Raw genomic sequence first — 69047 nt, 5'->3', positions numbered from 1 at the left:
AAAGCAGAGATAGTCTTCTAAGACTCATATGAGGACTTTCAAAAAGCTGGGCAAAGGAATTTTGAACTGGTTGTTAGAATTAACCATGTAAATATGTTAAACTCGGGAAAGTTCTCAGAAGTAGAGATGTAGCATACCTGCATGAGTCTTGGCACAAAGTCATATATTAGTAGATCGCGCAAACCAGCATCAACAATAGAATCTTCAGGAAAGTTCTCACATATCTTCCATCAAAAGGTTTGAGTTCAAGAAGTTAGTTCATAGTGTATGATTTAATGCACATATATCAACTATTGGGACTCCCCTAAAAAAATACACAGCTCTCCTGCATGTTTACTATACAGATACAACTAGTGAGAGTTTTATAGTCCATGCTCAAAACTAAGTAGCAGGAGTAGTGCATTACCTTGTAGATAGTTTCTGCAGCACCTTCCTTTTGGTTCAGGTCTTGACTATCAAAGCACAGTCTCAGAGTCTCAAACAAGTCAGCCCATTTGTCAAACCCAACAATTTGAAGAAGTACACTTATAACAGTGCAAGCTGTTGATCTAATTTGCTTATGACGTGTACCAATACAAGTCAACAATTCATACTTGACGTACTTTTGGGATGAAGGAGGCATAGCATTAAAAGCCAATTGCAAATTGTTTTTAAGCAATAGACCAGCAGCTTGCCTTAGTTCAAAAGATATGCCCTGCAGGAGATATATCAAGATGTCAGTAAGATCCCTGAGATCAGAAGATCAACAATCATAAGTGCAGAAGATTTCTGAGAAAATTATGATGGAAATTTTGTAGTCCTTATTAGTTCAGAAGATTCCCAAAAGAAATTGCAGATAATGTAGTTGTAAAAAGTATGAGAAGCTTACACTAGTAGTTGTTTGTTCATTCATATTCAGGCAACTGCTCTTATAATACTTTACAGAGGGAGTACCAGGCTACCAGCCAATTGACTGTGAACAGTTTGCTCACATCTAATAAATTTCGGTGCATGCTAGTCCATATAATAAAAGAATTCTTGTGCAATAAACATCAGATTAATCATATTTTTGTTAACAGAAGACGACACATTCGATATGCAAAGTGAACAGCTTTTTGCTTCAATGTGCTACTTCCCATAAATTTGGCATTTTAGTGCATGTAAACAAAAGTTATGGTGTAACAAGTTGTAGAAGACTATGGTTTTTATTGCATAAGCGAGGTAGCTTCATTAGCATCAGGGAGCAATTCACACAGTTACAGTACTTACAAAAGCCCTTGAATTCCCTACAAAAAGCCTTTGAATTTTCTAAAAAAAAAAGAAGGCTTTGAATTGCGTATGCTTAGAGAAGTAGACTTGTTATGTTAATGCATGATTTGCTTGCCTAAATAGAGATTTGCACATCCGCCAACTTGCAATTACACCTGAAGTTTTCAGCCCTGCATTCTTTGGCCTGTTTTCACCAACGTTTGTGGTGATTAGTCAGTCTTTTGCATGCATTATTAGGTCCTGTTTTAAGTTTACAGTGGTAGCACCAGTGCAATCCTCAAACTATCCCATCCTCTACAGAAATTCCTCACTTGCAGTTCATACACATCAACACTTGCAGATGTTAACAGCTTGTGGCTGCAATAACTGCTCCTAGGCTACTCACATCTTATGATTCCCCATCATGCTCAATGTCGAGGACACTACTGCCCCCCTCAACATTCTCTTGCTGGGTATGTTGAAGATAAAGGAGGGAAATGCGATCATCATTGGGAATAGTATAGAGAAACTTATTCCCAGAGCATATAGTAGTAATTTGAAAACTAAAAGCAATAATAAGTACGTAGAACTAAGTATAGGGACTAGGCAGGGGCATGACATAATAGAATCAAATGACAGAGGGAGTTGAAGGTGAAGGTTTACCTTTTCGTGGGCGAGAAGAAAAGACTAGATAAACATGGAAGTTGGGGAGCTGACTGTAGTAGTGGAGCTGCTCCCAGTTGCGAGCTTGGTTAGAGTCTATGGAGGAAAGGGTCTTGATGAGAATAGTTATCTCATTGAGCGTCGCAGCCGCTGCCTCTGCTGCTCTTTTCAGCCGCCCAATTATTATTGGAAGTGCATCTCGGTTGAACTTGAGTGTAATAAGATCCTCGCCACATCCTATATGCTCCCAGTTTACATCATCACTTGCAGCAGCGAACAAGACAGAACTCTCATGACCCCAACCATGCACTTTAGCATCCAATGAAGCTCCAACAGTATCAACTCTGCCAATCCTCAAGAGTCGTTTCACCTTTCGTTCCATAGATCTGATTCGCCTGGTTTCAGACAAATTTACCATTGACCAATGAACTGCATTTTGCCTGTCTGCAGTTTGAGTTCTGAAAGTTTTTGGAGTGAAGTTAAACAGATGTTTAAAAGTCGCAGGGAAACAATGAGGCCCCAAACTGATGTCCGCGCTGCCATCATAGTAAGAGAACAAAAGGTGTGAGGTCAGAGTTAAAGTATGTATGACTTAGTTAGCAGATTGATGAAAGAACTTACACAGTTTTATGATAGCCCGAATCATAGGGAAGAATCTCGGATGGAATCCAGCTTGGAATTTCCACATCATTGAACACGTAATATTTCGGGTCTTTTTCAGGCCGAAAACCAGAGAAGTATATATCGGACTCTCGGAACAGCACCTCAACGCCGTCAGCTCCTTTGCAAAGTTTAACAATGTGGAATAGATCTTTGCCATCGACGAGCGGTGGTGTGACAGGATGCTCACCGAGCATCAATGAACATACATCACGCATCCTCTTGGATAGCAATGCCATTAGATGGTCAAATGACTCCTCGGTAATATCCACTTGGATGGAGAAAGTCGGCACATCCTATAGTAAAGCACACATAGAAGTGTCAATGCTAACGACCATAAAGCAATATAATAGCAACTATTTCCAAAGCAGAGTTGGGTAAATGCCAGCTTTCGATTTGATGCTAATCAATAATTCGCACTAAAGCCATATGAAAGGTAATAAAAGGCAGATTCAGTGTCAGCGCTGTTTACTCTTATGCACATGATTCTGATGCGCAATCCTTGCAAACAATATGGAAACTTTGAACAGCATGCTCTACTGAAAACAAGAGCGCATGGCTACTTGCAGGACATATATAAACAGAACAAATGAGATCGAGTTAAATACTAAGTTGTATGCAGCGCAATTTAACACCTGCAGGGCATGCTGCTATGGTCACAAAAATTCTGAAAGCATATAAGGCAGTTACTGACCGGCGGAATGTAGTAAGTAAACCATAATGTGCTTTTATTCACAACCAAAGAACACAGTTAGCGGCATGGGGCCATCACGCACACATAAGTTTAATTGCCAGTTTTGAGATAAAGAAATTTGACTTGGAGTTTCACAGTTACCGTGCATAAATAATAACAGATATGTGACAGCCTGAGATACAATAAATGGTGATAGATAAAAGAGTTGCTAACACAACCAAGACTTGCAGGATGCAGCAGTAAATTCATATATGGATAATTAGCAAAATAATATCTGCCCAGATCAAAACAAAAAGAAGTCATATACAAAAGGCCATCACAGAGCATAACAGTAACTATCTGTAAACAACACAAAAGGATCATTTGGGTAAAGAGACAAGAATTCAGGGCAACAATTTCTCCCTTTTCAGACTGTGAACATGACAGAAACTGCATGATAGAGATGTATATGCAGACAAGATGACACAGATATATGTATATGCAGACTAACATGACAGAGAGATATATGTATATGCAGACATATGGGTTGCCAGCACAAAGCAGCAGAATTGGCAATGCCAAATCCCAGAGACATTCTCCACAATACCAAATCTCAGGGACTGCCAGCAGCACCATCGGTCGATCGATCCTGCAAACAACTAGCGCGCCGACCTCCTGCTCCATCAGGAAGAGCCCCTTCTCTCCCTGAACCTGAGGGTGAGGCAGGTTCTCCGCCCCCAACGGCGGCAGCAAGGGGAACCATCTCGCTCGAAGCGGCTGAGGTCGTGGTGGAGGCGCCTCTCGACCTAGACGTGGGGAGGCGCGGAGGCGGATTGGGCCCCTCATGGAGCCGATTGCTGGGGGCGGAGGAAAGTATCCCTACAAATACGACCTAAATCTTCGCCCGGCGGCTGGAGAAGGGGATTTTGGGAGGGAGCCGCCGCCGCTGCGCTGAAGATGAAGAAGAAGAAAACAAAACAAAAGAAGAAAATGGAGAGTAGCAGCCGTCCGTCCGATCTGATTGATCGCACGGTCCAAACCCGGCTATTGATCGGGGGAGCGACTGTGTGTCCGTACGTGCATGGCTGCAAGCCAAACCCCCGCTCTCTCTTCACCCGGCGACCGACGGCGACGGCCAGGCCTGCTGGCCGTGGATCGGCGACCGACGGCGACTGCCGGATCCACGGCATGAGCAAGAAGAACCGAAGAAACCAAAAGCAAAGGAGTGGCCTTTTGTTTCAAAATTAGGCGACAAACGCAAGAACGCATGGCTTAAAACGAAACCCCTCTCCCCTCCCGGCGGCCAGGGCCGAGGGGCGGCGGACGCTAACTGAATCCGCACCCACGAGCAAGAAGAAGCCCCCAAAGCAACCAAATGCGTGACCTTTAAGTGCAGCAAACAAAGGTAGAGAGCATGCATGCATGGATCCGTGGGTAGAGCAAGCGAGCGAGCGGCACCTTCAAGCAGCTCTGAGCATGATCCCGGGCGCGTCGCCCCGCCTCCTCGAGCGCGTCCTGCATCATGGCCTCGTCGTCGTCACCATACGCATCCGGCACCTTGATTACCCCGGCGGAAGCGTCCTGCACCCGGGCTCCGGCATCCGCCTCCTTGGTAAAGTCGGCCTGCTCTTTTGCTGCCCCTCACTCTCTCTATATGAATTTCCCTGTTACTCAAAAAACAAAATATGAATTTCCCTTAAAAAAATTCTCTATATATGAAAAACAAAAGTTATTTCACTTCATATGTCAAAATGAATCTTCTTTTTACTCCAGGCCACCCAATTGCGAATAAGCCCGGCAGAATGGGTTTGTTTAAAAGAAATGTCAAGCCGAATGAAGTAACAAATCTGATGAATTATTTGGAGAAGAAATTAACATGGCAGATCTATATCGTCCATTTGGTTAAAGTTGCGCCTTACTCCTTTCATTGTCGTCTCATATTTTACTCGTTTCATTTTATTCATTTTCGTCATCAATTTTCAAATTCTTTTTTATTTACTCCTGGATGTCGGTGATTGCACGCATGTGGTTATTACCATCTCCCGTGAGCATTGTCCTGATTGTGGCTACTATAGTTGAGTGTGTGAATGTCGCCGTCTGTGAGCACGTTGTCCTCCGCCGCCCTACTCTTGTCGTTGACGTCCATGCCCTCATCGCCCTCCTCATAGAGAACTTCATCTTCTTCTAAAGGTTGGCCCTCTCCCCACAAACATAGATGGATTACAAATGCCTTAAAATTTTCTTCTAGAGCAAACAAAAGAAATTGTTGCCGAGTGGATTCAAGAAAAGACAGGCTGGATTTTGGACACAACGGGAAAAAAATCAAAGAGGCGATTGTTGGGGTGGGGGTGGTGTAGATCAGAAACGTATGGAAGATATGCTCTTCAAACACATCAGCGAAAAAAATGTTGTTTGTTTTACAGCTCGCATGACTAAAACCTTGATTCCTTGGGATCAAAAGTTTAAATCTCAATGCGTTGAAGACCATGTTCTTTGAAGAGGAAGTTTTAGAGGTTATTAAGGGCATGTCAGGGGAGAAAGCTCTTGGGCCGGATGGCTTCCTCACCGTCTTCTACCAGAAATGCTGGCTAGAAATTAGAAAATATCTGGTGGAGTTGGGGGGTCATGATTTTGACATGATAAATGACGCATTCATGGTTCTAGTGCCCAAGCCCCCAGGGGCTTGTTATTTTCATCCAATATTCTTTGTAAACAATCTTCGTAAGGTCTTCTATAAAACTTTATCCAGAAGGTTGGCGGTTGAGCTTTCACATACGTTGATCAACTATCAAGGCCCTTTCTCAAGGATAGGTTGTTGCATGACAACTTCTGGGTGGTAAGGGAATCAACAATAAATTGAGAGGGAAGAATTGCAATGGCATCCTACTCAAACTCAAAATAGCAAAGGCTTTTGTACTATTCCGTCTCATTGAGATGATAAATAAGTTGGGCTTTGGTAGCAGATGGAAGAAATGGATAGTCATGATCCTCTCAACGACCTTTATGAAGATACTCTTGAATGGACTTCCAGGACCTTAGTTACAACATGCTAGTGGCATTCGCCAAGGGGATGCTCTCTCCCCCATCATTCTCATCATCGTTTTGGATGTACTTAGAGCTTTGTTTGATAAAGCCAATGTTGAGGGCCTCATTGGTAAGCTAGATCAGTTTATTACTCAACACATGTTTCTATACGCAGAAGATGTTATGATCTTCCTCAATGCCTCTATTGATGATGGCCATACTATAAAAAGTCTTCTGGACATATTTGGTGGGGCTATCGGTCTGTGTTGCAACGGGAAAGAGTTTGATCTCTACCATTCTTTCTCGAGGAGACATCACACAGGAGATCAACGGGATCTTGGGTTGTCAGGTTTGCCAATTTCGTATCCAATATCTTTGGCTCCCGTTTCACTTCAAGAAAGTTAGGAAAGAAGACCTCAGAGTTGGCATAGACATTATCCGAGGCAAACTCGCAAGTTGGATGATACACTTCTTACTCAAGGAGGATGACTTATTTTGGTCCAAGTTGTTCTAACTGCCATCCCAATTTTCCAGTTAATCGGTTGATCCTCCTCCCTGGTTCTTCAAAGCCATAGATAAAATAAGATGGGTTTTTTGTAGGATCGTAAGTACTCCCTGGTAATATAAGATGTTATAGGTCACTAAAGTAGTGATCTAAATGATCTTATATTACTTTACAGAGGGAGTAGGTCTAGAGAGGGGGATGATTAGACTACTTGCCAAATAAAAAATTGACATTTTCCCAATTTTAGTTCTTGGCAGATTTTAGAAATTATAGCAAGTCTACAAACACCCTACACATGCAAGTCTAAGTACGAGCAACAAAAAATAAAAGACATTTGCATGTGATAGTAATAGAGGAAAGGGTTTGGAGATGTGCAAACGCTATGATGACACGGAAGGTTTTGACCCGTGGTTCTGATAGCTGATGCTATCGTCAGTCTGTGTTGATGGAATAAAGCTTCAATCCATGAAGGATAATGGTTGTGCAAGTCCACGGAGGGCTCCACCCATGAAGGGTCCATGAAGAAGAAACCTTGCTTTTTCCACCATGGCTTACGCCCATGAAGGACTAGCATCACTCGGAGTAGATCTCCATGAACTAAGCAATCTCCTTGCCCTGACAAACTTCTTGGCTCACTACACAAGATTTGGAGGCTCCCAAGCCCACCTAACCAATCTAGAAGGCACCACCTTTCAAAAAGGTAATAGATGTTGTTGTTGATGATGAACTACTTGTTCTTGTGCTTCAAAAGATAGTCTCATTAACACTCAAGTACTCTCTCACATATTTTGGCAATGTGGTAGGAGAGGGATTTTGGTGCAAAGAATTGAGGTGGCTAGAGATCAAAGTTCCATGGTTGGAGTGGAATCCCTTTGATCTCACACAAGGATATGGAGCTCTCTCCCAAAAAAATGGATATGGGAAGTGTATGCTTCGCTCTAGTTGCTCTCTGAGAGTTGGTGGAATGGGTGGGGGTATACATAGTCAGCACCAAAAATCCAACCGCTACACACCTTTATGCATAGTTCGGTGGGACCGGGTGAAACCACTCTCTGAGATCGACCTATATAAAGGTTTGAACTTTAGGCTTCTCGGTGAGACCGGATGAAACCTCTTGGTGAGATCGAGTCATGCTGACCTAAGAACTTTCCACACTTCGGTATCACCGGCTGAAAATAATCAAAAATTCTAATTGAATTTCAGTTGGCAACAAAAGGTTGACAAGTGCTCTTTTGTCGACTGAAGGGTCAACTCGATGAGACCAAGATGCTAGGGTTTAGGCAACGGCTATGTCTTGTGTATCTCGGTGAGTTTGAATGGATGTTGTTTGGTGGGACCGAGACGAACTTAGGATTTTGGACACAGTGGAAAGTGGGCAAATATTTGAGGATTTTGGAGCAATATCGCTAAGCACTTGAGCAGTTAGACCATCATCACAAAACATGATCCCATTTTAATAGTACTGGCTTTTCTATGGACTTAATGAGATCTTGGATCACTTAAGTAGAAATGGAGAGTCTTGAAGCTTGGCCAACATTAGTCCTTAGTATTTTGAGGGGTCCACTTGCACATCCCAACTGTTGTACTTAAATTGAACATTCACGAAATTTTATTTGAGTACGCTTCAATGATATATATGTTGTGATGAATTACTAAAAATACTAGGGGATTAGATGCACTTTCAATCTCCCCCTTTTTATATGCACATATAGATCAACGACAGGAATATATCATCCTTGACCCAAGCAAGGTCAAAGCAAAAGTCTCTAGGTTTCGGCATCTCACGCCCCTCATTGTCCGATGACAACAATAATGGATTATGGTCCGAGATTTCCCGAACCAATTTCCTAACAGGAACCAGCATGAACAAGTCCTCCCAAGTCTCCGACATCAGGATACTATCAAGTTTTTCCAAAGTGGGGTGAGCCTGGTTATTAGTCCAGGTGTACTTGCCACCACTAATGTGGATTTCTCTAAGGGCCAAGGTATTGATAATGGAATTAAAAATATCAGTGGATTTATGGCTTGACATCTTCTTATTTTTCTCCCCGTAATGCCTTAAGATATTGAATCCCACACCCCCAATATATGGGACTTGCATGCTAGTGCACACGGCAGCAAGCTCAATCAGGAATTCCTCCTTGAGTTCTTAATGGACAAAACCATAAACCACTAATAGCCCCCAATTAACCTTCTTCTTCTTTTATTCAATTTCAAAGCATTTTGAATGATTGAGGAGATAAGGAAGTTCAACATTGGGAGATAGGGAAAACCCCTTTCAACAATTTCATTTACCATATGGGGTGCGTGGAAATATGTGGCTAAGATAAGATTAGGGGAGGAAGAAGATGATAATACATGAGATTGAACCAACATAAAGGAGGTGAAGAGATATGAGGAGGCAGGTGAGTGGTTGGAAACTGGCGTAATTGGTGATGGAAGTGCATCTGGTCCTAATAAAAGCATATTGCGTAGTTGGCATGGCGGATAGCTCGTGGATGGCGGAATCAACGGGCAGCGTCGGACGAGCTTGAGCAAGAAAATGGCGGAGGGGATGGTGGCGGGCGACGAGGGTGGATCAGACAGCGGGGAGCGTGTATCCAATGGTAGATGACCATAATCAGGCGGGGTCGGGTAGGATCCTAGTGGGATCGTGCGTTGGTGTGAGCTCAGCGATGGTTGTGGGGGTCACGACGGATGGTCTCGAGCTCTGGGGCTATGGGAGACCACAAGAGTGGCTATGGCAACGGGGGTTGGGCGGCATAGTGATGGTGAAAGTTCACTCACAAGTGGTTGAGAATGGCGCCACATTTTCAGGTTTTTTTTATTAGTAGTGGTAGGGAGACTCAAATATTGGTCTGAGTAGCAAAATTTAAGTGGCTACCAATTTTTTTTATATCCCCGTGCAGTTTTAGGTGTGCTGTTGAGTTTTTTTTAATAGAAAAACTCTCAAATTTCAATATTTTGTTTGGGGGAAAAATGTGGGTTTGTGGGTGGTTTGTGAGGAGGTAAAAGAATTGGAGAAAGAAGGCAGCAGAGGAAGATTCCGGAAGAAAGATCTGGAATGACCCGCGGCTGCCGGTCCGTCCCCCCCACCCCCCACCCCCCGGAGCGAAAAGAAAAATAACAATCCGAGCGTAGCGAAACCCTAGGCAGCGCAGCAGAGGAACCGATCCCCGGCGATGGCGGCGGCGATGGAGGAGCTGACCCGCAGCGGGTTGGCGGGGATGGATTTCTCCATCTTCCGCGGGGAGTCCGAGGGCGAGCGGGGTGCCGGGGGGAACCATGAGTGTATCAACATCAGGCCTCCATCCCCATCCCCATGCGCCAACGAGGAGCAGCCGCCGCCGGAGAAGATGGAGCAGGAGGAGGAGGAGGGGGAGGGGGAGAAGGAGGAGTGGGTCTACAGGGAGGAGGATCGGATCACCAGGTACCGCGGGCTGTGGGAGAGCCGCTTCGCCGGCAAATACGGCTCCTTCGACGACCAGAGTAAGGACACATCTCCCTCCCCTCCCCTGTTTCGCTCGCATCACTTCCAATTTTCCGTTCATTGGATTGTACTCCTAGCTAGGAAGTAAACAGTTGCAGTTTTCATTCATTCATGGGAACGGCTATTAACTGATCGTAATTGATCTGTGAGTGAGGTGGATTTGTGGATGTTTCTTTCTCCTCCGTGGCATCAGTGTAGCCATGTGATTACTAGTATGTCCAATTTTCTTCTTAATGTAGAAAAGGATACTAACAGAGACCCTTTCTAGCCAGATATGGAAAAAACAGTAACAAATATCAAAAATCTGAATTTGTGTGTGCGTGTGTGTGTGGATGAACATCAACAAATATTCTAAATCATGCAAGATCTTAGCTTGAAAAGACATTTGTGGAGGCATGTACAAGACAGAATAAAACCGGGACTCAAAAAGACGCATTTTGGAGCACTCGGTCTTTGGTTTTTTGGCACACATCTCTACAGATGTCTTTTCGTGGCAAAATTTTTAGAGGATGTTGTTCATAGACAAAAAAGTCTGATTCTTTTGATTTTTTATTACCTCTTTTGGGGAATTTACTGTCATGCGGGTGCATCTGTGCTCCGGATTAGAGTAAATCATTTCTTAGCTAGTTTCATTTAGCATGGATGTGTGTTGTTTGCTGATAACAAGAAGCTCTCCTTCCAAACTTAGAGGCATCTCCATCTTTGATGATTTCCAGCTGGCTATGACTCAACTGCCCCCAGATATTGCACTAGATATTGTCTCTATGGGCTGTTGGGGTATCTGGTCCATCAGAAACGATAAGATCTTTTGAGCAGCAGTTCCACACATCCAGGGCTGGAAGTTTTACCTCCAAGAAGGACTTTGGGCAGCACAGATCAAAGCAAAACATTCTAAAGCGGATAAGATTAGATCCTGGGTCACACAGAACATTTAATTAGTTTCCAGGTTTCATAAAACTGGTATTGAGTGATCTCTTTATATGAACGTTTGTATGTACATATTTTTAATATAATTTACCGTAGAACTATTGTTCTACGGTTTTCCGGTCAAAAAAGATAACAAGAAGCTCTATTTGTTCCTGTGATACATGGCTTAACTTTGCTTCCTGCACTGCAGCAACTCTTGGTCCCATGCGCTTTACATTCGGACCCATCCCGAGCTACGCCAGACCTCATTGTACCATCCAGATCTTCGGCATCCGGGTGGCCAACCTGGAAGACGGTCTCCAGTGGCCGCTGCATGTCCACGGCTTTGTCGCCGCGAGGGACACCTCGGATCACAATCGCAACTTCCTCTTCAACCGCACCAGTGATAACTGCCAGGTCCTCACCCAACAGGCAAGCACCGTGCATCATTTGTTGTCTGTTGTTTTATGTTAAAATATACTTCCTCTGATTCTTCCATCTTCATCGAGTTGGAGCATGAATTTGATATATTCACCATAGTTCTCGTCTTCGTGACATGATAGTCTGCCAGTCTTTTTGTTGACATGTGTTGCTTGCATTGCAGGATCCATACCTACTGCTGACAGGCCCGTCGCGCGCGATCGTGATCATTGACCCGATCACGATTGAGTTCCAGCTGAAGGTGAAGAGCAAGACGGACCCCGAAGAGGTCGAGATGCTGGCCTTCGGGATCTTCAACTACCCCCAGACCTACCTTGCCACACATGTGATCCGCTCTGGTATCCTCTGCGACCGGTGCACGATCCAGCTTGCCTACGCGCCGCTGGACCCCTCGGTCGAGGCGACCGTCATCCATGTCCGGATCATCGACGGTGTGTGGCCAGAGGGTCTCCGTGGGCGCGTCGTCGCCGAGGTCACAACCGTGCGGGAAGGAGAGGTGCTGCTGCTCGACTCCCGGGACGGGAAGATGCCGATCAGCCCTTCAACCGGCGCGGTCGAGCTCTCGAGGCACGTCGTGTCGGTGGACCTCGAGGGGGGGAAGCTGGTTGTCTCCGTGGTGGCATCCCCTCAGACCGCTGGCAAAGAAGACGGTGATGATGGTGGTGGCGCTGCCGTCGTTGTTGCGCGAGGCGAGGCCGTGTTCACGCCAGAGAGGGCCGGCACGAGCAATGGCACCTGCGATCTTGGCTTCTGCAAGGTGGAGGTTGCTGTTGCATGGTCCCTTGTTTCGAGCTTGTGGAATGAGTGGCGCGCCCTCGCGAAACTCGCGAAGGAGAGGGCATGAATGAGTGTTCTTTGTGTTCCTGTGTAGTGATCAGCTCAGGCGAGCACTGGAACCGAGGTTCTTCCATGTCTGTCCGCCTCTTTTTTTCACTTGTCTTTGTTCAGTTATAAGTAAGTTTTGTGTTGATCTACTTTGGTCTGTTACCTGTTGGCTTGCAAGATAGTCTGCCAGCAAAAAGATAACACTTGCTAACATGAAGAATTCTGCCAGTGAGTTAACCTACAGCAATTTAATCTAACCTTTCCAGGTATTTAACAAGTGATAAACAGTGATAAATGTACACACAGTTAATTTGATCCCCCCAAGTTAACCTACATATGCACTGTCTGCCTCATCATCATCTTCTCTGCATAGGCTTCAGCAGGTCTTTGAGAGTTCCTGGCCGCCTGGCGTCCTTGGCTTGCGACGACTCCTCGGCGACGCAGCTGCAGCTGCTCGTGTTGAGGCTCGCGCCGCAGACGAGGCACATGCCTTTGCAGGTGCTGCTGCAGAAGGCATCCAGCGTGATCTCCAGGTGGATGATGTCCCCAAGGTTCTTCGAGATGTCAATCTCCTTCTCCCCAGCCGGGATGTCCCCAAGGTTCTTCTGAGATGTCAATCTCCTTCTCCCCAGCCGGGATGTCCCCAAGGTTCTTCTGAGATGTCAATCTCCTTCTCCCCAGCCGGGAAATGCAGGCGGTCATCGTTCTCGTCCTCGCTGCCAGCCAGCGAAGGGAACTTGGTCCTGTCTACCGAGGTCGATCACATCAGGTTCCTCCATGGGGTCCTCTGTCAGTAGGAGTGAGAAGTTCGCGAATATGCCTTGGGCAGCTGGCTCGGCACACCTGAAAATGGAGCATGATAATGATGGGTTTCAGAACCAACAACAACACTGCTTAGTTGTACTACCCTCAAATCAGCCAAGTCAAAATTCAGGCCATAAACAGAATTAATGCTAGTTTTATCAGGAGAAAAACTCTGTTGCGGTCCGTTCATAAAGAGTCAACTTTGTTGCAATTAACTAGAAACAGAGTATTTCCATATCGAAAATGCCAGAATATAATATCCCCCCTTAACAGCCAACAATGGATCTAATGACCAATAACAGCCTTGATAATAATATTGTCCACAAATTACCCAAGTGAGATGTAGCTACATCAGTTACTAGAACCGAAGTATCTCCATGTTTTACAATTTAGCTGAACTATAATTTACTGTTTATCATCTCTGGCAGATGCATCATCAGTACATGCCACCATGCCAGCTCCAACTGAAAGATCAGTGTGATGCCTTTGAGCTAAAGGAAACAATACTCTACTAGATCTGTATAATGCCTGGAGAAAAATAGCACGACATATCCATGATGCCAAGGTTCAAGGAGGAATGGAAGGAATACCATGCGATTCGAGTTTACCCATATAGCCAGATTACCTTGGTCGAACGAGCTAGCTGTAAAATGTGGCAGTTTGAAACCCTGTAGGCTGTTTGTAGATGGGCAAGGGACATGGTTTCAGAAGCGCGGCGGCCCGGCGGATTAAGCAGCCGCGCCGGTAACAACGGTGCGTGGTGGTGACAACAGGGCGGTACTGGTGATTCGGGCGGCGGATGATTGGTCATTGCTAAGCAGCTAGCGCGTAATCAGAGGAGTACTTATGATGTAGTAGGATTCTGAATTTGTGTCCATGGTGCATTGCAGACAGTCAGACATACAGCAACAGCAGATGATAAGATAAGACGAAAAGCAGCAGCAGGAGGAGGTGGTTGCTCACCGGTAGCAGCCGAGGGTGATGACGGTGCGCAGGATGCCGTCGAGCCGGAGCGGCCGCGGCGCCGGGCCACGTCGACTGAGACGAGCACGGGCGTCGTCGTCGCGGCCGTGTCGCCGGCACTGGCGGAGGAGAGGATGCCCATGGCGGCGGCGCGCACCCGGGAGTGCGGGGAGGAGAGGTCGGCCAGGCCGAGGCGCTCCAGGGTGGTGGCGTACTCGACGTGCTGCGCCGCCGCGTCGCGCCGGTACACCACTGCGCCCTCCCACGGCGACGGGCCCTCCTCCCCCTCCGCCTCCCCGTCGGCGAACCCATCGAAGTCTTCCAGGTCGAGGGTGAGGAACCCGTCATCGCCGTCCTCCGGGTCACGGCGTGGCGGCCGCCGTCCAGGCGTCCAGCCGAGGAGGCGAGCGGACGGAGCTGGAGCAGGGGGTGGGGTGGGCGGCGATGGGGAGAGGTGGCCGCCGTCGCTGGCGGGGCGCGGCGGAGGAGGAGGATGGACGGGCAGTGGCAGCGCACGGCGGCGCCGACGACGACGCCGAGCGGATAATACACCATCCTCTCCTTTCTTCTCTCTCTGCATTTAGCCAAGAAAGCTTTGCTTTTCTTTTCAGGCTGATACTCCTGTAGCACCACTTCACTAAGAGCATTTACAGCCCAACATAGCAAATATGACCTCTTAAACGCCCACGGTCAGTGACTGGGTGTGTCCATTTTAAGCCCCTATTTGTCCACCCGCACAGTCACACTCCTCCTTTTTCTTTGTAACATGTCTGGCCACTTTCATGTAACTAGGGAGATGAAAAAAAAGAAAGAAAAGAATGAATAAAAAAAGAAAGAGAAAAGGTGGTTCGAGATGAGACCGCGCCCGCGCGCTCTCATATTCTCCCTACATTTGATATGGACATGAGGGTTCACGGACAATCCAGACGTATAGGGATGATATGAGGCGTCCGGTTAGGCCACGTTTTCCCTTCTCTCCTGTCTGGTCACTGACCGGAGCGTACGAGAGATAGTCTGCATCTGACTGCAGATGCTCGATATTTTTAACAGTTTCTTCCATCGCTTCATCGAGGCAAAGAAACTGTTCTTGACAGTATTTAAGAAAAACTATTTTTTATAGTATTTTTTTAAAAAAAATTGACAGTAACAAGGCAAATAATCTTTTTTTGAGAGAATTTGCTACGAAAAAGGACGGTAAAAGAATGGCATTGTATCTTGTTCTCTAGAGTTGCAGTGGCCGGCGGGATCCCTCTCGACGGCTCTCACGGTTTGGAGAGGTGGGGTGGCAGCTCGTCTCGCAGGCTCCAATGGTAGCACCCACAGGCAGTGGCTGGTGTGCCAAGGGCTCCCACGGTGACAGTGATGTTGTGGATGGTCGCCGGATCAGCGAGCCGCCGTGACCATGTGGACGCGCCCAGTGGCCCGCACCACCGGAAAGAGAACTTCATCTTGAGGAGGATAGTATTAACCCAAAAGAGAAATTCATCTTGAATTTGCATGAGAAATATTTTGGATGTCTTTTTTTTATTTTGTTTAATTTTGCAAAATAGTAACAGTCCAAGAATGTAGAAGATCTAAGCTCTTGCATCAGATGAATTTTTGGTTGTTTTCTTGACGATCTGTTATGTCAAAATTTGGGCAAGCCTGGTATATGAAAGGAAATTCAGAAACGCGTCAAAATCTTGTGGACAGGCGCTAAATTCAGAAGCGCGCCTCAAAGTTGTGGACATGCGCCGGATTTGCATTGACATACTACAAGTCTATACAAGTAAATGTAAATCAATCAATCAAACAAAACCGTACTTGTTAGTATATCAGTAACCTTCTCAAATTAAAGCAGCAGAACCCAACGGTTGCTTCGTGATCTAGTGTTTTCCAGAAAATGAATCAGAGGAGAATAAAGATCAACATGCCAGCACGAATCTGGAAGGAAGATATCCGATAGCAAAGATTACGGAATAGGTCTTATACGAAATAGAGTACAAATAGATATTTGTTTTACAGCTTTGTGGAACGGCTGCAGGAAATGCAAAATTCAGTGGAAATGAAACCTGGTACAACCCGTGTACATACATAGGATGATCTGTCCAGTGCAAATCATCATCGACGAGGACTTTGTTGAATTAACAACCACAGGAAGCAAGCGATTATTCGGGACGACTACACGCATAGTAAATACCTTTGGAGATGTAGACTTGTTTCAAAAGATAGATGCGTGTGCACCCCAATCCAATTTGGCAGCACACGTACTTCCTGTCGATTGACACAGCAAGTAAACCATGAGTATAAGACGTGATAAAAGGATGAACAAAGGTACTCACTTAGTCCAATTAAATTGTGATAACGTCAGAGGTATCGATAAAACCATTTGACTTGTATACCATCATAAGGGCAACAATGGTCGTGAGCTCACTACCATTTGTCAGATTTTTGGCATGAGATTTCTGCGTCGCGCCGGTACACCACCGCGCCCTCCCACGCAGGGCCGGCCCTGGGGCATGGGCGACGGGGCGACGGCCCAGGGCCCACGCGAGGGAGGGGGGAGGGGGGGGGGGGCACATGATGGAGTATATACATATACTATAGCCCAGCAAAAAGCAAGTAAAAGATTACAAAAGAATTAAAGAAAAGAAATAGGATGGGCTAGGCGGCCCAGATATAGCTAGCTAGCGATCGCTGATGGATACGCGTAGGCGAAGCGGCGCCGTGACTCACGCTCGTTTCAACGTTTCCTTTGTAGGTTCGTCGCCCTTGCCCACCCGTCGGCCTTCTCGCTTGCTCGGCGCCTTGCCCCTTGGCCCTTGCCGCGTCGCCCTCACCTCGCCGGCTCAGCCGTCGCCGCCACACAGCAGTTCGGCAGGCAGGCGGCAGCCCGGCCAATTGGCCATCCGGCATCCGGCACCGCGGCAATACGGCAATACCTATACAAGTACGCATCCGACTGGAAGTCAAGAAGTACGCATCCATGTTCCTGTCCATCCCCAAACCTCAATTTAACAATCTCAGTAGTTTATTTATTCTTTATTTAGTATGTATGTATTGTAATCCAATCTATCAATTTTTTGTCATTCTATGTAACATGTCTAGGGTTCCAATTATTTGAGATCAACTATGTTGCAAGATAGATTGAATGGCCTGGCTATGTGCTGCATTGAGAAGGATATCTTGGACAATGTTGATCTTGATTGTGCCCTTAATGACTTTGCATCAAGAAATGCCTGAAGAAACTTGTTTTTGAAACACTAAAGTATTATTGTTGTCGATGGAGTCAGTCTAATTTCGTTCTTATTTGAGGTAATCATGTCATATTAGTTTCATTTTGCGATCTTTTTAGTACCATTGTTTTTTATGGAGTCGGTTCGAATTTGGTTATTATTGTTCTCGATGGAGTCATTTGAATTATTATACTCATATTTTAAACCAAAGATGTGTGATTGAAAGTTACTTTTAATAATTTATATATATATAACACGCATACATATATATTGTCTTAGGACTTAGATCATAGGGGCCCATGTCGTCGAGTTCGCCTAGGGCCTTCCAAAACACAGGGCCGGCCCTGCTCCCACGGCGGCGGGCCCTCCTCCGCCTCCTCGTGGCGAGCCCGTCGAAGTCCTCCAGGTTGAGGGTGAGGAAACCGTCGTCCTCCTCGGTGTCGACGGCGTGGCAGCGGCCCCGTGTCCGCCGTCCGGCCGAGGAGGCGAGCGGGCGGAGCTGGAGCAGGGGCTGGCGACGGAGCGAGGTGGCCGCCGTCGCCAGCGGGGCGCGGAGGTGGAGGAGGATGGGCGGGCAGTGGCAGCGACCGGCGGCGCCGACGCCGAGCGGATAATACACCATCTTTCTTCTCTCTCTGCACTCTGCAGTGAGCCTTTCTTTCTTTCCAAGCTGGTACTACTTCACTAAAAGAATATATTTTTAAGAGTTTCTTCCATCACTTAATCAAGGTAAACAAACTATTTCTAACCGTATATTTTAAGAAGGACCATAAATATATGACAGAAACGAGGCAAAGAGTGGAAGCGGATTTGTAGCATCCGGATGCTCCACACCCATATATGAATATTAAATCCAAAAGGATACCAAAAAAATTTGAAAAATAAATCTGGAATTTGGGGATATTAAACATCGGTTCCTGATCTACTCCTGTGTGAAATTTTTGATTTTATTTTAAGTTTTATTTTTCTGAAATGCTTGGCAACGCGGGTGTGTTTTCCAAGTGCCCGTTAAAATGCACGCGGCAAATTACTAAACGCCAGGCAGACTTGTCGATCCCAGTAGTGAATATAGGTTGTACTTAATATTAACTAGCTATGCACGCGCGGCGTCACGCCGCGCCTATTGATACATTATGTGAGAAATTCTATATACGGTGATATTAAACGTTATCCATTAAGTATCCTATTAATTGTTCTGTTTTTGCTTGTTCACTTTACTTTTTATGTTATGGTGTATGTATAAAAATCATGTTGGTATTAATGCTGAAATCTTTCATGAAGAAAAGCTTTATTGAATGAAAAGAGTTGGTACATTGTAGATAAATTGAATACATATTGATATTGCATGATTAATTTATTGGTTCTTTGGTAATACATAGCATCCTTGTTCGACAGCCTGCTGGGTTTGTGCCGGTAATGAAATGATACAAAGCTTTGTCGATATACTTCATGTTAAAATTACATACGTTTGTAAATGAAATCCTCATGTGTTACTTTTCCGACTGTTTGATTGGTTGCCAGTCTGGACATCAATTTTTTTGCTCGGAGCGTTCAAGAATCATTGATGTGGGTCGGTTGGTTGTATTAAAGCATAGCATTGAGTTTTTCTTTTTCTTTTAACTTTGATGTATTAGTGTTTCTTTCTCTTATTCAAGAAAACCTCAAAAGGCACTATTGGGCAAGGTATCTATCTGTTGTCCCTGCCTGCCCTGCTTCCGTGTGACAGAATAAAACTAACTAAAGGTGTAGGATAGACGAATAAGGCACTTTGAAAAGTGGAATTATATTACATAAAACAACCATTTTTTCGGACCGAATTAAACTGAAGGCTTCAATTTTGTTACACAAACCGCTAGGGATTTTATCACAAAGAGGCTTGGTCATCAAAAAACAAGACATTGATTCTGACCCAAAGAATTAGACCTGAAGAAACATCAAAAGTAACTAAGCTTGGATGTAAGGACCATGATGTTATTAATGAATGTTGTATTATACATGTTGTGTGTCACGAAGATGGCAGCCCTATGTTCGTACCACCTCATTAACCCCATATAGGTTACCAATCTTTTTTTACTATGATGGTGTATTCTATGTAAATAACACAAAGGACTGTAAAAACAAAAATAGTATGCATAAACCAGGAAAATTCACAACATGAAATTTAGTGGACATGAACCTCAATAAAAAAGAACAATATAAATGTATTTTTGTTCAATGTTTGGTTTGCACTGGCAAACACATAGATATGTTTAATTAGTTTACTTAATGGGGTCCAACACAAAGGTAATTGCTGAAGGCTCAGTCACATGCAATGATCTAAGGTCAACCTCGTGATAGCTTCTCATGTTGAGATTGGATATTCAACTCAAACTAAAATCAATATTTTTTTCACATTTATTTTAGAAAAGGAGGATGACCCCCGGCCTCTGCATCTGGAAGATGCATACGGTCACTTTATTAATTATTCTCACAAGACCTTACAAAGTCATACAACAGTAATACTAAAGCCGCCGTCTAAGCAACAAACTGTCGCTACACCTATCCCGTTGATGAAGGGGCGCAGATAGCCTGGGCCTAATACCAAACAGGCATCGCAGCCAAGCCTAACATCTAAGACCTGAGATCCCAACCTAGCCACTTGCCGGGTCTGGGGCACACACTGGTCCGGCGTGCTCTCAGAGGCCGCCACCGCCAACTACCACCGCTCCCTCTTCAGAACTGTATTGATGCATCAACCTTGATCGGTCCAGCTATCGTCGACGCCACCACGGCGCCCAACGACACCTCCTCCCTGCGCGCAAACAACTGTACACGTCGCGGTCGCCACTGATACACCTCAGCACCATGCTGCCACGTACCACCAGCCGACACAGCTTGAAGCCTTTGGAGGATCTGTCGTGCGTAGCACCTGCCGACCAGGCATGACCAAGCGTAGCACCTGTCGGTTAGGCATGACTTGACATCTCCACCGAAGCTCCATGCAAGACGAAGCCGCTCCACCTCCTGCCTCTGACTTCCAGCACTGCTCCACAAAACGACGCTCCCAAGAGAGAAACGACACCGCAGTGCCGCCATCGTCCGGTCTGGAACACCAGATCCTAGGGTTTCCCCCGGAGCAATACGAGTGGGTCGACGGTAGTCACATGACGGTAGTCACATGATTTATGCCCACGACGTCAAAAATGCAGAGAAAAGGAAAATCAAACTATCTGTTATTTATGCCCACCTAGTTCAATTACAGATTTCATTCTCATCAAAAGGATGATAGGTGGTCTGGATCATCTTTAAAAAAATGCAGAAACATTTTTTGCATCTCCGTTTTCCTTTCTTAAAAAAATTATACTGACTGGGTACGAAACAAAAGTAATAAAACTATTGCGCCTCGCGCGGTGTACAATACCTAGTAGCATGCCTAGAGACCACGATCAATATTCACTTCCTGACCAAAGGGACCACGTCTACCATCAGCAGGCGATCAAGCAGAACGCGGACAACCCGATCGACGCCCAGCAGAGCCACCATGCCTTTTTTTTCGCAGAGAGAGTCACCACGCCTTGCCATGAAGGAAACAAATATAACAACCAGGGAAAACCACAAACTTAAACGCAGCATATCCACACCTTGAATAGGCTCGGTCCCTATCATGACCACCATATAAATATCATAGAACACCAAAAACTACAGCCAAAGCGGCAACCGACCTAAAGCAGCAAAAGGAAAAATTCAACACGACGCTGCTGACAACAATGAAATAACATATGCAAACGTGAAAACAGTAAACAAACCAGATACAGAGAAAATATCTCTTAGTAAGCATGGAGAGGCAAAAATATATATATGAAAAAAGAATAAAGAAAAGAAGCCACCCACATGAAACGCCCGAAGGAAAAATATCTCAAACGAAAAAAATATAATGCAAAAACGCTTGCAATAGCCACATGCACGTAGTCACATCGGCTGCCATGCAGGTAATCATATCCCTCCAAAATTTGCACCGGTGAGTGCAGGCACCTATGGGCGGCCAAACTACCATACCACAGAGCAAAAGGCAATTTGATCAAACAAAACAAATCCAAGGATAAATTGCTATGTCCACCCAAGGAGCGTACCACTCGATTATCCCAGATTTCAAATGGCAAACCCATAAAATTCGCTGGTCAATCCAAGAATATCTCAAATAAAAGAGTAGAAAAGAAATCCCTTGCAGGGATAGATTTTTTTTTCTGTCAAATGATCTTTGTTGGCCATACGGGAATAGTTGCTGCATGCACTGGTTGGACGTGAATTTTGGGGTTGATGTGACCACGTGCATGGGAGTAGGAGTACCGAGTACGTGCATAGGACTTAGAAATAGTTCTGTCCTCTCACTGGGTGGTCAAGGATTAGGATTTCTTTCTGCTTGCATGCGTGCAACGTGTTGGGTATTCAAATAGTCTGGAGGACCATGGACAATGCAAACTAAAAATCTAACTTGAGTTTTTGCACCCTGCATGTTAATTTGTTGGACAGTATCCATGGGTGCAAAGGAAAGACCTCTTGGATATCAAGATGAAATTCTTGGTATCCTTGTCCTTAATGCACTGAGGCAATCATATCCCCTTAGCAGTATTTCCCTGCAAGAAATAGCACGATCTTACATATTCATATATGGAAGATGTTTTCCTGCAAGAAATTGTTTTAGCGATTACATATTCATATGAAAGAAACACCCTCATAAATCAAAGTACATGCATAAAATTCAACCAGATATATTCTTAGCATGCTTCAGCTTCTAAGAACTGTTGTGTTAATATTAACTTAAAAACAAATATACTTTTTTTGGAAGAAAATATACTTGGGTAAGTTTGATTGACATGGAAATAAAGGTGGACAGTTTTTCTGCAATTTAAGTCACGACAAAAAGGTTAGTACATGTGTAGTTTAAAAGAGGAATACACAGACCAATTCACCATGAATGTTTACAATGAAAAAAGTGAAGGAGGCAGTATCGAAGAAACGACGTTTGTCCATCGCGGAGAAAGGCCATGCGGGTCGCGAGTGGTTAATCTCCAGAGGCAGCGTCCGTAGTGGTGGCGACACGGTTGTTCATGTGCTGAGCCGCGGCTGCAGCTCCAGCGAGCCACGGCGAGCGCGTGGAGGTGGCGACCGGCCACGGGAACAGCTAGACAGCGCGCAACCACATGGGCCGCGGTGTCAGGACCCCGACTCGATGTCACATCGATCTAGCCGGTAACACCTCATATCACTTTGCGGCCTCACGCACGGTATCCTCACGGGTGTCGCCTTACCTTTGCCCGGAACCGTTTGCGCCTTTTGGCTCACGTATATGATAGTGTCGCTAGCATCCATATGATAAAGAGTCCGGGCTGACATGACTAGTCGTAAACCCAAAGTGGCACAGACTTACAGGGACAGGCATCCATGACCCAGCTTCGAACGTGTCGGTCATCAGCAAGTGGGTCCGGGCTGTAGCACTGGGCTAGCAGGACTCCGGTAAACCGGGCTGTAGCGGGCTAACAGGACTCCGGTACTCAAAGCGTGACATTTCCCCAAAGGGACAGACACAGGAACGAAGAAGGACACATGCCGGCCAGCCTAAGTGTTCCAGAGCAGTAGCAAGCTACCATGGCTCAGCGGTAACACTAGGAGACATTTCCCGGTAAGAGAGGCTACTAAAGATAAACAACTAGATAGTCAGATCCCACACATACCAAGCATTTCAATCATACACACAATATGCTCGATATGTGCAAATACAACGAAGCATCACAACATGACTCTACGACACAAGTATTTTATTTAAGGCTCAGGGAGCCATACATAACATACACGAAGGTACGGGTCTCACGACCCAACATACAAGTCATACAGTCATACAAGCCAGCAGCGGAAGTAACTTGTCTGAGTACAGACAACTAGTAAAATAAAAGAGGCTTGGGAAGCCTAGCTATACTACAAGGTCCTTCACAAGCTCAGGGTCACCACCTGGGTCTTTAGCCTACTCGTTGATGTCAACGTCTACATAGAACCCATCAGAAGGGGTTGCAGCGTCTTCTGTAAAAATGTAGATTATAGCAACATGAGTACAAAGGTACTCAGCAAGACTTACATCAGATCCTACATACATGCTTAGTATCAAGAAGGGTTGGTGGAGTTATTGCAGCAAGCCAGCTTTGACTCTTGGCTAGACTATCCTACGATACTTCAACTTGAAATGGTTTTTCGCACACGAGTCCACTACTCACCACTTCAATACACTACCGAGGATCCACCTCCGTCTTCCTACGGAAGAGCCATCCTCGGCACTCACACTTATCTTGAGGCTTTTAACAGTTTCCATTTACTTGTCTATGAACTGTATAGGCAACCAAGTAGTCCTTTACCGCGGACGCGGCTATTCGAATAGATCATGTTAACCCTGCAGGGGTGTACTCCTTCATACACACTCTCACCACTTACCGTCGTTTACACGACATGTACTCGGCAACCTTCAAGCGGAAGCCCAACGTGGGTGTCGGCCACGACCTACCTAATCACCTAAGCCTCCAGTCCAGGTTTATCGCCTATCCAGGTTCCATCCGCAGGGAGTCCGGCCGAGGTTTCCCATACGGCCCCGAACGATGTGAACAGGGTTCCCGAGATACCTAACGGGTATTCGGTACACCGTGCCATGTACCTACCGCATCACAGCCCACCCCTACGGTCAGCGCTGTCCACGGCCTCCAGTAGGCTACAAACACCAGAAACTACTTGCAACTCCTGGACGGAGAACTAGGATGAATAAGAAGCCGAGAGGGTCCATTGGTTTCGGGCCCAATGCATGGTAGTAGCTGATTCTTAAATCACACATACAGATCTCAGTGCTTAAGGTCGGCTTCAATGAAACAACCCACCATGTACTCCTACATGGCCTCTCATCGATACCTTTACCAAATCGTGTTCACCACACCACTCTCATTACCGACATAAACATTTCACTCTAGCCCATCACCCAGATGAACCAGGCCTGACACGACTCTAAGCATAGCAGGCATAGCAAGGTAGGAACAACACATACATATGGCTCAAACAACTCCTACACATGCTAGTGGGTTTCATCTAGTTACTGTGGCAATGACAGGTCATGCAGAGGAAATGGGTTCAACTACCGTAGCACACAGCAGTTTGAAACGCGTTGTCTTAATGCAGTACAAGAGTGCAGGAGCGAGAACATGGGATTGTATCGATATGATCAAATGGTTAGTTGCTTGCCTGATGGTTCGATGCACGGATACGGTTCTTCGTTAGGGTAATCACGGTACTCCTCGGAGGCAGAACCTGTCGCAAAGGACATCGATACACAACATTACCAAACAGTATGCAACAATATGATGCATGCATGAGACATGGCAAAATGAGTGTATTGGGCTAATGCAACTAGGAACAGATGGGTTTGAACTAATTTGAACCATTGATTCAAAGTTCAAACTCATAAGTTGCCATTTAAGGTGTTTTATCTTGTTCTGTGATAATCAGCAGGTTAGCTTGTTTAAACATGCATGAAACCAGTACAGATGGAAAGATTGGATTTTTCTGATCATTTTTCATATATAATTTGTCCAATTTGGAGTTACAGAATAAAAGTTATGAATTTTTGAAGTTTAAATAATATTCTGGAATTTCCTGATTTAATTTAAATCCAGAAATATAATTATTGCGCCAGCATGACGTCAGCATGACGTCAGTGGTCAACTGCGGCTGGCTGAGGTCAAACCTGACGTGTGGGGCCCACACGTCAGTGACAGGGGGGTTAAACAGAGTTAGTTTAATCCTAATTACTAATTAGTGGCGCTGGGGCCCACTGGTCAGTGTCAGGGGGTTAACTAACAGTGGTTAGCGCTAATGATGTCCACCTGGCCGACGGGGCCCACGCGTCAGTGACCCTGGGGGGGTCAAACCCCAGGTCGGACAAGTCAAACCCCACCGGCGACATGACGCCGGCGAGGTCCGAGACGGCGGCGTGATGCGGGATCGCGCTACAGGGCACGGGCGAGGCTGTGCTTGGGCTCGTTGGAGAGCCCTTGCTCCCGCGCGTCGAACGGTGGTGGTGGCCGGGCCTGAGGTGGCCGGAGTCGACGGCGGCGAGCTCGGCTGCGGCTGCCGGAGTTCGGTCGTGCACGGAAACGGGGTTGGAGCTCGAAGGCGAGCGAAGCGAGGCGCTAGGGATGCTCTATGGAGCCTTACGAACTCGTTGGACTCGCCGGGGTGACCAAATGGTCACCGGAGCTGCGTCGACGGCGAGCTCGGCGACGGCGGAGGTTCGGCCGTGGTGGGGAGGAGGCTACGGTGAGGGAACGAGGGGGAGAAAAGGGGGAAACGGTGGCGTAGCTCACCGCGGTTGCAGTGGGCGTCGAAGCGGGCTCGGGGACGCGCTGGAGACGGCGAATCGACGGCGACGGTGGTCGGAGCCCGAAGAGGGGAACGGCGACGTGGCGGCGATGCAGGGCTTCCGGAGACCCGTGGAGCGGTGGGGAGGAAGAGGAGGTCGAGGCGGAGCTCCTGAGCTAGTCGGGGGAGCGAGGGGTGGCCGGACTCGGCTGCTATGGAGAACGGCGGCGACGGTGGTGTTCGGCCGTGTGAGAGAGAGAGCGAGGGAGAGGAGGGGAGAGCCGAGGGCGAGTGAGAGAGAGCAGGGGGGGAGGCGTGGCGTCGTCCAGGGCATCGAGGCAAGGAGGGGAGGGCAGGCAGGCAGGGAGAGAGGTGGCGTGGCGCGGTGGCGCGCGCGCGCGCCGGCCACACTCCCCTCCCTCTGTCGGGACGAAGACGACAGAGGAGGGAGACGGGCTGGGCCGCCTGCTGGCTGGGCCGACCAGCTGGATGGGCTGCACAGTGGAGGAGCCCAGGTAAGCTTCTCCCTTTTATTTTTTTCTGTTTTTCAAATTTCTGACATTTGTTTTGATTTAAATAATATATTAAATCATTTATTTAACTTATGCCAAATTTTTTAGGGGCTAGATATATTATTCCAGAGCTCCTTTATAATTGGCATAATATTTGGACATATATTAATATATATAGAAATATATTTCCAAAGCAAATATTTATGCATTAATTCCAAATGCCCAAAATAAATGTCCATGAGCCACTAAAAATATTGGTTTGATTTTTATCTCTGTCCAATATTTTCAGAGATCAACATGAGCATTTTCTTGAACCCTTTTGGAGAAATTTTTATTTGGGTCATTTTCAAAATGATTCTGAGGGTTTCACAGATCCCCATTTCAAGTTTCTGATGAAAGAGTAAACATGATGCAACACTCTAATGCATGACTAGCTAGGGTGTGACAACTCACCCCCACTCAAAAGAATCTCGTCCCGAGATTTGGGTTCCTCCGGGAAGAAGGCGGGATACTCAAGTCGAAGACGATCCTCCCTTTCCCAGGTTGCTTCATCCTCAGAATGATGAGACCACTGAACTTTGAGGAACTTGATGTTCTGACGTCGGGTGATACGTTCGGCCTGATCGAGGATACGAACGGGGTACTCTCGATATGTAAGATTATCTTGGAGATCAAGCGTTTCGTGGTCCACTTCACGGATAGGATCCGAGAAGCAACGCCTGAGTTGAGAAACGTGGAAGACATCGTGGACTCTGGAGAGATGCGAAGGTAGTTCCAATTGGTAGGCAACTTCCCCTCGTTTGGCAAGAATGCGAAAAGGTCCAATGTAACGAGGAGCCAATTTGCCTTTGATACCGAAACGATGGGTTCCCTTCAGAGGGGTGACCCGAAGATATGCCTTCTCGTCAACCTCGAAAGTCATAGCCTTATGTTTTCGGTCATATTGACTCTTTTGACGAGATTGGGCTGTTTTCAACTTTTCACGAACGATGCGAACTTGTTCTTCTGCTTCCTGAATCATATCCGGGCCAAAGAATTGTCTTTCCCCGGTCTCTGACCAGTTAAGGGGTGTTCGACACCGTCGTCCATAGAGAACTTCAAAAGGGGCTTTACCCAAGCTAGATTGATAGCTGTTGTTGTAAGCGAATTCGGCAAATGGAAGGCACTTCTCCCAGTCCATTCCGAATGAGATAACAGAGGCTCGAAGCATGTCTTCTAGAATCTGGTTGACGCGTTCTACTTGACCACTCGACTGAGGGTGGAAGGCGGTGCTAAAGGAGAGACGGGTTCCCATAGCATTTTGGAAACTTTCCCAAAATCGAGAGGTGAAAAGACTTCCTCGATCCGAGTTAATTTCCAAAGGAACACCATGAAGAGACACTATTCGGGAGATGTATAAGTCTGCCAGCTGACTAGCGGTTATACACTCTCGAACAGGTAGGAAATGGGCTACTTTGGAAAGACGATCGACCACGACGAAAATAGCATTATTCCCTCTCTTGGTCCTGGGAAAACCGGTAATGAAATCCATACCAATTTTATCCCATTTCCATTCAGGAATAGCTAAGGGTTGAAGGGTGCCAGCAGGCCGTTGGTGCTCTGCTTTTACACGACGACAGACGTGGCAATTTGCAATATACTGAGCAATTTCTCTCTTCATCCTAGTCCACCAGAACCTCTGGCGTAGGTCCTGATACATCTTAGTGCTACCGGGATGAATGGTGAGAGGAGATTCATGAGCTTCCTTAAGGATCAAACGCCTCAGGTTTCGCACTTTGGGAACCACTAGTCGATTCCCGAAGTATACGACCCCTTGATCATTAATGGAGAAGCAATTCGCAATTCCTTTCCGAATGTTTCTCTTGATGCGGGAGATTCCCGGATCTACCTTCTGTGCCTTGATAATCTGATCCGTAAGGGTAGGTTTTGCCACCAAGGTGGAAAGAAAACCTTGAGGAACAATGTGAAGGTTAAGCTTCCGAAATTCCTCATGGAGAAGCGGTTGAATTTGTTGTAACATCAGGTTGTTACAATAAGATTTACGACTTAGCGCATCAGCCATGACGTTGGCTTTCCCTGGGGTGTAGGTTATTCCTAAGTCGAAGTCTGTGATCAATTCAACCCAACGTCTTTGCCTGAGAGTCAGATCCGGTTGGGTGAAAATGTACTTCAGACTTTGGTGATCAGTGAATATTTCGCAATGATTACCGAGGAGGTAATGTCGCCAGGTCTTAAGTGCATAGACTACAGCTGCAAGCTCTAGATCATGAGTAGGATAATTCTCCTCATGTGGGTGCAATTGCCGTGAAGCGTAGGCAATTACGTGTCGATCTTGCATGAGAATGCAACCTAGTCCTTGTCGCGAGGCGTCGCAGTAGATAACAAAATCCTTGGAGAAGTCTGGCGGTACCAGTACGGGAGCAGAGGTCAGGCGTCTTTTCAGTTCCTGAAAGCTGTGCTCACATTGTGGAGTCCATTCGAACTTCTTATCTTTCTTGAGGAGTTCGGTTAGAGGTTTGGCAACCTTGGAGAAGTTCTCGACAAAGCGACGACAATAGCTCGCTAAGCCCAGAAAACTCCGAACTTGCTTGACCGATTCAGGTGGAGTCCAATTAAGGACGGCTTGAACTCGCTCAGGGTTAACAGCAATACCTTTACCAGATATTACATGACCCAGATAGGTCACTTCTGACAACCAAAATTCACATTTAGAAAATTTGGCATAAAGGCGATGCTCTCGAAGTTTCTTCAACACTAGCCTTAGATGTTCGGCATGTTCTTCCTCGTTCTTGGAGTAGATGAGTATATCATCGAGGTAAACTACAACGAATTTATCCAAATACTCCATGAAGATTGAGTTCATTAACCGAGAAAAGGTGGCTGGAGCGTTGGTTAAACCGAAGGACATGACGGTGTACTCGTATTGGCCATAACGAGTAACAAAGGCCGTTTTAGGAATGTCCCCGTTTCTGATTTTGATTTGATGGTAGCCCAACCTCAAATCCATCTTGGAGAAGACTGAGGATCCAGCGAGCTGATCATACAGGTCGTTGATCCTGGGAAGTGGATATTTGTTCTTGATTGTGACCAAATTGACAGGTCGGTAATCTACAACCATCCGGTCCGTACCATCCTTCTTCTTGACGAAGAGGACGGGGCAAGCCCACGGAGACGAGCTAGGTCGGATGAAACCCTTTTTCAAGGACTCATCGAGTTGCTTCTTAAGCTCGGCTAGTTCTAGGGGTGCCATCTTATAAGGTCTTCTAGCAATCGGAACGGTTCCTGGAATGAGGTCTATTACAAACTCAACATCCCTGTCAGGTGGAACACCTGGCAATTCCTCTGGGAAGACATCCGGGAAGTCACGGACTACCGGCACGTCCTCAAGGTCTGGCAAAGGGCTGGCGTTAAGAGAATATAATTGTCGCTGGGCTATTCGGGTCAAGACATTGACTATCTTCCCCGAAGGATGGGTGAGTTGAACAGTCCTAGAGAAGCAATCAATTTTGGCTTGATGAGCTGACATCCAGTCCATACCCAAAATGATATTAATATCTGAAGATTTAAGGGCTATCAAAGACGCGAGGAAAACAAGTCTGTCGACTTGGATTTCATTTCCATGGCTTACTCTAGAAGTTTGCCATTTGGATCCCGGAGTTTGAATTACCATAGAGGTTGGCATATCACCGAATGCGACGTTATGCAAGCGAGCATAGTTTTCAGATATAAAAGAATGAGAGGCTCCTGTATCGAAAAGAACAGATGCTGGGTGGCAATTAACGAGAAGCGTACCGAGAACGACGTTGGGATCCTCCTGAGCTTCTTCGGCAGAGATACAGTTGACATGGCCACGTGAAGCGGTGACCGGCTTGGCGTGGAACACTTTCCCTATCGGCTTGCCACGGCCAACAGCTTTAGCAGACTGGTTGGGATTGGTCTGGGGACACTCACGCATATAGTGGCCAGATTCCCCACATTTGAAGCAAGTCACGGAACTGGTACGTGGAGGAGCATTGTTGGTTGGACCCCCATAGGGCTTGGCCGGAGCAGACTGTTGAACAGGGCGAGGCGCTTGGAAAGATGGCCTCGGTGTGAACCTGGGTGGCAGGGCGGTGTTGGGTACCCACACGCGGCGCTTCTGAGGACCAGCACCGGATGAGGAACCCATATCACGGCCATGCTTGCGTGTTGCGTCATAGTCAGCCTGACCAGTTTCAGCACTGATGGCTTTGTTGACAAGTTTCTGAAAAGATGTGCACTCATGCAGACGGAGGTCACGGCGAAGCTCAGGACTAAGGCCCTTACGGAACCTTGCTTGCTTCTTGGCGTCAGTAGAAACTTCCTCAGTTGCATATCGTGCGAGATTACCAAACTCCCTGCTGTAAACATCCACAGAAAGTCGGCCTTGGGTGAAACTGCAAAATTCTTCACGTTTACGGTCCATGAGACCCTCCGGAATGTGATGTTCACGGAAAGCCTCACTGAACTCATCCCAAGTAGTGACATGGCCCGCTGGGCGCATAGCTCCATAATTCTCCCACCATAGACTGGCGGGGCCTTCAAGATGATATGCAGCAAAGGTGACCTTGTCAGCCTCCGCTACCAGCGCGGAACGCAGTTTGTGAGCGATACTGCGAAGCCAGTCATCAGCGTCGAGAGGCTCGACGGAGTGGTGGAACGTGGGTGGATGCAATTTGATAAAATCACTGAGTGACACCACGTTGGTCCTCTGATGGTGTGCTGTATTCTGTTCAATACGCTCCAACAAACGGTTGGTCTCCCGCTTGTTTCTCTCAGCTTCCATCATAACCTCGGCTAGTGAAGGGGGATGAGGCAGATTTGCATCCCTGGCTTCACTGCCTTCGGCCTGCTCTTGAGAAGCAGGGTTAGCGCGCGTGTTGACCATCCTAGGTAAACAAGACAATGATTTAGTCAGGATGATAAAATTCCAACATAGGATACAAAATGTAAGGAATAACTCGGAATGCAAGATGATCATCCGTATGACATGGTAGATACAGAAACTGCTTCTTTTATTCCATCGTCATACACACCATACAGGGTTTAGTACAAGACCAAACAAAGTACTATTACGGTGAGAAAAGGATTACATCTCATCGGAGGCATTCCAAGCTCCTATACATTATTTTTCTACACCTCCGGAAAGAGTACAAACTAGGTCATATCCCACGAGTCACGCGGGACGATAGACGACACAGCTAGTGCGAACTAGTGATACTACCACTAACTCAGACCGATCCGTAGTAGTCCTCGTAAAAGTCACCTCCATAGCCTGGAAGCTCAACATGATCATCCGGAAACAGACGATCTCGCGGAGCTTGTGGACCATAGGGGCTAGGATGAGGTCTTGGACCAACAGACGGTGGCCTGCGGGGACCGCGAGGTGGGGTGATGCCTCCTACATCACGCCAACCCATCACGTCTGGCAGAGCAGATCTCACAGGATAGAGATCGCGCATATCTGAATATCCAGCTTGCACCGCCGGTGCAAACCGAGTCAAAGTAGCCCAGTGGTCAGCACGGGTATTGAAGAGCTCTAACCTCAAGGCCCGATTTTCACGGTCCTTATCCTCGAGCATCTCAGCAGTGGTGCGAGTCCGTGAATCCTCCTGGGTGGGGTCAGCATAGATAGCCTGGAGATACCCTTGTGCTCCCGGAAGTGATCCTGGCATATACCGGAAATCAGAGTCCCGAAATAGCCCAGATCTGACTCGCATAATGGTCATCATAGAGTAGGCGGCGTCCTGCACAGCCATCTCAATAGTAACCCCGAGTCCATAGGAGCAGTGAAGGGGCTCGGTGTATCCAGGATAAGATGGAAATATCCTGACAGTGCAGAGATACTGGCTTTGATTGAAGTCCCGAAATTGCTCCTCGACCGTGTACTCAGGATACCAACGGTATCCAGCCTCAGTCATTACCCTGACCAACTTGGCGGTATGGCCGGGTACATCTAGGCATCGAGTCAGGCGAACCACTTGATTGAGGTCGCGAGTGGCCATCTGAAAGCACAACCATAATGCAAAGGCATTAGAATTTCTAGCAAAATTTCGGCAGCATAACAGCTGTAAATGCTCAAGAAGGATTTGAGACATTTGACAAAGGATTTCGTACACACTCAACATCATCGTATCAAGTTCTGAATCCATTCTAACAACATAATGTGGTAGTAGAACTGAACTAGGCTTGTATCCATCAAACTTATAAGGTACTACTGATTAGTAACACGTGATCCTGATAGAGAGTATAGATCCTAATTCCTTAACCCCCGGTGGAAGAATGGACTGACTCAAATCAGAATGTCATAAGATAAAGAAGTAAAAAGAGCCTTACGTTCCAACCCACAAACAATTCCCCTACATATAACTAAAGAATTTCTAGACTCAACATCGACCAGTTTGGCTTGGAGAACCTACAGGCAGTCCGGCTCTGATGCCAATGCTGTCAGGACCCCGACTCGATGTCACATCGATCTAGCCGGTAACACCTCATATCACTTTGCGGCCTCACGCACGGTATCCCCACGGGTGTCGCCTTACCTTTGCCCGGGACCGTTTGCGCCTTTTGGCTCACGTATATGATAGTGTCGCTAGCATCCATATGATAAAGAGCCCGGGCTGACATGACTAGTCGTAAACCCAAAGTGGCACAGACTTACAGGGACAGGCATCCATGACCCAGCTTCGAACGTGTCGGTCATCAGCAAGTGGGTCCGGGCTGTAGCACTGGGCTAGCAGGACTCCGGTAAACCGGGCTGTAGCGGGCTAACAGGACTCCGGTACTCAAAGCGTGACATTTCCCCAAAGGGACAGACACATGAACGAAGAAGGACACATGCCGGCCAGCCTAAGTATTCCAGAGCAGTAGCAAGCTACCATGGCTCAGCGGTAACACTAGGAGACATTTCCCGGTAAGAGAGGCTACTAAAGATAAACAACTAGATAGTCAGATCCCACACATACCAAGCATTTCAATCATACACACAATATGCTCGATATGTGCAAATACAACGAAGCATCACAACATGAATCTACGACACAAGTACTTTATTTAAGGCTCAGGGAGCCATACATAACATACACGAAGGTACGGGTCTCACGACCCAACATACAATTCATACAGTCATACAAGCCAGCAGCGGAAGTAACTTGTCTGAGTACAGACAACTAGTAAAATAAAAGAGGCTTGGGAAGCCTAGCTATACTACAAGGTCCTTCACAAGCTCAGGGTCACCACCTGGGTCTTTAGCCTACTCGTTGATGTCAACGTCTACATAGAACCCATCAGAAGGGGTTGCAGCGTCTTCTGTAAAAATGTAGATTATAGCAACATGAGTACAAAGGTACTCAGCAAGACTTACATCAGATCCTACATACATGCTTAGTATCAAGAAGGGTTGGTGGAGTTATTGCAGCAAGCCAGCTTTGACTCTTGGCTAGACTATCCTACGATACTTCAACTTGAAATGGTTTTTCGCACACGAGTCCACTACTCACCACTTCAATACACTACCGAGGATCCACCTCCGTCTTCCTACGGAAGAGCCATCCTCGGCACTCACACTTATCTTGAGGCTTTTAACAGTTTCCATTTACTTGTCTATGAACTGTATAGGCAACCAAGTAGTCCTTTACCGCGGACGCGGCTATTCGAATAGATCATGTTAACCCTGCAGGGGTGTACTCCTTCATACACGCTCTCACCACTTACCGTCGTTTACACGACATGTACTCGGCAACCTTCAAGCGGAAGCCCAACGTGGGTGTCGGCCACGACCTACCTAATCACCTAAGCTTCCAGTCCAGGTTTATCGCCTATCCAGGTTCCATCCGCAGGGAGTCCGGCTGAGGTTTCCCATACGGCCCCGAACGATGTGAACAGGGTTCCCGAGATACCTAACGGGTATTCGGTACACCGTGCCACGTACCTACCGCATCACAGCCCACCCCTACGGTCAGCGCTGTCCACGGCCTCCAGTAGGCTACAAACACCAGAAACTACTTGCAACTCCTGGACGGAGAACTAGGGTGAATAAGAAGCCGAGAGGGTCCATTGGTTTCGGGCCCAATGCATGGTAGTAGCTGATTCTTAAATCACACATACAGATCTCAGTGCTTAAGGTCGGCTTCAATGAAACAACCCACCATGTACTCCTACATGGCCTCTCATCGATACCTTTTACCAAATCGTGTTCACCACACCACTCTCATTACCGACATAAACATTTCACTCTAGCCCATCACCCAGATGAACCAGGCCTGACACGACTCTAAGCATAGCAGGCATAGCAAGGTAGGAACAACACATACATATGGCTCAAACAACTCCTACACATGCTAGTGGGTTTCATCTAGTTACTGTGGCAATGACAGGTCATGCAGAGGAAATGGGTTCAACTACCGTAGCACACAGCAGTTTGAAACGCGTTGTCTTAATGCAGTACAAGAGTGCAGGAGCGAGAACATGGGATTGTATCGATATGATCAAATGGTTGGTTGCTTGCCTGATGGTTCGATGCACGGATACGGTTCTTCGTTAGGGTAATCACGGTACTCCTCGGAGGCAGAACCTGTCGCAAAGGACATCGATACACAACATTACCAAACAGTATGCAACAATATGATGCATGCATGAGACATGGCAAAATGAGTGTATTGGGCTAATGCAACTAGGAACAGATGGGTTTGAACTAATTTGAACCATTGATTCAAAGTTCAAACTCATAAGTTGCCATTTAAGGTGTTTTATCTTGTTCTGTGATAATCAGCAGGTTAGCTTGTTTAAACATGCATGAAACCAGTACAGATGGAAAGATTGGATTTTTCTGATCATTTTTTATATATAATTTGTCCAATTTGGAGTTACAGAATAAAAGTTATGAATTTTTGAAGTTTAAATAATATTCTGGAATTTCCTGATTTAATTTAAATCCAGAAATATAATTATTGCGCCAGCATGACGTCAGCATGACGTCAGTGGTCAACTGCGGCTGGCTGAGGTCAAACCTGACGTGTGGGGCCCACACGTCAGTGACAGGGGGGTTAAACAGAGTTAGTTTAATCCTAATTACTAATTAGTGGCGCTGGGGCCCACTGGTCAGTGTCAGGGGGTTAACTAACAGTGGTTAGCGCTAATGATGTCCACCTGGCCGACGGGGCCCACGCGTCAGTGACCCTGGGGGGGTCAAACCCCAGGTCGGACAAGTCAAACCCCACCGGCGACATGACGCCGGCGAGGTCCGAGACGGCGGCGTGATGCGGGATCGCGCTACAGGGCACGGGCGAGGCTGTGCTTGGGCTCGTTGGAGAGCCCTTTCTCCCGCGCGTCGAACGGTGGTGGTGGCCGGGCCTGAGGTGGCCGGAGTCGACGGCGGCGAGCTCGGCTGCGGCCGCCGGAGTTCGGTCGTGCACGGAAACGGGGTTGGAGCTCGAAGGCGAGCGAAGCGAGGCGCTAGGGATGCTCTATGGAGCCTTACGAACTCGTTGGACTCGCCGGGGTGACCAAATGGTCACCGGAGCTGCGTCGACGGCGAGCTCGGCGAAGGCGGAGGTTCGGCCGTGGTGGGGAGGAGGCTACGGTGAGGGAACGAGGGGGAGAAAAGGGGGAAACGGTGGCGTAGCTCACCGCGGTTGCAGTGGGCGTCGAAGCGGTCTCGGGGACGCGCTGGAGACGGCGAATCGACGACGACGGTGGTCGGAGCCCGAAGAGGGGAACGGCGACGTGGCGGCGATGCAGGGCTTCCGGAGACCCGTGGAGCGGTGGGGAGGAAGAGGAGGTCGAGGCGGAGCTCCTGAGCTAGTCGGGGGAGCGAGGGGTGGCCGGAGTCGGCTGCTATGGCGAACGGCGGCGACGGTGGTGTTCGGCCGTGTGAGAGAGAGAGCGAGGGAGAGGAGGGGAGAGCCGAGGGCGAGTGAGAGAGAGCAGGGGGGGAGGCGTGGCGTCGTCCAGGGCATCGAGGCAAGGAGGGGAGGGCAGGCAGGCAGGGAGAGAGGTGGCGTGGCGCGGTGGCGCGCGCGCGCCGGCCACACTCCCCTCCCTCTGTCGGGACGAAGACGACAGAGGAGGGAGACGGGCTGGGCCACCTGCTGGCTGGGCCGGCCAGCTGGATGGACTGCACAGTGGAGGAGCCCAGGTAAGCTTCTCCCTTTTATTTTTTTCTGTTTTTCAAATTTCTGACATTTGTTTTGATTTAAATAATATATTAAATCATTTATTTAACTTATGCCAAATTTTTCAGGGGCTAGATATATTATTCCAGAGCTCCTTTATAATTGACATAATATTTGGACATATATTAATATATATAGAAATATATTTCCAAAGCAAATATTTATGCATTAATTCCAAATGCCCAAAATAAATGTCCATGAGCCACTAAAAATATTGGTTTGATTTTTATCTCTGTCCAATATTTTCAGAGATCAACATGAGCATTTTCTTGGACCCTTTTGAAGAAATTTTTATTTGGGTCATTTTCAAAATGATTCTGAGGGTTTCACAGATCCCCATTTTAAGTTTCTGATGAAAGAGTAATCATGATGCAACACTCTAATGCATGACTAGCTAGGGTGTGACACGCGGCTTCGCGCGTTGGAGGCGTCCAGGCTTGGGACGGCCAGGCGCCCAGGCATGGTCGCGGCTTCACACATTGGTTATAGGCGACTGGGCGCTGCGATAGCAAGACGACACAATGCGGCACACATCAACTTGGCCGTGCGGCGCTGCAAGCCTGAGCTGAGGCGGCAAGGGCTGACAACCGAGACAAAAGGGATGACGAACGGGCAACATGGTGACTGACGCGAGGCGGCGTTCATGCGCTGCACGCTTCGGGAGACCATTAGTGCCGGTGGTGTCCGGCGCCAACAGCATCCGGCCGGACGCACGTCATGATCAGCACGTACCTCCCTCCGTGGACCTTGTGGGCGGTCCACCGCCAGGCCAGCATCGCTGGGGATCCCAACCATGGTGAAGACGATGCAGGAGGCCGCGACCACTGATGCCGGTGAGTTCCAGTGGCAATCAGAGCCTCCACCTTGGCATACGCAGTAGCCGAACCAGGCATAGCGACACTCTCACCATCGCTGCCCCCCTCAAGTTGGATGCGGCTGGTGTGCGGGATCACATGCTTGACTCGCCGCCGCTGGTTAAGTTCTTCGACTCCAGCGACTGCCGACTCGCAAGCCAGGGGCACGGCCGTATGGCCGGAGGGCCACTTTCTCGTGCCCTTCTCAGTATTCGCTGACGAGCTCTCAGTCGCCGCCGCACTCCTCCGGTACATGCAGCTCCGCGCGTGATTGCTGTATTGGAACTGGTTCATTAGACGTAGTCGCCATGGCAGGGCAAATGAGCTCCATGGTTGTCGACGCTGCGCCTACAAGAGGAGGAGGGCACCGCCGGGAGGAAGGAGGGGCAGGTGAGAGGAGGCTCCTCCGTGGTGGGGTGGTCGTTGATAACGGAATGTGACGTCAATTGAACCGGACGAAGAGGCCTAGAATCGGGAAAGAAAATGCAACACCATGAATGAAAGCTGCAGCGGAGGAAGTTGAGCTTTATAGGACCATAAAGCGGTGGGGTATTTTACCTGATCCTTCCAGAGGGAACCACTATAGCGGCGCCGAGAAATCTCGAGTGCCAACGAATTAAGCCGCACCGACTATTATCATCACATGCAAAACCGCATGCAACCACGTGGGCACATCACGTGTCCATCCCAAACATGCATCAATGATCAATCAATCCCACCAGATTTGGTCACGTGAGCATGCACATCCAGTCAGAGAACGTCAAGGAAGACGTTGAGAAATTGGCTATGGATCGTGCATGCAAACCAATGGGAACGGGCGATCGTGTGCGCACATGCAGCCAATAGCAAACTGAAACAGAAATCTCACCCACAATTGCTAACTGCACATGGATGTGTACCACGCCAGGTCCCCCAATAAAGCACGTGGCATATTCCTATTGGTCAGATTTTGACTGATAAGAAAAAGTCAAAAAAACCTGGTAAACTAAACCTGGCCAGGTTTACTATATTTAGAATATGTACACTTATTAAAATCAAAACAATTTATTTGCCAAGAATTGAATAAATATATCTCCTAACATTTGTATTAACGAGCTCTTTTAGGGTGATTGGCGGGTTACAAGTTGTACTTTCGAGTAACTCCACCACTGATTTTTCTTGACCGTTGGATCTGAAAAATCAGTTAAAAATTTAATTTTTGGTCAAAAGGGTAGAATGGTCAAAGAAAATTAGCTCGTCCGCCCCCCACCACCACCTCCCGCGCCCCCGCACGTTTCTGCTCGCATAGCCGCCACCGCCGCCCTTTCCGCCGTTCCGATCAAGAGATCCGGCGGCGGCCCCAATCCAATCAAGCATCAGCGTTCCGCCGCCCTTGCCCAACGCCAGGAACTGTTGTCCGTCCGCTGCGGCGCGCCGAGCCCGACGAAGTCTCCCCTACCCCACCGCCGACTGCAGCGCCTCCCTCCGTGAAGCAGCCGACGACGCCCAGCAACGCCAGCGAGCACTTTGTGGACAGGTGCCTTTCCCTCCCCTCCCCCCGCCCCCGCCCCGTGCGTTGCTAGTCAGACAGTCCGCCGGCTGTCAGAGGAATTTTCTGATTAAAAGCCAACAACCTTGGGACAGTTTGGTATAGATGTTTTGATTTGTTTGTCTAAATTGCGTCCAGCGGCAACAAATGGTAAGAGGGATGGGGTCAAGCACTATCCACAGGTCTTGCAAGAATTCTGGAGACTCGAGAGCAGTGGTATTTCGTGTTGTTCTATCTATCTTGTTGACATCTGCATAAATGTACATGCGTCTGTTCTGATAAAACTGCAGTTCTCAGGTAGCTAGCGAGACGGTAGCTTGACAAGGTCACAGCGGACTTGGTAGTAGTATATGGATTATTGCAACCGCCCACAACACAAGTTACTCCTTCCACAAGCCTTTCACAGCCGCGTTCACCTCTCGAATATCCTCGGTGCTAGGAGTAGAGCCTGTTTTGTGAAACAGAGGTATGTGAGAATATTGTGAGGCATATATACATACATATACGAAAAAGGAAGAGATCCAGAGGATCCTTACCAGGTGCTAAACGCTTCTGGTCTCTAAGACGATCAACATTCCAAACATTCTGATCCACCATGGCCTCAACATCAACTCCTGTCCATGGCAAAAATGTCAATAAGTAGCTAGCTAGAGAGTTTAGAGGCAGAAGAAAACAAACTGAAGTGATCACATAACAGTTGCAGTGTTATTCAGTTTGCTGTCAAACTTCATATGACATCATAGGATCCAAATGACCTACCTTAATTAACCAATAGTACATGAAGAGTACAAAACACACAATCAGTTTGTTGTGAAAAATCGCAAGAGATATATAGTCTAAAGAATCAGTACTAACTAGCCCCACCATGAAAAAAGCAGCCTAAATTAGGTGAGCTAGCGAGCATGCCAGCTTAATTAATCAGTTGGCGGATACAAAATTACTTGCCGCATTCAAGGTTACTACTTTTGAAGTTTGTGTATAATATAAAAATGAATGGATGTGCTATGATCTTGTGCAGAAGAGACATATCAGTCATAATGTGGCCAAGTTCAAATTTGTTTCCCTAGACATACTTCTGTGTTGGGCCTTGCAATTGGCCAATATATAAGATGCAGGTTTGACCATTTGTACTGCTCATATCCTGGTGTACAGTTATGATGTTGAGTTATGGTCATTCTTTTTGGTACATGGAGCGAGTCGAATATTCTGATTCCGTTTTCTGTATTTTGTTAACCGGTTGCAGAGGGAAGGATGGTACTGGTGAGGAAGTAGTCAAGCCTTTTACTCTGACTAAACTGGATTTTGATATTGGATACTTTGAGCTTGTTTTAAAGGTACTTTATTGTAAACATGTTCCAACCCACTGAATATCTCTTATCATTGATTCTGATGGTAAAAAGATTATGTGGCCAGTTGACTAGAATAATTAGCTTCATTGTACACCATAGTATTAATTCACTTCCGAAGATATGCTGAACAAAATAAGCCTTGATGAACTTCTGAAACTCTGAAGCTCTTACCTTGAGGGGAATATGTGAGCATGGAAATTCTTTTACTTCCGGTGCATGATTGAGACTAGTTGTTAATTTGTATGTGATATGCAGGAATAGATGGCCGATGTAAGTGCTGAGTGTTTGGATGAGTACGTAAACATTGTCAGCAGGATGTTTCATAGCGGGGATGAAGGTTTTGAGTTCTATAACAAGTATGCTCTTGAGAAAGGCTTTAGTGTGAGAAAAGGCTATGTTGAGTGGGATGAAGCGAACGAGAAGATAATTCTGAGGAAATTTGTCTGTAGTCGTGAAGGTTGCCGTGAAGAGAAGCACATGAAGAGGAAGAGAGAAGATAGGAAGAGAAAGCCACGGAATATCACTTGTGTGGGGTGTAAAGCGAAATTTGTCATTGCAAGAGTCACCAAAACAGGGTGGTGGTTTGTGAAGGATTTCATCGATGAACACAACCATCCTCTGGCCCCACGAGACCTTGCTTGCTTTTTGCGTTCCCACAGAAGAATCAGCGACGAGCAGAAAGCGAACATTATAGAGATGGAAAGTGTTGGAATCCAGAAACACAAAATCATGGATGTGTTGTGCATGCATTACGATGGATATGACCAGGTTGGATGCACGACGAGGGACATCTATAACTTCTGCCATCGCTACAAGCAGGAAACAGTCGCTGCTGGTGATGCTCAGACGGTGATCCGTCACATGATGGCGCGGCAAGAGAGAGACCCAGATTATTTCTTCAAATACTTGGTTGATAAAGATGGGCATCTGAAGGGATTGGTCTGGTACAATACTCAATCTCGCCTTGACTATGAGGCTTTCAGCGATGTTGTGGTTTTTGATAGCACATACAGGACCAATAAGTACAATTTGCCGTTTGTGCCGTTTGTCGGGTTGAATCACCATCGCAACACAGTTATCTTTGGATGCGGGATCATTTCTCATGAAACTAACGAGGCGTACGAGTGGATGTTGTGGACATTTTCTGAAGCCATGGCGCAGAAGCATCCGATATCTGTAATCACTGACGGGGACCTTGCAATGCAGAGAGCGATCAGGGTGGTGTGGCCTGACTCATACCACAGGCTGTGTGTATGGCACATTCAACAGAACATCGTACGCCATCTGCATGATGACGAGGTTAGGGAAGAATTTAGATCTTTCATATATGACTCGTCTTGTATTGAAGAGCATGAGAGAAAATGGATAGAGTTCTTACAAAGGAATGAAGTGACAAGTGAGGAAGTTTTGGTGTGCTCCATACCTGGTGGGGCACTGTTTCTTAGGATTGAGCAGCAATCAGGGGAGTGAGAGCCTAAACTCCGTGCTACATACACATCTTGAGGGTAAGATGACATTGTTTGATATGCTAGAGCACTATGAGCGTTGCCTTTCGGGACGACGCTTGAATGAGGCGATCCTAGACATCGTGGCCTTGCAGTCCGTTCCATTTACAGACGCGGATGCTTCAAGTCTTGAGAAACATGCTGCCCGAGTTTTCACTCCTTGTATGTTTGAGTTGGTCAGATGGAGCATAAATGCCGTCAGCAAATGTGTTATCAGTGAGATACTAGATGCATGGGAGTTGACTACATATGTTGTGGCTAAGATCGATAGAAGAGAGAAGAAGTTCAAAGTGTGCTGTGAGCTGAAGGAAGGTTCTTTGTACAGGATCAGTTGCTCTTGTCGTAAGCTGGAGTGCTTGGGAACACCATGCTCTCACATATTCTACATCTTGGGAATACGTCAAGTGGAACTGCTGCCTAGGTGTTGTGTTCCCATGAGGTGGACGATGAGTGCAAAGTCTGCATTCCCTCCGACCAGAAAGAGCGAGATGTATGACTATTCGGAAAGCCTTGTGAGGTACTCTGAGTTGCGGAATTTGAGTCACGCGGCATGTTTCTGGGCATGTCAATCCAGTGAGGAGTATCAGCGTCTGAAGATGGTTCGGAATGGACAAGATGGCAGCAACGAATCAAGCCGTGGTCAGGAGGAATGCATTAGGTTTGGTCCGGTGCTGCCACAGACGACGGAAATTGATTGTGGAGATTTGGAAAAGGTTCTGGACCCAGTGCATGTGCAAGGCCGAGGTGCACCGAAGAAAAGGTTGCAGGCAAAGATGAAGAAGCAAAGATCAAAGAGGAAATGTGGCTACTGTGGGGTGACAGGTCATGATCGGCGTAATTGCACTAAACTGCAAGAGGTGTCAAATATGTCCATTTTTTATTTTTGCATCTACTTTACTCATTAATATAGTGCACTAATTATATTTGGTGCTCTGTAGGAAATGATGGCAGCAAACTGTTAGCTGTAGCTATCTCTGCAAGGGGTTTCGTGGTAGGAAATTGTTGCCCTTGTGGTCCATTTTTCAAGTATTACTTTCTGCAAGTATTTCATTTCCACGATCTTGCCGATCCGTCCCCTGCGATGCCTCAACCTCCTCGTAGCCCTGCACATGTAAGCAACAGAGTGCATTTTTGTGATTGTTTTCCTTCTTCAGTTGATAATTTTGAAGCACCTGAATGAGTCTTTTTTCTTTGCTGGTCGTCAATATACTATAGCATGTTTAGTACGAGAACGTATCCAGCGCTACGGTTGAACTCGTGCTACGAATGCTCCGAGCGATTCTGAGCCACTGGATGAAAAGTTGATGGATAGGATGTTATCATTAGGTGGTCGCCGGTACATTTTACAAAAAGGACCTTGTAAAACCATTTTAGGTGGCCGCCTGGAGTAGATTATAGTTGTTGTGTTTTTCTGCTGGTTCACTTTGTTGGTCTCAAAATGAAACTCCACTTTTGATGCCCAACTGAAATTTCTGAAAGCATTACTAGTCATTATCTTGTTCATGATTTATTTTCTTGTTGCAAATCCACACTCTAGCCATGATCTAGCATGCAAATCTTAAGTAGTATCGTTCACAAGGCCTTTAGCATAAATTAAACTTTATCCAACTAGATAATTTTGTTGACCTTTTGTCTTGGATATGCACCTGAAAATAGTTGATGTTCCTATTTTTTTCAGGTATTCTTGTCTGCATGTTCAGCTGCAAGCTCATCTGTAGAGAAAAAAATTGTTGTACAAGCTAGTGTTAAAGTTGCATCCACTTTTGCCTTGTTCTGCAGCCCAAGGTATCTTCAGATGATGATTGGAGCTGGATGGCGCTCAAGCTATTGCGTAAGCTAGGATATATTGGAGTTTGAAAGTTCTGTGTTGTAATGCATCTCTTCTGGTAAAGCGGTTGATTTATGTTTGGACATAAAAAAGTGAGATACAAGAGTTGTAGAACAAAGCTATCCTTATAAAATACTCCGTCCGTCCCATAATGTAAGACGTTTTTTGACACTACAGTAGAGTCAAAAAACGTCTTACATTATGGGACAGAGGGAGTATATTATATCATATGTATGTACACAATGTTTGAGTCAGCCTGTGCATGTGACAGTGGTGAACAGAAATTTATATATGATCCTATCAAATTTTCTGGAGTTTTTACAATACATATCCTAATTTGATAATCATCCTAACTACTTTAGTACAACTTTTGCAAGACAATTGTAGCCTAGACACTAATTTAACTCGAAACCGCGCTTCGTTTGGTTGGCGCAGATGTGTTCCCGTTTTCCAATCAGCTCCGATCTGGGCGTCTTCAGTTTCGTTAAGTCCTGTATCGGAAACCATTGCTATGAAAGACATTGCGAGCGAAACAAATACAACCTTACGGTTTTGGAATGCATTGGAGTCAGAAGCCGCGGCTTTTCCGCGAACCAAACGCGTTGTTACTACATCTTAAAGTCTTAATGCAAGTTCTCCAGACAATATGACACTTGATATCTACTCCCTCTGTAAACTAATATAAGAGTGTTTAGATCACTAAAATAGTAATCTAAACGCTCTTATATTAGTTTACGGAGGGAGTAATTATTAACACTGCCATACAAAAGCATCTCTTAATTCTGTCATATAAATGTGCAGACCATGAAAATATCTTTCCTTTACACAAAATAGCCGTATCACAGATTCTTTGGTTCTCAATAAGCTAAAGCATCAGAAATAACCAAACTGTTGTGTGAAATAACACTGGTTTGGACTAGTGCAGCATATGCAATAAAAAAAAGTAAAAGCCACAATTTAGTATGTGGCATCTAAAAATTGAGCAACAACTCAAAGTTGAAAGCCTATTATTGTAAACATAGTCTCACAATTGTCACTTGAATGAAGTGATTGTTGGATGGAAAATAATATAAACACTACTTCGGACAATAATTCAGCTCCAAAGCTTGAAATTGTAGAAAAAACAAAAGCCTACTGAAGAGGCTCGTCACTGCTGCCGAAATCCAATGCTTTCTTCGAATTGTTATCTGCAAGTTTCTTCCTTTTGGGCGATGAACCATATTCGCCCATGTCCCTCTTGCCGATATCCTTGTACCCACACGAATATATGTCTTCCTCAGACATGTCCTGTCCAAAAGCATACCAAAGGTATTTAGATTAACATGCAAATGATGTTATTATTCATTTCACTGTGTAATCTAGATTATTGACTCTAGTGCAAGTGGGAGACTGAGGAAATATGCCCTAGAGGCAATAATAAAGTTATTATTTATTTCCTTATATCATGATAAATGTTTATTATTCATGCTAGAATTGTATTAACCGGAAACATAATACATGTGTGAATACATAGACAATCAGAGCGTCACTAGTATGCCTCTACTTGACTAGCTCGTTAATCAAAGATGGTTATGTTTCCTAACCATGAACAAAGAGTTGTTATTTGATTAACGGGATCACATCATTAGTTGAATGATCTGATTGACATGACCCATTCCATTAGCTTAGCACCCGACCGTTTAGTATGTTGCTATTGCTTCCTTCATGACTTATACATGTTCCTATGACTATGAGATTATGCAACTCCCGTTTACCGGAGGAACACTTTGGGTGCTACCAAACGTCACAACGTAACTGGGCGATTATAAAGGAGCATTACAGGTGGCTCCAAAGGTGGATGTTGGGTTGGCGTATTTCGAGATTAGGATTTGTCACTCCGATTGTCGGAGAGGTATCTCTGGGCCCTCTCGGTAATGCACATCACCTAAGCCTTGCAAGCATTGCAACTAATAAGTTAGTTGTGAGATGATGTATTACAGAACGAGTAAAGAGACTTGCCGGTAACGAGATTGAACTAGGTATTGGATACCGACGATCGAATCTCGGGCAACTAACATACCGATGACAAAGGGAACAACGTATGTTGTTATGCGGTCTGACCGATAAAGATCTTCGTAGAATATGTAGGAGCCAATATGGGCATCCAGGTCCCGCTATTGGTTATTGACCGGAGACGTGTCTCGGTCATGTCTACATTGTTCTCGAACCGTAGGGTCCGCACGCTTAAAGTTACGATGACAGTTATTATGAGTTTTATGCATGTTGATGTACCGAAGTTAGTTCGGAGTCCCGGATGTGATCACGGACATGACGAGGAGTCTCGAAATGGTCGAGACATAAAGATTGATATATTGGATGACTATATTCGGACACCGGAAGTGTTCCGGATGAATTTCGGATAAAACCGGAGCACCGGGGGGTTAATGGGCCTTATGGGCCTAAAGTGGAGAAGAGGAAGGGGCTGCCAGGGCAGGCCGCGCGCCCCCTCTCCCCCTAGTCCGAATTGGACAAGGAGGGAGGGGCGGCGCCCCCCCTTTCCTTCTCTCCCCCTCTCTCCTAATTGGACAAGGAAACGGGAGAGGAGTCCTACTCCCGGTAGGAGTAGGACTCCTCTTGCGCCCTCCTCCTGGCCGGCCGCACCCCTCCCCTTGGCTCCTTTATATACGGAGGCAGGGGGGCACCCTAGGACACACAAGTTGATCCTCGTGATCGTTCCTTAGCCGTGTGCGGTGCCCCCTGCCACCATATTCCACCTCGGTCATATCGTTGTAGTGCTTAGGCGAAGCCCTGCGTCGGTAGAACATCATCATCGTCACCACGCCGTTGTGCTGACGGAACTCATCCCCGAAGCGTTGCTGGATCGGAGCCCGGGGAGCGTCATCGAGCTGTACGTGTGCTAAGAACTCGGAGGTGCCGGAGTAACGGTGCTTGGATCGGTCGGATCGGAAAGACGTACGACTACTTCCTCTATGTTGTGTCAACGCTTCCGTTGCGATCTACAAGGGTACGTAGATCATACTCTCCCTTCTCGTTGCTATGCATCACCATGATCTTGCGTGTGCGTAGGAATTTTTTTGAAATTACTGTGTTCCCCAACATGTTTTGCTTCCCCGAGAGGCACGATTGTGCTTTTGTGAGAGTCACAGCCGTGCCTCTTGGAAACGAAAAGAAAACGTTTTTTCTGGGGTTTTTTCCTTCCGCGAGAGACACGGTTTTGCTTTCGCGAGAGGCACTGTTTTGTTTACACGAGAGGCACGGTTGTGATTTCGCGAGAGGCATGGATGTGCCTCTTTCGGAAGGGGAAAAAACCCGTGCTCCCAGTTTGGTTTTTTCGTCTGGTCTTTGCGTGAAAAAATGTTCGTCAAAACTTATCTACATGGGATCTACTTTTGAAGATCTCGACACGAGGAATCCAACAGTGAAAACGGTTCGAGATTTGGATGCACGATTTAAGAGAAAAAATATTTTGAATAAACGGATCTATGAAAAAAGGAAAAACTCACAGGTTACGACAAGTGGCGCACATACAACGCGTCACTCGTCGCAACCTGGGAAGGTGAGAGTGATCTTTGTAATGAGTACTCCTTAATTAATGATTTCGCGCTTGCAGGGCAGCGCATATTCGGCCAGCCTAGTAACTGCGGCTCGCCAGCTGACGTCACGTTACTTTTTTTGTTTATAGTTTCTTCTTCCTCTTTTATTCACATTTTTTTACTTTTTTGCTTTAATTTTTTATTTTTTGTATTCAGAAAAACCCTAAATATGTATAATACAAAATAGATATTACATAAATATTTCAAAAAATTTAATCTTACAATTGAAAAATGTAGAATGTCTATACATAATTTTTTGTTATGTTTACAAAAATATACATTGTAGAAAAAAATGTTTGTACAATTAAAGAAATGTATATTACATTAAAAATGTTCGCAAGTTAAAAAAGGTTTTCAGGAGAGTTTCAAAGAAAACATTGTGCAATGTAAAACAAATATGCATAAGCCAGAATAAAATGTTTTTATCATTAAAAAACGTTCGAATTTGTTTGTAAATAATATTTAACCTGTATTTGAAAAATATTAAAAGTTTTTTAATGTAAACCTTGTATTTTAAAAATGTGAAAATTTATAAAAATATCTATACTGATAATTCTTTTTACAATATGTATGAGAAAATTAGACACCAAACTATATATTAAAAAATATTAATAATATATTTGACATATGTTAATCATGTGTACAAAAATGTTCTTAATGTATACGGGGAAAATGTAAAATACATATGAAAAAGGAAAACCAACAAGACAACCAATAATAACTGACAAAGAAACAAAAGAAAATGAAGAAGAATAAGAAAGAAGCAAAAAAAAGTAGCACACAAAAAGAAAGAAAGGAAAACCATGAAAATCAATGAGAAAACAAAGAAAACCAAAGCAAATAGAAGAAAAAAGGAAAACCAAAAATACCGCTGGAAAAACAAATAAAACGAAACAAAAAACAAAGGAAATGTACAAAAACTATAGTAAGCCGGATCTATTCCGATCGCTTATGACTTATGTGTATAATTTTTTTACTAAATATTTATGAATTTAGATGTGTATAATTTCACTCATGACTTATGTTCAGAAAATATATATAATTTAACTATTACCACGACTAAATATGCATATCAATATTTTAGTTTTTAAATTATGAATATTTTAGTTATACAAACATTTTCTTTAAAAATATACTTATGAGTTATAATGAAAGTGCATATAATTATTAAAAAGTTTCTAATTAAAATAATAACTATGAATTTTAATTTTTGATTTTAAATTATACAAAGAATTTTTTATAGGTGATCATATTATTTAGAATATATGAATATTTTTAATATATGAATCATCGTTTGTATGATAAGTAAATGCTCTATTCAACATATTGTGTAAGTTAAATATGAGCCTTGAGTGGATAATACTTTTCAGATTCGTTAAACATTTTAAATCATTTTATTGACTAGACAGTTTTAGATCTAATATATGTGAGTATATTAAAAAATTATTTACTAATTAATCAATGTTTGTATCTATATAACATTTATAACACACGAATATTTGAACATTATTTTTATTACTTACATATGTTTTAGAAATATCTTATAACAAAACTAAGGTGTGCAAAATATCTTAGCCCAGCGAGCGTCTTCGTTATATTACTTTAAGTTGCCTATCCATTCTGGACATCACATTAGCTCTGGGTGCTTTCAACTCGTTGATCACCGGTTCGAATCCAGGGTGCCCTTTTTTCGTGTGAGTTTCCTCGCTGTACTGACAGGCGGGACCCTTGCTGGGGAGCTTTTCCATGAACAATAAATCTAGGGAGGTATTTGCAAAATAACGGGCCACACCAACACGCCTTGTCGGCATTCTTTTCGTATGCAAACGGATTTCGGACAGTATAAGCACAATGCACTAAAGTGACTTTTATAGCCAAGTTTAAGCATCGATGGTGTAACTGACTCTTTGGCATATTACACGTACTTTCTTAGAATTACCGAAAATGACACGTTTCAGGATCTTCCCCAGCTATTGGACCAGGCTTCAAGTGGAAAACTCAGACAAATCAGTCCAGGGTATCGGGCTTTCAGGCCCAAACAGGACTGACCTGGGCTGAATACTAGTAAAGAATAAGTCTATGTATTGGTAGATTCGCTGGTATATTCGCTGTTGCTGGTAGTGTTACGAGAGAATTTCTTATTTAATATTGTCTTAAATTTTTATTCCCTATTTGACACTGAAAAAAAGTTTCTTCTCCATATAACACTCAGTTAAAATTTTATGCCTTATATGACACTTTCGTCCATTTTAAGTCTTAACGGTGTTAAATAATATTGGAAAAGACCTTTTTACCCCTCATAGGAAGTGTGACCAAAATTTTAAGCTAATTATTGAAAAAAAAAAGTCATGTCCAGCTTGCCGGGCGCTGCAGTCGCGTCACCGGCTACGTAGTTAACTAGCTTTATCATGTATGCTGTGTGTATCCGGCTTGGTTTGCTAGGTGCATGAGCCAACTTCCTAGGAAAATAGATCAAGTACTTCTACTAGCTCTTGTCATGTGTACGTGCGTGTACAAGCGCTCTGTCCGGGGAGGAATCGATCCGGACAACGAAGCGCTGCTCGTTGGCGCGATGGCCGCCTTGCCGTGCCACTGCGCCGCTGCCGCCTTGTTGGCCGCCGTATAGAGCAACCAACCGCTGTAGCCGGCCCAGATGAGTCGGTTTCTCCGACCGCGTAACACAACGCCGGCGACCCAGCAGCTGCGTGCCTCTGCACAACTTTTTTTTTTGAGGGGTTGCCTCTGCACAACTTGCCCCACGTGCCACAGCACCGCCGGCCACCTCGCACGCCGCCGGACCCCGAGCATCTACCGAGTCAGCCATCCACACGCGCGCTGCAAGTTTGCTCCCAGTTACGCTGATCGTTGCACACAAACTCATTTTGCATCAGGGGCAAAAGTGACTTTTTACGTGCAACTTAACTGCGTTAGTTGTGAAAATGAACGGAAGTGCCACGAAGGGCATTTAGACTCGCTGTTAGATAGGGAAGAAAAAATTGTTCAGTGTAAATAGGAAAACAAAATTTAAAAAAGTGTTAAATAAGGAATTCTTTCTAGTGTTATCATCTCATCTGCTAGTGCTATTTGTATGCATCATACAGAAACTTCGAACCAAATGAACGAAGATCTTTTGAGATCATTATGCACTTTAAAAATCAAACATCAGGTACATCGTTGATGCCATTTTAATTGTACGCCTGTCCTTACTACAAAACAATATACATCATACTTTGTTGGTGGGTTGCTACCTTTGGACAACTTCCACTTGCGCTCTAATCTGCTTAGCAATAACCAGTGCCTAAAATTAATAGTTGTGCTATATCTTCCTTTAGCAGTTGTGGCATTTTCCCAAGCAAGAAAAGTTGTGCTGTTTCCATCGAACTATGTCCTTTTTCAGGATGCTGAACCAGCTGTCAAAGGCGTATGCGTGAACTTGTCCCTCCTACTGACAGAGGACCTACTGGAGGAACCCGATGTGGTCGACCTCGGCACCGTGTAGTCGAGGAGTCGTCGCAGGCCAAAGACATCAGGCGCCCGAGAACTCTCGGAGACCTTCTGAAGCCTATGCAGAGAAGATGATGAGGCAAACAATGCATATATAGGTATCTTGTAACCTGTATGATAGTCTCCAGGATTGCCATAAGCAAGATAGGCAGCCAGGAGAAAATACAAATACTTGATTGCGGCGATAGAGGGGAACTAGACTGGCGACATTTGAGTCGTGTCTCATCCTTTGCTGCACCAACGGTGCAAATCTTTTTGGCAGTCCCTGAGAAGTTAATGATTATCATGAGTCAATTGTAAAAAACCACCACATTTGCGGCTAGGTTTGCAGGAAACACTGATCAGATGATTTGGGCTGTTTAATCACTTTCTTACAAGTGGAGCCAGATTCTAAGAAATTCACTTAGAAAAAAATAACACACACACCCCTAGATCTAAAAACCAAAAGCAATCAGCTCCTGACGATGTTGACCTCGTCCGCCCGCTCAGATCCGTCGCTGTTGACCTCGGTTGCGACGGGATCCACCGAGGGGAGGTGCTGCGGCCACGGCTCCTCCTCTGGCCGGGCTCCCCACCACCCTGACCATGCCCTCTGGCGAGGATGACGCCATGCTGGACCTGCTCCGGCCGCCGTGGATTTGTGGAACTCGTCCTCCGGCATCGTCCACTCGCCGACTCTACTCGCAGGGAGGGTGTCCCCTGGGGTGCGCATCGTCTCGCCCGGCGCGGGCACGGACGGGGAGGTCTCGTCGCCGCCCGGCGAGGCCCTGGCGCGGCGGGAGGCGGCAGGGTTGGAGAAGGAAGAGAGACAGCAGAGTTGGAGAGGGAGAGCGGGCGGCGGTGGTGCTCGATGCACTGGCGAACTGGCGGAAGCGAGCTACGGGGAAGCCCGGGCGGAGCGGCGCGAGGCTATGGCGCTGCCGATGCCGGCAGCCGGAGACGGACGGAGCCGCCGGTGCGCCAGCGAGAGAGAGAGACGGGGGATTTGACTGCGTTTTTCTTTTTTGAGCGAGGGGTGCCTATGTAAAGAGATTGGAGAAGAATCTTTTTTTTTGCCAAGTCAGTTCTGATGATTTGGTCCCATCTGTCATAAACACGCTTAAACGAGTCAAAGTGGATGATCAGTGCTTTTTGCAACGATTTAACAAATTTTCCGGTGTTTTTTACAACGGATTAACGAGTTGGTGGTTGCCTGCAAACCTAACCGCAAATGTGATGGTTTCTTGCAATTGACTCGATTATCATTTGTATTGCCTCGTCTTATACTGTTCTAAAAGTAGAAAGCTTGCAATGTGCCAGATTCTTACGTTGTACCGCAAAACTTGAAATGACACGATGAGTGGATTTGTGAGGGACTTGTGCTTTGTCTCCTGAAGGGAATAAAATTTTACATATATGTGCACTTATCACTGTATGTATGTTTTTGCTGGAACACTTGCATCTTTCAGGTTTTACACTTGCAAGCCAACAGGTAACCGACCAAAGTAGGTCAACACAAAACTTACTTATAATTGAACGAAGACAAGTGAAAATAAAAGACGGTCATACAGAGAAGCACTTCACGTCACAACATATAGTAATTAAGTAGACTGAATAAATTAGCAGACTAGATCAACTCCCAAACAAGGCTGAACAGACATAGAAGAACCTCCGTTCCAATGCTCACCTGAGCTGATCACTACACAGGAACACAAAGAACACTCATTCATGCCCTCTCCTCCGCGAGTTTCGCGAGGGCACGCCGCTCATTCCACAAGCTCGAAACAAGAGACCATGCAACAGCAACCTCCACCTTGCAGAAGCCAAGATCGCAAGTGCCATTGCTCGTGCCGGCCCTCTCCGGTGCGAACACGGCCTCGCCTCGCGCAACAACGACGGCAGCGCCACCACCATCATCGCCTTCTTCTTTCGCAGCGGTCTGAGGGGACGCCACCACGGAAACAACCAGCTTCCCCCCCTCGAGGTCCACCGACACGATACGCCTCGAGAGCTCGACCGCACCGGCCGAAGGGCTGATCGGCATCTTCCCTTCCCGGGAGTCGAGCAGCAGCACCTCTCCTTCCCTCACGGTTGTGACCTCGGCGACGACGCGCCCCCGGAGACCCTCTAGCCACACACCATCGATGATCCGGACACCGATAACGGTCGCCTCGACCGAGGGGTCCAGCGGCGCATAGGCAAGCTCGATCGTGCACCGGTCGCAGAGGATGCCCGAGCGGATCACATGTGTGGCAAGGTAGGTCTGGGGGTAGTTGAATATCCCGAAGGCCAGCATCTCGTCCTCTTTGGGGTCCATCTTGCTCTTCACCTTCAGCTGGAACTCGATCGTGATCGGGTCGATGATCACGATCGCGCGTGGCGGGCCTGTCAGCAGTAGGTATGGATCCTGCAATGCAAGCAACACATGCATGTCAACAAAATGGCTGGCAGACTATCATGTAACGAAGACGAGAACTATGGCGAATATATCAAATTCATGCTCCAACTCGATGAAGATGAAGAATCAGAGGAAATATATTTTAACATAAAACAAGACAACAAATGATGCATGGTGCTTGCCTGTTGGGTGAGGACCTGGCAGTTATCACTGGTGCGGTTGAAGAGGAAGTTGCGATTGTGATCCGAGGTGTCCCTGGCGGCGAGAAAGCCGTGGACATGCAGCGGCCACTGGAGGCGGTCTTCCAAGTCGGCCACCCGGATGCCGAAGATCTGGATGGTACAATGAGGCCTCGCGTAGCTCGGGATGGGTCCGAATGTAAACCGCATGGGACCAAGACTTGCTGCATGGCAGGAAGCAAAGCTATCATCAGCAAACAAGATACATCCATGCTAAATAAAGCTGGTTAGATAGGGTGTCTGATCTCTTTTTCAACATTAAAAAGAACATTGGACATAGTTAATGACATGGTCTTTGGAGGACTAACCCCTGAAATGACTGATCTATGGATGAGGTGCATTAGTGGCATCAGTAGAGCAAGTTCCCACGAACAAATGAATTTGCAGGTGAATGGATGAAAAATAGGCAGTGATGCAAGCGAAACAGGGGAGCTAGAGGTGATTACTCTGGTCGTCGAAGGAGCCAAATTTGCCGGTGAAGCGGCTCTCCCACAGCCCGCGGCACCTGGCGATCCGATCTTCCTCCCTGTAAACCTCCTCCTCCTCCTCCTCCTCTTCCTCCTGCGTCGTCGTCTCCGGCGCCGCCGGCGGCAGCGGACATGGACATGGAGGAGGTGTGCTGTTAATATACTCATCATGGTTCTCCCTCCTCACATCCTTCATCTTCTCCTCCCTCTGCTCTCTGGTGGCACTGGCATCCTCGGCCTCGGCCTCGTCCTCGCCCTCGCCCTCGCCCCCCTGGAGGATGGATATGTCCATCCCCGCCAGTCCGCTGCTGATCAGCTCCTCCATCGCCCGGGATCGAGGAATCAAACAATCGATCTATCGCCTCCTTCCTCTGCCGCTTAACTCTGTAATTCGAGCGTCTTCGTTCTAAAAAAAACTCTGTAATTAGGTTTAGATATTTTTTTTGACAGTTGGATCAAACGTAGAAAACACGTACGTGGTCACCAACCAAAGCAAAAGCGGCTAAAGGAATCTCTGCATGGAAACAGCGGGGGTACCAAACCTTTCTTTCGCTGAACCATGGACCATTGGACCTCCCTCCGCTTCCGGTGGCGACCGCCGGCTGCTGTTACGGCAGCTCGATTCCCCTCTCGGAAACGCGACCCGCGAACGCCGGATCTCACAAACATTGCTGCATCTCACCAGTAAGAAACATATGTGCAGTATACATAGACCTCGTGCTTTTTGTTTTTTGAGAATATACATACACCTCTTGCTGATAAATAATTACAAGATCCAGTGATGGTTCCTCTCCGTTGAGATGTCAACTAGGACTTTTACTAACACCTAGTCCCCTATATTTTACCTGATTCGATCTTGTACTCTTCGTGATGTTTCGTCTAATTCAGGTTGGTATCAAATTTGGAATGGATTCTTGGGAGGAGGAGAAAATCGATGATGGAACACTTCTCAACTTCGACGTACAGGGCCAAGGGGAAGAAAGAGTACTCCAAAAAAGAAACCCCATGGCTTCAGAAACGAATATAACATTGATTTGGCATTGTGAATGTTGATACTTTTTATAATAAGTTTGGTCAAAGCAGAGATACTTTGACTTCAGACCAAACTTATATGCAACTCTTTCTTACCTCTTGAACTAGAATATAAGGCATATTAGGCTATTAAAGAGATCAACTATGATTTTAAACTTGCCGATGAAAAGAGGTTATTTGATATTAGTTCACTTCATGAATGGAGAACCCAAGCTTATGAAAATGCCAAGTTGTTTAAAGAGAAAGTTAAAAGATGGCATGACAAAAGGATACAAAAGCGTGAGTTTAATGTAGGTGATTATGTATTGCTATACAACTCTCGTTTAAGATTTTTTGCAGGAAAACTTCTCTCTAAATGGGAAGGCCCCTATGTTATCGAAGAGGTCTATCGTTCTGGTGCCATAAAGATCAACAACTTCGAGGGCACAAATCCGAAAGTGGTAAACGGTTAAAGAATCAAACATTATATCTCAGGTAATCCCATAAATGTTGAAATCAATGTTATTAAAAACGTAACCCCGGAGGAATACATAAGGGACACTTTTCGGAATGTTTCAGACTCCGAAAAGGAATAGGTATGTGGTACGGTAAGTAAACCGACTCCAAAACAGTTTTTAAGGCAATATTTCTCCGTTTTGGAATATTTAGAAAAATAGAAAAATAAGAACTAGTCTGAGAAGGACACGAGGCCTCCACGAGGGTGGAGGGCGCGCCCTACCCTACTGGGCGCCCCCTACCTCGTGGGCACCTCGTGTGCTCTCCGGACTCCGTTTTCTTACACGACACATATTTTGGTCGGTAAAAATTCATTATATAATCTCCCGGGGGTTTTGACTCCCGTATCACGCAAAAATCTCCTGTCTTTGTTTCGAGCTGTTTTCTGTCAGGGTTGTCAAGCCAGGCACTATGTCATCTCCCTCCTCCTCCAACCATGAGGGCAACGATGCTTGGCTAATGAAGATAGAGCTGAAGAGAGAAGAACCCATGGAGATCAACAAGGAGGAAGGGATCAAGAAGGCCATGGAGGACCAAGTTCTGGCAACAGAAGACATCCTTCAACTTGATCACAATCTTTTTACCCCAACTGAGATTGAAGCTTTCAAGATGATTGAGTTAGCTCGTATACAAAATAAGTATCTCACACGTGAAAATATTTTGTTGAAGGAGCATATCATCGCACTCAAAGGCATTATCCACAAGTTAGAAGACCTCCTACGCTCGATGTGTGACTATCCATCATCAACAACTCCACCTTCTTCACCAACAAAGAAGAGATGAGCATCGGGTATGGGCACTCCCCTTGGCAACTGCCAAGCTTGGGGGAGTGCCCCGGTATCGTATCACCATCACTTTTATCTTTACCGTTTTTCTTAGTTCGATCCTTTTGGTAATATCTTGATCTAGTAGAATAAAAGTTCTTAGTATGATCCAGTTGTGAGTTTTGCTTTATGATCCTTCTATATAATCGAGTCCGTGAGCTATATAATAAAGATTAGTGTTGAGTCAAGGGCTTGATTATTTTGCCATGATCCTAAGTGAATAAAAGAAAAGAGAAATAAATAAAAAAGGAAACAAAGAGATCATAAGGATCTTATGGAGAGTAATGAGCTCACATAGAAAGAGTATGATGAATAAAAGTTGTTAAGAGTTGACAAACATAGTTTTGGTCATCGTTGCAATTAATAGGAAGTAATAAAGAAAGAGAGGTCTTCACATATAAATATAATATCTTGGACATCTTTTATGATTGTGAGCACTCATTAAAATATGACATGCTAAAGAGTTTACGTTGGACAAGGAAGACAACGTAATGGGTTACGTTTTCTTACATCTGAGATAAATTATATTGTCATGGATCATCCAACATGGTTGAGCTTGCCTTTCCCTCTCATGCTAGCCAAATTCATCGCACCAAGTAGAGATACTACTTGTGCTTCCAAATACCCTTAAACCAGTTTTGCCATGAGTCCACCATACCTACCTATGGATTGAGTAAGATCCTCCAAGTAAGTTGTCATCGGTGCAAGCAATAAAAATTGCTCTCTAAATATGTATGACTTATTAGTGTGGGAGAAAATAAGCTTTATACGATCGTGTGATATGGAAGAAATAAAAGCGACAGATTGCATAATAAAGGTCCATATCACAAGTGGCAATATAAAGTGACGTTCTTTCGCATTAAGATTTTGTGCATCCAACCATAAAAGCGCATGACAACCTCTGCTTCCCTTTGCGAAGGGCCTATCTTTCACTTTTATCTCCTACCTTGCATAAGAGTCATGGTGATATTCACCCTTCCTTTTTACATTTTATCCTTTGGCAAGCATAGTATGTTGGAAATATCCTGGTATATATGGCTAATTGGATGTGAGTTTTCATGAACTATTATTGTTGACATTACCCTTGAGGTAAAACATTGGGAGGCAAAACTATAAGCCCCTATCTTTCTCTGTGTCCGATTAAAACTCCATACCCATAAGTATTGCGTGAGTGTCAGTAATTGTGAAAGACTATATGATAGTTGAGTATGTGGACTTGCTGAAAATCTCTTATATATTGACTCTTTCCTATGTTATGATAAATTGAAATTGCTCCAATGACTGAGATTATAGTTTGTTAGTTTTCAATGAAGTTTACAATTCATACTTGAAATTGTGATTGAATTATTACTCTAGCATAAGAAATCATATGACAAGAATTATGTAAGTTGTTGTTCTAAAAATGATCATGATGCCCTCATGTCCGTATTTTACTTTTATCGACACCTCTATCTCTAAACATGTGGACATATTTTTCAATTTCGGCTTTCGCTTGAGGACAAGCGAGGCTTAAGCTTGGGGGAGTTGACACGTCCATTTTGCATCATGCCTTTATATCGATATTTATTGCTTTATGGGCTGTTATTACACATTATGTCACAATACTTATGCCTATTCTCTATTATTTTACAAGGTTTACATAAAGAGAGAGAATGTCGGCATCTGGGATTCTGGGATGGAAAAGGAGCAAATATTAGAGACCTATTCTGCACAGCTCCAAAAGTCCTGAAACTTCACGGAAGACGTTTCCGGAATATATAAAAAATACTGAGAGCAAGAAGTTTACCAGGGGGGGCCACACCCTGCCCATGCGGGTGGGGGCGCGCCCTACCCCCTTGGGCGCGCTCCCCTACCTAGTGGGTCCCCTGGTGGCCCTCCGATGGCCATCTTCTGCTATAAGAAGTCTTTAGATGAGGAAAAAAATCATAAGCCATCTTCTCGGACGAAATTCCGCCGCCATGAGGCGGAACCAATCTAGGGCTCTGGCGGAGCTGTTCTGCCGGGGAAACTTCCCTCCGGGAGGGGGAAATCATCGCCATCGTCATCAGCAACGCTCCTCTCATCGGGAGAGGGAAATCTCCATCAACATCTTCACCAGCACCATCTCCTCTCAAAACCCTAGTTCATCTTTTGTATCCAATTCTTGTCTCCAAGTCCGGGATTGGTACTAGTAGGTTGCTGGTAGTGTTAATTACTCTTTGTAGTTGATGCTAGTTGGTTTAATTGGTGGAAGATCATATGTTCAGATCCTATATGCATATTAATACCCCTCTGATTATGAACATGATTATGCTTTGTGAGTAGTTACGTTTTTTTCCTAAGGACATGGGAGAAGTCTTGATATTAGTAGTCATGTGAATTTGGTATTCGTTCGATATTTTGATGAGATGTATGTTGTCCCTCCTCTAGTGGTGTTATGTGAACGTCGACTACATAACACTTCACCATTATTTGGGCCTAGAGGAAGGCATTGGGAAGTAATAAGTAGATGATGGGTTGCTAGAGTGACAGAAGCTTAAACCCTAGTTTATGTGTTGCTTCGTAAGGGGCTGATTTGGATCCATATTTTCATGCTATGGTTAGGTTTACCTTAATACTTTTGTTGTAGTTGCGGATGCTTGCAATAAAGGTTAATCATAAGTGGGATGCTTGTCCAAGTAAGGACAGTACCCAAGCACCGGTCCACCTACATACCAAATTATCAAAGTACCGAACGCGAATCATATGATCGTGATGAAACCTAGCTTGACGATATTCCCATGAGTCCTCGGGAGCGCTTTTCTCTATATAAGAGTTTGTACAGGCTTGTCCTTTGCTACAAAAGGGATTGTGCCACCTTGTTGCACTTTATTTACTTTTGTTACTTGTTGATCGTTACAAATTATCCTATCACAAAATTATCTGTTACCACTTATTTCAGTACTTGCAGAGAATACCTTGCTGGAAACCGCTTATCATTTCCTTCTGCTCCTCGTTGGGTTCGACAGTCTTACTTACCGAAAGGACTACGATAGATCCCCTATACTTGTGGTCATCAACTACCAGGACTAAGTTCATGATAAATTAAAGTTCAATTAATCATATTACTTAAGAACTCCCACTTAGATAGACATCCCTCTAATCATCTAAGTGATCATGTGATCCATATCAACTAAACCATGTCCGATCATCACGTGCGATGGAGCAGTTTTCAATGGTGAACATCACTATGTTGATCATATCTATTATATGATTCACGCTCGACCTTTCGGTCTCAAGTGTTCCGAGGCCATATCTACATATGCTAGGCTCATCAAGTTTAACCCGAGTATTCTGCGTGTGCAAAACTGGCTTGCACCCGTTGTAGATGAACGTAGAGCTTATCACACCTGATCATCACATGATGTCTCGGCATGACGAACTTTGGCAATGGTGCATACTCAGGGAGAACACTTTTATCTTGAAATTTAGTGAGAGATCATCTTATAATGCTACCGCCGATCTAAGCAAAATAAGATGCATAAAGGATAAACATCACATGCAATCAATATAAGTGATATGATACCTTGTGATCTCTATCTCTGAAGCACCGTCATGATCACCATCATCACCGGCGCGACACCTTGATCTCCATTGTAGCATCGTTGTCATCTCGCTAACTTTTGCTTCTACGACTATTGCTACCGCTTAGTGATAAAGTAAAGCATTACAGTGTGATTGCATTGCATACAATAAAGCGACAACCATATGGCTCCTACCAGTTGCCGATAACTCGGTTGCAAAACATGATCATCTCATACAATAAAATATAGCATCATGTCTTGACCATATCACATCCCAACATGCCCTACAAAAACAAGTTAGACGTCCTCTACTTTGTTGTTGCAAGTTTTACGTGGCTGCTACGGGCTGAGCAAGAACCGTTCTTACCTACGCATCAACACCACAACGATAGTTCATCAAGTTAGTGATGTTTTAACCTTCTCAAGGACCGGGCGTAACCACACTCGGTTCAACTAAAGTTGGAGAAACTGAAACCCGCCAACCACCTGTGTGCAAAGCACGTCGGTAGGACCAGTCTCGCGTAAGCATACGCGTAATGTCGGTTTGGGCCGCTTCATGCAACAATACCGCCGAACCAAAGTGTGACATGTTGGTAAGCAGTATAACTTGTATCGCCCACAACTCACTTGTGTTATACTCATGCATATAACATCAACGCATAAAACCAGGCTCGGATGCCACTGTTGGGGAACGTAGAAATTTCAAAATTTTCCTACGCACACGCAGGATCATGGTGATGCATAGCAACGAGAGGAGAGAGTTGATACGTCTCCAACATATCTATAATTTTTTATTGCTCCATGCTACTTTATCTACTATTTTGGACTATATTGGGCTTTATTTTCCACTTTTATATTATTTTTGGGACTAACCTATTAACCGGAGGCCCAGCCCAGAATTGTTGTTTTTTTGCCTATTTCAGTATTTCGAGGAAACGGAATATCAAACGGAGTCCAAACGGAATGAAACCTTCGGGAACGTGATCTTCTCACCGAACATGATCCAGGAGACTTGGACCCTACTCCAAGAAGTTTTCGGGGAGGTCACGAGGGTGGAGGGCGCCCCCCCTGGGCGCGCCCCCTGCCTCGTGGGCCCCTCGGAGCTCCACTGACGTGCTTCTTCCGCCTATATATCTCCATATACCCTAAAAACATCCGGGAGCAACATAGATCGGGAGTTCTGCCGCCAGAAGTCTCCATAGCCACCAAAAGTCAATCGGGACCCTGTTCTGGCACCTCGCCGGAGGGGGCAATCCCTCTCCGGTGTCCATCTTCATCATCCCGGTGCTCTCCATGACGAGGAGGGAGTACTTCTCCCTCGGGGCTGAGGGTATGTACCAGTAGCTATGTGTTTGATCTCTCTCTCTCTCTCGTGTTCTTGAGATGATACAATCTTAATGTATCGCGAGCTTTGCTATTATATTTGGATCCTATGATGTTTCTTCCCCCCCCCCTACTCTCTTGTAATGAATTGAGTTTCCCCTTTGAAGTTATCTTATCGGATTGAGTCTTTAAAGATTTGAGAACACTTGATGTATGTCTTGCCGTGGATATCTGTGGTGACAATGGGATATCACGTGATTCACTTGATGTATGTTTTGGTGATCAACTTGCGGGTTCCACCCATGAACCTATGCATAGGGGTTGGCACACGTTTTCGTCGTGATTCTCCGGTAGAACTTTGGGGCACTCTTTGAGGTCCTTTGTGTTGGTTGAATAGATGAATCTGAGATTGTGTGATGCATATCGTATAATCATACCCACGGATACTTGAGGTGACATTGGAGTATCTAGGTGACATTAGGGTTTTGGTTGATGTGTGTCTTAAGGTGTTATTCTAGTACGAACTCTAGGGCTGTTTGTGACACTTATAGGAATAGCCCAACGGATTGATTGGAAAGAATAACTTTGAGGTGGTTTCGTACCCTACCATAATCTCTTCGTTCGTTCTCCGCTATTAGTGACTTTGGAGTGACTCTTTGTTGCATGTTGAGGGATAGTTATGCGATCCAATTATGTTATTATTGTTGAGAGGACTTGCACTAGTGAAAGTATGAACCCTAGGCCTTGTTTCAACGCATTGCAATACCGTTTACGCTCACTTTTATCATTAGTTACCTTGCTGTTTTTATATTTTCAGATTACAAATACCTTTATCTACCATCCATATTGCACTTTTATCACCATCTCTTCGCCGAACTAGTGCACCTATACAATTTACCATTGTATTGGGTGTGTTGGGGACACAAGAGACTCTTTGTTATTTGGTTGCAGGGATTCTTGAGAGAGACCATATTCATCCTACGCCTCCTACGGATTGATAAACCTTAGGTCATCCACTTGAGGGAAATTTGCTACTGTCCTACAAACCTCTGCACTTGGAGGCCCAACAACGTCTACAAGAAGAAGGTTGTGTAGTAGACATCAAGCTCTTTTCTGGCGCCGTTGCCGGGGAGGTGAGTGCTTGAAGGTATATCTTTAGATCTTGCAATCGAGTCTTTTAGTTTCTTGTTTTATCACTAGTTTAGTTTATAAAAGAAAATTACATAAAAAAATGGAATTGAGTTTGTCTCATACGCTTCACCTTTTTAGTATCTTTCGTGAGTATGATGGAAAGGATAATTGTGCTCAAGTGCTATAAGAAGAAATCTATAAAATGTTTGGCACTAAATATTTGAATGATGAGCATGATTGCAATGTTGTTAGTATTAATTCTTTGAATATCCATGATGCTAATGATATGCAAAGCCACAAGCTTGGGGAAGCTATGTTTGATGAAGATGATATTTTTTGTCCCCAAAGTTTTGATGAGCAAATTTATTATGATGAAAGCATGCCTCCTATTTATGATGATTATATTGATGAAAGTGGATTTGGAGAGGTCATGACTTTACTTTGTGATGAATCCACTATTTCAAAAGAGGTTCCAATTGATTATGAGAACAAAGTTGCTATCTATGATGATTATTGTGATGACTTGTATGCTATAAAGAATAATGATATCCATGAAACTTGTCATCATGATTTTAGTTTTCAATTGGATTATTCCACACATGATAATTATTTTGTTGAGTTTGCTCCCACTATTATTAATGAGAAGAATTTTGCCTATGTGGAGAGTAATAAATTTTCTATGCTTGTAGATCATAAAAAGAATGCTTTAGGTGATGGTTATATTGTTGAATTCATTCATGATGCTACTGAAAATTATTATGAGGGAGGAACATATGCTTGTAGGAATTTCAATAATATCAAGTTTCCTCTCTATGTGCTTAAAATTTTGAAGTTATGCTTGTTTTACGTTCCTATGCAAGTTGATTCTTGTCCCCACAAGTTGTTTTATCACAAAATACCTATGCATAGGAAGTGGGTTAGACTTAAATGTGCTAGTCATATTCTTCATGATGCTCTCTTTATGTTACAATTCTTATCTTTTATGTGAGTATCATTGAAATCATCATGCCTAGCTAGGGGCGTTAAACGATAGCGCTTGTTGGGAGGCAACCCAATTTTATTTTTGTTCCTTGACTTTTGTTCCTGTTTAGTAATAAATAATCCATCTAGATTCTGTTTAGATGTGGTTTTATATTTTAATTAGTGTTTGTGCCAAGTTAAACCTATTAGATCTTCTTGGAAGATAGTTATTTGATCTTGCTGTAATTTCCAGAATCTTTGCGCTCAGTGCCCGAATTGTCAAAAATCACCAGAACGTGATAAAATAGTGATTCCAATTGCTGCTGATCAATAAACAAATTTCCCGGGTTGTCTAATTTTGGTAGAATTTTTTGGGTTCCAGAAGTTTGCGTTAGTAACAGATTACTACAGACTGTTCTGTTTTTGACAGATTCTGTTTTGCGTGTGTTGTTTGCTTATTTTGATGAATCTATGGCTAGTAAAATAGTTTATAAACCATAGAGAAGTTTGAATACAGTAGGTTTAACACCAATACAAATAAAGAACAAGTTCACTACAGTACCTTAAAGTAGTCTTTTGTTTTTTTTTCTCTAACGGAGCTCACGAGATTTCTATTGAGTTTTGTGTTGTGAAGTTTTCAAGTTTTGGGTGAATTCTTTTGATGGATTATGGAACAAGGAGTGGCAAGAGCCTAAGCTTGGGGATGCCTATGGCACCCCCAAGATAATCCAAGGACATCAAAAAGTCAAAGCTTGGGGATGCCCCGGAAGGCATCCCCTCTTTCGTCCACTTTCATCGGTAATTTACTTGGAGCTATATTTTTATTCACCACATGATATGTGTTTTGCTTGGAGCGTCTTGTATTATTTGTGTCTTTGCTTGTTAGTCTACCACAATCATCCTTGCTGTACACACCTTTTGAGAGAGCCATGCATGAATTGAAATTTGTTAGAATACTCTATGTGCTTCACTTATATCTTTTGAGCTTGATAGTTTACTCTATGTGCTTCACTTATATCTTTTTGAGCGTGATAATTTTTGCTCTAGTGCTTCACTTAGATCTTTTAGAGCACGGTGGTGGTTTGTTTTAAAGAAACTTGATCTCTCATGCTTCACTTAGATTATTTTGAGAGTCGTTAATAGCATGGTAATTTGCTTAATGTTAATATACTTGGTATTCAAGATATATGAAACTTTCTTTTTAGTGGGTTGAATACTAAGATAAGTTTGATGCTTGATAATTGTTTTGAGATATGGAGGTGATAATATCATAGTCGTGCTAGTTGAGTAGTTGTGAATTTGAGAAATACTTGTGTTGAAGTTAGCAAGTCCCGTAGCATGCACGTATGGTTAAAGCTGTGTAACAAATTTGAAACATGAAGTGTACCTGGCTTGTGCATCCTTATGAGTGGCGGTCAGGGACGAGCGATGGTCTTTTCCTGCCAATCTATTCCCCTAGGATCATGCGCGTAGTACTTGATTTCTGATGACTTCTAAATTTTTACAATAAGTATATGAGTTCTTTTGACTAATGTTGAGTCCATGGATTATACGCACTTTTACCTTTCCGCCATTTGGTAGCCTCTTCGGTACCGTGCATTGCCCTTTCTCACATTGAGAGTTGGTGCAAACTTCGCCGGTGCATTCAAACCCCGTGATATGATACGCTCTTTCACACATAAACCTCTCTATATCTTCCTCAAAACAGCCACCATACCTACCTATCATGGCATTTCCATAGCCATTCCGAGATATATTGACATGCAACTTCCATCATCATCATCATCATCATCATCATCATGGCATGCTTTACTTTTGTCATATTGCCATTGCATGATCTTGTAGTTGACATCGTATTTGTGGCAAAGCCACCATGCATTATTTTTCATACATGTCATTCTTGATTCATTGCACCATCCCGGTACACCGCCGGAGGCATTCATATAGAGTCATATCTTGTTCTAGTATCGAGTTGTAATCATTATGTTGTAATCAATAGAAGTGTGATGATCATCATTATTAGAGCATTGCCCAATCAAAAAAAAGAGAGAGAAAGGCCAAAAAGAAAAAAAGAAAGGCCCAAAAAAAGAAGGAGAAAATAAAAAGGGCAATGCTACTATCTCTTTTTCCACACTTGTGCTTCAAAGTAGCACCTTGTTCTTCATGTAGTGAGTCTCATATATTGTGCTTCAAAGTAGCACCATGATTTTCATATAGTGAGTCTCATAAGTTGTCTTGTTCATACTAGTGGGAATTTTTTATTATAGAACTTGGCTTGTATATTCCAACGATGGGCTTCCTCAAAATGCCCTAGGTCTTCATGAGCAAGCAAGTTGGATGCACACCCACTAGTTTTCTTTTGCTGAGCATTCTTAGCTCTAGTGCATCCATTGCATGGCAATCCCTACTCCTTGCATTAACATCAATTTATTGGCATCTCCATAGCTCATTGATTAGCCTCATTGATGTGAGACTTTCTCCTTTTTTGTCTTCTCCACACAATCCCCATCATCATATTCTATACCACCCATAGTGCTATGTCCATGGCTCGCGCTCATGTATTGCGTGAAGGTTGAAAAAGTTTGAGATTATTTGAGTATTAAACAATTGCTTGGCTTGTCATCGAGGGTATAGAAGTTGGGAACATCTTTGTGTGACGAAAATGAAGCATAGCCTAACTATATGATTTTGTAGGGATGAACTTCCTTTGGCCATGTTATTTTGAGATGACATAATTGTTTAATTAGTATGCTTGAAGTATTATCATTTTTATGTCAATGTGAACTTTTGTCTTGAACCTTTCGGATCTGAATATTCATACCATGATTAAGAAGATTTACATTGAAATTATGACAAAGTATCACTCCGCATCAAAAATTCTCTTTTTATCATTTACCTACTCGAGGACGAGCAGGAATTAAGCTTGGGGATGCCTGATATGTCTCCAACGTATCTATAATTTTTGATTGCTCCATGCTACTTTATCTACTATTTTGGACTATATTGGGCTTTATTTTCCACTTTTATATTATTTTTGGGACTAACCTATTAACCGGAGGCCCAGCCCAGAATTGCTGTTTTTTTGCCTATTTCAGTATTTCGAGGAAACGGAATATCAAACGGAGTCCAAACGGAATGAAACCTTCGGGAACGTGATCTTCTCACCGAACGTGATCCAGGAGACTTGAACCCTACTCCAAGAAGTTTCCGGGGAGGTCACGAGGGCGGAGGGCGCCCCCCTGGGCGCGCCCCCTGCCTCGTGGGCCCCTCGGAGCTCCACTGACGTGCTTCTTCCGCCTATATATCTCCATATACCCTAAAAACATCCGGGAGCAACATAGATCGGGAGTTCTGCCGCCAGAAGTCTCCATAGCCACCAAAAGTCAATCGGGACCCTGTTCTGGCACCTCGCCGGAGGGGGCAATCCCTCTCCGGTGTCCATCTTCATCATCCCGGTGCTCTCCATGACGAGGAGGGAGTAGTTCTCCCTCGGGGCTGAGGGTATGTACCAGTAGCTATGTGTTTGATCTCTCTCTCTCTCGTGTTCTTGAGATGATACAATCTTGATGTATCGCGAGCTTTGCTATTATATTTGGATCCTATGATGTTTCTTCCCCCCTCTACTCTCTTGTAATGAATTGAGTTTCCCCTTTGAAGTTATCTTATCGGATTCAGTCTTTAAAGATTTGAGAACACTTGATGTATGTCTTGCCGTGGATATCTATGGTGACAATGGGATATCACGTGATTCACTTGATGTATGTTTTGGTGATCAACTTGCGGGTTCCACCCATGAACCTATGCATAGGGGTTGGCACACGTTTTCGTCGTGATTCTCCGGTAGAACTTTGGGGCACTCTTTGAGGTCCTTTGTGTTGGTTGAATAGATGAATCTGAGATTGTGTGACACATATCGTATAATCATACCCACGGATACTTGAGGTGACATTGGAGTATCTAGGTGACATTAGGGTTTTGGTTGATGTGTGTCTTAAGGTGTTATTCTAGTACGAACTCTAGGGCTGTTTGTGACACTTATAGGAATAGCCCAACAGATTGATTGGAAAGAATAACTTTGAGGTGGTTTCGTACCCTACCATAATCTCTTCGTTTGTTCTCCGCTATTAGTGACTTTGGAGTGACTCTTTGTTGCATGTTGAGGGATAGTTATGCGATCCAATTATGTTATTATTGTAGAGAGGACTTGCACTAGTGAAAGTATGAACCCTAGGCCTTGTTTCAACGCATTGCAATACCGTTTACTCACTTTTATCATTAGTTACCTTGCTGTTTTTATATTTTAAGATTACAAATACCTTTATCTACCATCCATATTGCACTTGTATCACCATCTCTTCGCCGAACTAGTGCACCTATACAATTTACCATTGTATTGGGTGTGTTGGGGACACAAGAGACTCTTTGTTATTTGGTTGCAGGGTTGCTTGAGAGAGACCATCTTCATCCTACGCCTCTTACGGATTGTTAAACCTTAGGTCATCCACTTGAGGGAAATTTGCTACTGTCCTACAAACCTCTGCACTTGGAGGCCCAACAACGTCTACAAGAAGAAGGTTGTGTAGTAGACATCAAGAGTGTTGTCTACGTACCCTCGTAGACCGTAAGTGGAAGCGTTTATCAACGCGGTTGATGTAGTCATACACCTTCACGATCCGTCCCGATCAAGTACCGAACATACGGCACCTCCGCGTTTAGCACATGTTCAGCTCGATGACATCCTCGCCTTCTCGATCCAACAAGAGGGGCGAAGTAGTAGATGAGTCCCAGCAGCACGACGGCGTGGTGACGGTGTTGGTGAAGAACAATCTTCGCAGGGCTTCGCCTAAGCGCTACGAAAACTATGACGGAGGATAAACTAGAGGGGACGGGGTTGCCGGCACACGGCTTGGTGTTTCTTGATGTGTCTTGGGTGCTAGCCCTACCCCTCTATTTATATGTTGATCCTTGGGGTCGAAACTTGGAGTAAAAGCCTCCACAAAGTCGGTTTCACCCGAAAGGCAAGAGTCCTTCTCAGACTCCAGGGCCAGACGCCAGGGTTCCCGGCGTCTGGAGCCAGACGCCAGGGACCCTGGCGTCTGGTCCCTGGACTCCACAAAACTTCCTTTTGCGCTTTCCAAAACCATTATGGGCTTTCCCCTTTGGCCCAAATAAAGTGTTCTCGTACCCAAACATTTCGGGAAACATCCGGAACCCCTCCCGGTGAATTCCGGAACCCTTCCGGAGACCAAACACTATTATCCCATATATCAAACTTTATCTCCGGACCATTCCGGAGTTCCTCGTCATGTCTGTGATCTTATCCGGAACTCCGAACAACATTCGGTTACCAACATACATAACTCATAAATAATATATCGTCAACGAACATTAAGCATGCGGACCCTACGGGTTCGAGAACTATGTAGACATGACCGAGACACTTCTCTGGTCAATAACCAATAGCGGAACCTGGATGCCCATATTGGCTCCTACATATTCTACGAAGATCTTTATCGGTAGAACCGCATAACAACATACGTTGTTCCCTTTGTCATCAGTATGTTTACTTGCCCGAGATTCGATCGTCGGTATCTCAATACCTAGTTCAATCTCATTACCGGCAAGTCTCTTTACTCGTTACGTAATACATCATCCTGCAACTAACTCATTAGTTACAATGCTTGCAAGGCTTATAGTGATGTGCATTACCGAGTGGGCCCAGAGATACATCTCCGACAATCGGAGTGACAAATCCTAGTCTCAAAATACGCCAACTCAACAAGTACCTTTGGAGACACCTGTAGAACACCTTTATAATCACCTAGTTACATTGTGATGTTTGGTAGCACACAAAGTGTTGCTCCGGTAAAAGGGAGTTGCATAATCTCATAGTCATAGGAACATGTATAAGTCATGAAGAAAGCAATAGAAACATACTAAACGATCAAGTGCTAAGCGAACGGAACGGGTCAAGTCAATCACATCATTCTCCTAATGATGTGATCCCGTTAATCAAATGACAACTCATGTC

The 69047-nt window shown here is 45.1% G+C and overlaps 1 protein-coding gene and 1 pseudogene across 1 annotated transcript; one reads left to right on the top strand and one right to left on the bottom strand.

The window, feature by feature from the left end:
- Nucleotides 1–9842: 9842 nt before the first annotated feature.
- Nucleotides 9843–12567, top strand: LOC119269281. The gene is made up of 3 exons (XM_037551074.1): nt 9843–10241; nt 11360–11580; nt 11753–12567. Exons 1-3 carry the CDS (start codon nt 9935–9937, stop codon nt 12431–12433), a joined length of 1209 nt encoding a protein of 402 aa, XP_037406971.1. The 5' UTR covers nt 9843–9934; the 3' UTR covers nt 12434–12567.
- A 176-nt stretch (nt 12568–12743) lies between these two features.
- Nucleotides 12744–18018, bottom strand: LOC119269282 (annotated as a pseudogene).
- Between the last annotated feature and the right edge of the window lie 51029 nt (nt 18019–69047).

This window comes from Triticum dicoccoides, chromosome 3A (assembly GCF_002162155.2).
Source record: "Triticum dicoccoides isolate Atlit2015 ecotype Zavitan chromosome 3A, WEW_v2.0, whole genome shotgun sequence".
NCBI lineage: Eukaryota > Viridiplantae > Streptophyta > Magnoliopsida > Poales > Poaceae > Triticum > Triticum dicoccoides.
The sequence above is the reverse complement of the archived record's forward strand: the minus strand, read 5'-3'. Positions and strand labels throughout refer to the sequence as shown.

Bases quoted from the DNA above. Each gene is read 5' to 3' on its own strand.
- LOC119269281 (XM_037551074.1), top strand. From the start codon at position 9,935: ATGGCGGCGGCGATGGAGGAGCTGACCCGCAGCGGGTTGGCGGGGATG. The intron at 10,242-11,359 runs GTAAGGACACAT...CCTGCACTGCAG, and splicing joins CGGCTCCTTCGACGACCAGA to CAACTCTTGGTCCCATGCGC. The intron at 11,581-11,752 runs GCAAGCACCGTG...CTTGCATTGCAG, and splicing joins GCCAGGTCCTCACCCAACAG to GATCCATACCTACTGCTGAC.